The sequence below is a fragment of the Amblyomma mixtum genome, chromosome 4 (assembly GCF_055824585.1).
Source record: "Amblyomma mixtum isolate Tamu chromosome 4, ASM5582458v1, whole genome shotgun sequence".
NCBI lineage: Eukaryota > Metazoa > Arthropoda > Arachnida > Ixodida > Ixodidae > Amblyomma > Amblyomma mixtum.
The window spans coordinates 133520457-133592545 of NC_143015.1; the positions used below are offsets into that span (position 1 = coordinate 133520457).

The window sequence follows — 72089 nt, forward strand, 5'->3', positions numbered from 1 at the left end:
CGGCATGCAAGCGCCGGTTGGTCTCCAAAGGAGTCACAAAAAATAGCTGCTGCCAGTGCCTTCTCAATGTTTATCAAGATATCAGTCGCTGTGCGTTTGATAATGCACGGAATTATAATTTCCGATTTCTAATAACGCGTGCAAAAAGCACATAAATGTTACGATACACTTCGTTGTCATACGTGATCTGTTAGGGGCTTCGCGCATCGAAGCAAAGCCGCGCAGGCGCACAGGGGCCCGGGTGAGAAGCGCTGCGTTCAAAGGGCAAGGCGTCGCGCCGAAAGGGTGGTGGCGTTCCTCCCTTCCATTACGGTGCGGTTCGGGTGTCCACCGAGATGGCAGAGAATTACTGCGCCATTTCCTTTCCTCAAAAAACCTTGCGTTCAAATGGCAAGGCATCGCGCTGAGCGGGTGGTGGCGTTCCTCCCTTCCTGTACGGTGCGGGTGTCCACCGAGATGACATTAGGCCCGTAAACATTTCATGCTTACTCTACTCTCGGTTACGGGAGAGGCAGAGATTTTTTGAGGAAAGGAAATGGCGGAGCAATTCTCTGCCATCTCGGTGGACACCCGGACCGCACCGTAATGGAAGGGAGGAACGCCACCACCCGTTCGGCGCGATGCCTTGCCCTTTGAACGCAGCGCTTCTCCCCCGGGCCCCTGTGCGTTGTTGTTGTTGTTGTTGTGACTGAGAGAAGGATGAAGAGGAAATTGCACGGGCCTGCTACTGGCTCGAGCCAAGCCACCACCGCTGCCACGTGCAGATAGAGGAGAGTTAAAAGATCAGAGGAAAGAGAAAAAGGAAAGAAAAGACGCGCGTCGCAGCAACAACTGCGTCCGCCGGAGCGGACGCTGCTCAAAAAGAAGCGGCCGAAGCCGCGCTCGCCGAAGCGAGAACAGATACTCCTTATGTCATCTTATGTCATAAAACAATATCTGTTGCATTCGGTTCGCAGCCTTCGGGCTGCGGCCGAGTATCTGTATTTTTCAGCCAGCGTCCGTTCCGGCGGACGCGGTTGTTGCGACGCGCGTCTTTACTCTGTCTTTTACTCTGTCCTTTTATCTTTCACCTGCCTTCTATCTGCACGTGGCAGCGGTGGTGGCTCGGCTTGAGCCAGTTGGCAGGCCCGTGCACTTTCCTTTTCATTCTTCTCTCAGTCGCAACCAACCAACCAACCAACCCCTGTGCGCCTGCGCGGCTTTGCTTCGATGCGCGAAGCCCCTAAGAGATCACGCATGACAACGAAGTGTATCGTGGCATTTATGTGATTTTTCCTTTATGGTCCCTGTAGCCAACATATAAATCACATCACTCCAGTCTCCACGATGACCACTTTGTCATAATGATCTCTTTCTTGAACGTTTTACCTAGGACACCAGCGAAGCCAAATTCTGAATGGCTTTGTAGAGAACCTTTTAAGTGCGCTGAGAGAAGGGCCATGCTTAGTGGACTAACTAGCGAAAACATCAAACTGTACTCACGAGTTGTTGCCTTCCTTGAAGTTGGTATCTAATGTGCGGTTAGCTCCACCATCCACTATACTTGAAAATTTGGACACCAGGCACTTCTTCAAGCTCAAGCGATCAGACACCCACAGCAGATTAATATTTAACGTGTTTTTCACTACCTAAATAAAACACAGGCAAAACTTTTAGATATCAAGAGAGAAAATCTTCTTGGTTGTAAAATGCCATAATAACCTTCACATCTTTTCGAAGCAGTGACCTAGTTGCCTGAGCACCTGCATGATATTCGGGAGGTACTGGGTTTCTATCCCCAAAGCTGGAGGGTACGCATCGCTTTTCTAATGGGTACAAAATTTCCCCCTCCCTGCTGCAAACCTCTTCCGAGATGAAAGCTTGAAAGAGCATTTTCGGCCGACCCCACCCAGACCCCAGAGCAAGGTCGCAGTCTTGCAAACACACGGGAACAATGCCTCCGGCACCATGAACCTTGCGCTTTTTGGGGAGTGGCATATATCTCAAAGTATATTTTCATGCCTCCGGGATGTCAATTTTGCGTTCGATGGTGCGCAGAAAAACGCAAACAGCGCCCGTGTGCGGTGCGATGTCAGTGCACGTTAAAGATATATGAGGTGGTCAAAATTATTCCGAATCTTTCCACTAGGCCTCATCTTCATTTCTTCTTTCACTCCCTCCATTGCTTTCCTTACTGCTCGGTTCCGGGTGTCCTCCGAGATGTGATACGGCTACTGCCCCATTTCCTTTCCTCAAAAAACAATTTTCGAATTTTTTTTCTGCACACGTAGCACTTTTTTTTTGCTCTTTCTTACACTGAGGGTGAGGAGAAGTGCTTGGTGAGAAGAGAGAGAGAGAAAAAACTTTATTTACACAGGAATTCGGAGCACGCCCCAGGGTCCCCGCACGACCCCACTGCACTGAAGTGTTTATGTTCCTACGGCACGACCTGCATTTTCATCCAAGGGGACGCATGATTGTAAGACGGCAGTAGTAGGCAGTTGTAGTAGTAGTAGTAATAGTAGTAGAACTAAAAGCTTTAGTAGTGAATAGCTCCCACCCACTGCCTAATGGAAAACTGGCTTTCGAAAATACAGCACTACGCACCATATTTGAGGATTACGGCAGTATGGCAGCAGCCGCGGTCGAATTTGGATGGAGGTGAAATTCTAGAGGCCCGTGTACTACGCTATGTGAGTGCAAGTTAAAGAACTCCATGTGGTCGAAATTTCCGGAGCCCTTCACTACGGCGTCCCTCATACCCTAGGTAACTTTGGGACACCATCTGTGGCGTGCCCAGATCCACACTTTTCCACTACCTTTGGGAATGTCCTTCCCCGAAGGCAGTAACCCCCATCCCCAATCCCACTCATTCTTCCTGGGAGGCTGCTTTACGGACCGCTCAGCCCGGCGGCCAGAAATGGCTGGTGGATCGGGCTTTACGTGAAGCACAAGCCCGTGGACTCCTGGACTAGTAGGGGACCACCCTGGAAGAATTTTTGTTGGTGTAATAAAGTTGTTTCCATCCATCCATCCCCACAAACAGAACGAAACCACCAAATCAGACAATACCGTGCGCGGTCCCTCTGCCTGCTTCTTTGAACGCGCCCTACATCGAGGTACAGAGCGCCACCGGCAAATTACAGGATAGAGAGAGAGAAAAAACTTTATTTCAACACGAATTCGGGGCACACCCCAGGTGAACCTAAGCTCGCGCTGAAGGGGTCGCGGGATGGCGAGGAGGGTTGGGTCGTTGGCCGGTATTCTGATTCCGAGGGAGTCCAGGATATACCGACCTGTGGAAGTTTGCGTGAGCCTGATGTATTGGGCCTGTCGGTGGGCCTCCACCAGTTCCCCATTCGTGTTGTGGAGGCCCAGGCCTAGTAATCTGTCTGTGGGTGTGTTGAGGGGAAGATGAAGTGCTACCTTGAATGCCGTGCGAATCAAAGCATCCAAAGCGTTTATGTCATGTTTGCGTAGTTGTAAGTATGGGGGAGTGTACAGCACACGGCTGAGGACAAAGGCATGAAAGCGGATCGAAAATGTCGTGTGTGAGTTGCAGCATGGCGTCCTGTGCGGATAAATGGGGGCGGAATCCTACCATGCTATGCGGGTAAAGATTGTTGTCCGCAATGTGACTTGTGAGTCTCGCTAACACAACATGCTCGAGGAGCTTCCCGAGGCATGAGGTTAGCGAAATCGGGCGGAGGTTTTGAAGTGTAAGTGGTTTGTTAGGTTTAGGTATGAATATTACCTTCGGGTGGCGCCAGGACTGTGCGAGGTTACCCTCCCTCCAGCACTGGTTGAAGTATTTCGTAATGTGGGTGATCGATCGATCGTCCAGATTACGGAGCACGGAGTTTGTGATTTGATGTGCACCAGGCGCGGAGTTGGCGCGGAGAGTCAGGAGGGCCGCTCTGACTTCCGTCTCCGTGATGTCGGTGTCGAGTGTGGGATTTGCTTGTCCTGTGTAGTGGGGTAAAGGTATGGGGTCGCCTGGAGATGTGTACATGGTTTGAAGTGTGTCTAGAAGGGTGTCGGGATAGTCAATGTGTTCATGTGTGAGGCGTGTCACATGGTGCTGTGTTGCTGATTTGGTGCGTGTGGGGTCAATGAAGTGTCGGAGGAGTTGCCATGCGCGTTTGCTGGACAGGTTTCCGACAATGCCGTCACATATCTGTCCCTAGTGGATCGGCAGAGCTCCTCAGAGAGCTGTTGGAATTGTGGCTGCAGCGCGGCCAGCCGCTTTTTAAGCGTTCTGTTGTGTTTGTTGCCTTTCCAGCGTTCCAGGATGCTGTGATAAGCCTCCCAAAGATGGGCTAGGCGTGTGTGAAGGGTAGGTGTTTCGGTTGTAGTTTCAATGTGTCGCGTGTTGTGGTGAACGTCATGCTTGAGTGACTGCATCCATGCGCCGATGTCTGCGATGGGAGTGTCTGGGAGGGCGGTACGAGCAGCGTGAAAGGCATCCCAGTTAATGAGTTTGTGTGTTGTATTTGCGTGACGGGGTGGTTTGTACGGGCCAGTGATTCGTATAATGCAATGATCACTGCCCAGTGTATGTTGTGTTCTGTTCCAGGTAACGCCGCGGAAACAGCGGCTCAGCGTCAGGTCCGGACTGGTGTCCATGGTGACACTGTTCCCGATCCGCGTAGGCGTCTGAAACGTGTTGTGCACAGCGAGTTGGAGGTTCTGCAGGAGCAGCCAGAGCCTGCGACCTCAATGTGTCGTGGCTGTGTATCCCCAGTCAGTATGCTGACTGTTGAAGTCCCCACCGATGAGTAGGGGGTGTTTCCCTGCTAGATGGTGTAGCTTTCGCAGAAGTGACTCTAGCGGGGCCATCGGCAGGGACGGGTGGTGGTATATGTTTGCTATAAATATAGAAGGAAGTGAATGTGTGGTGTATAAGTTCTGTGATCACGCAGGGCGTCTCAGACGTGATGTGATGAGTTTTGTATGTGAGAAAGAGAGAAAACTTTATTGCAACAGGAATTCGGGGCACGCCCCAGGTTCCCCGCACGACCCCACTCCACTCAAGTGTTTATGTTCCTGAGGTCCATAGCATTGGCAGCCCGGCAGGTGGCGATGGTCTGCACGGCCGGGTCCTCCGAGCGCACTCAAGACATTATGTGGCAAATCCAAAACGACATCCTCGATCCGAGACCCATCCGAGCTACACGAACCATCCTAAGCCTAGATGTCAGCAAGGCTTTCGACAACGTGTCAAATGCTTCCATCCTGGCAAACCTCTCACAAATGAATGTAGGCACTCGCACTTACAACTACATCGCCGACTTTCTTCATAACCGCACAGCAGAACTTCACATTGGAGACCTCCACAGCGAGAAGATCACACTAGGTACCCGAGGAACACCACAAGGAGCAGTCCTATCTCCGTTCCTTTTCAACACTACAATGAGGGGCCTCCCTCCGCTCCTGGAAGAGATACCTCACATTAAACACTCAATATATGCCGATGACATTACCCTGTGGACCAACTCTGGCTCTGACGGGGAAATCCAAAACTCCCTCCAAACAGCAATCGATAAAGTACACTACTTTGTACAGGCGAACGGGCTCACATGCTCCTCCACGAAGTCCGAATTACTAGTCATCAGGGACAGACGAGCTCGCCTGCCCGTCCCCGACCCGCAAGAACCTATTGTGCTTCAAGTCGACACACATCCCATACCTCCGGTCCGCACCATCCGCGTTCTGGGTATGTTAATACAGAACAACACGCAAAACTCGGAGGCCATTCAGCGCCTCCGCAGCACAGCCAATCAGATCAACGGCCTTATCCGCCGCATCAGCACCCGCCGGAGAGGTATGAAGGAGGATGACCTCTGTCGGCTCACGCAAGGTTTCCTCATTAGCAGGATAGTCTACTCCTACCCCTACTATCACCTCCGCCGGAAGGACGAGGAAGCTGTGAACAGCATTATACGTTCAGCGTACAAAGCGGCACTGGGGCTACCTCAGTACGCCAGCACACAGCACCTCCTCCAACTCGGCACCTACAACACGCTCACAGAACTCATAGAGGCACACAAGACCGCCCAAATCCACCGCCTCTCACGCACTAAACACGGGCGGCTCATACTTGACCGTCTCAACATCAACCCCATAGGCGACGTCCACCCCACGACGCCCATTCCGATAGGGGTCTATAGCCGCCTAGTTATAAAACCAATCCCCAAAAACATGCTACCTGGCCGCCATGATACGCGCCGTCAGCTGAAAGCCGAAGCACTAGACGCCACATACCTTGCCGACGAACACGCAATATACGCATATGCTGCACGGCAAAGTGCAAACACATACGTGGCTTGTGCAACCACGCCACAATCTACTATCGTCACCGCCGCCACAGTAGTAGCTCACTCTCCGACAGCGGCAGAAGAAACCGCCATCGCGCTGGCCATCGCTGACCCACGTACGCGCACAGTCCTCAGCGACTCCAAAAGAGCGATACAAAATTACTCGGCAGGTTTTATCTGCCACCCCGCTGCACGCATCCTTCGCGGCTGCACTCCCGACCATAAGATCAATCTGGTCTGGGCACCCGCCCACGCGGGAAACTCTGGAAACGAAGGGGTCGACCGACTAGCCCGAGGACTAACCAACCGGGCGGCCGGCCCCACGGACCCAGACGCTCTTGCCGAGGCTCCCCAGACCTTTGCCGAAATTACCAACCTCTACAGAGAGATGAGACGCCATTTCCCGCCTCCACACCCCGACTTGAATCGAGCGCAAGCCACCTTGCTCCGCAGGTTGCAGACACACTCCATCCTTAGCCATTCTAGACTTTCACTCATCACAGACGGGGAATACGACCCCGTCTGCCAAAATTGTTTTCAGGGAGAAATCGCCACCCAGGCTCACATCCTCTGGGGTTGCGCGGGAAATCCGCCCCCTCGAACCTTACTGCCAGCTCCCTCCGAAGACGGATGGAACCAACTCCTCAGAAGGCCAGACAAGAGCATCCAACTGGCACTCATTTCGTGGGCCCAGGAAGTCGCCCCCACCTGGGGGCCACACCAAGCCCACCTGCCCTAAATCCCGCCAATCTATGGCAATAAAGTTGTTTCTCTCTCTCTCTCCGAGAGCAGCAGGGTCTCCCAGTCCTCCCAGGTCTTGAGGTTCTCTATGTTCCGCGGGGGAGGGTCCGCCGGGCAGAGGGAAAGGATGTGGAGGGAAGAAGCGAAGGTGTCTGGGCATAGGGCGCATGCCGGAGTAGGGAGGAGGGATGATAGTGGGCTAGGGTAAGGGGCGAGGGGAGAGTGTGTGTCTGTAATCTGCGCCAGAGGTTTGCGTGTCTGTTATCTAGGGAGGGGTGGGTCGGAGGGTAGAGCTGGTGTGAGGCTCTGTATACCTGGGTCAGCTCACTGAATGGGTGCATGCGCTCCTTCCTGAATCCCACATCCGAGGCCACCTGAGCCCGGTTTAAAGAACCTCGGGCTAAAAGGTTGGCGGCCTCGTTTCAGGGATTCCTGGAGTGCGCAGGCACCCATATCAGCTCCACTTGGCGGGGCGGGGGTGCATCGGGCGAGTCCAGTATGCCAAAAGCGGGGACATGGATTCGACCTCGAGCAAAATTTAGAATCGCAGTTTTTGAATCACTGAAAATGTACCGGGCTTCCATGCGGGTGATTACGAGTGCAATGGCGGCTTCCTCTGCAGCCTCTGGGGAGGTGTCGGGAGGGAGAGGTAGTGTGATGAGGGCAAATAATGAGGAGTCTACCACAGCTGCTGTCGCTTCATCAGCCGTGCAGGCAGCGTCCACCCATACGGCGTCCGGCTCGGAGCCGTAGGCTCGATGCAGTTCCTTCGCACGGGCTCTGCGGGGCTGCTCATGGTGGGACGGGTGCATGTTCCTCGGGAGCGGCCTGATGAGGAGCTCCCGGTGAAGGAATCGTTTGATGGCGAGGAGGGTTGGGTCGTTGGCAGGTATTCTGATTCCGAGGGACTGAACAAGCCGGGGCGTGTTTCACACCGCTGACCGTTCGGTGCAGTCGGTGCGACAGCTCGAGTGAGATCGTGGAAGCTGGGGGACGCGCCCAGCCTCCACGCTTCATCTTCACGAATTACGAGCTGTTATGTTGTTGTTGTTGTTGTTGTTGTGACTGAGAGAAGAATGAAAAGGAAAGTGCACGGGCCTGCTACTGGCTCGAGCCAAGCCACCACCGCTGCCACGTGCAGATAGAGGAGAGTTAAAAGATCAGAGGAAGGAGAGAGGAAAGGAAAGACGCGCGTCGCAGCAACAACTGCGTCCGCCGGAACGGACGCTGCTCAAAAAACAGATAAGCGGCCGAAGCCGCGCTCGCCGAAGCGAGAACGAGCTGTTAGGCTACTCCCGCCTCCTTATATACGTTTCGGAGGATAGGTCACGTGTTTGTTCTTCGGCGCGCGCTTGATGGCTTTCTTTCGGCATTGCTATTATTTTCAGCAAGCATATAGCTTGATCTGGAAACCCTAGAAAAGCAAGAAAAGCTTGAATAAAAGCATCCCTGGCGGTAACGCTTGACTCCCTTTCATCACGTTATTAACTCAGTTGACAATGACCTTCTCGGGGTACTTTCAGCCGCAATCATGCGCCCACCTGGACAGGAGTCTGTGTCCTAACCGTTTGACGATTTCAGCGTCTACTAGAACCCATCTGAAATCATCAAACGGTTGGGCCACGGATTCCGGGCGCATCCAATTAATAATGTGCTGAAAAAGATTCAAATGTTACCATTTGGTAATTTCAGCGTATATCAGAGCCCATGGGGGCCGATGAGGGGCTTGGGGTGTCTCTTGTAACCGGCGTCGTGTTCGGCGGACACGGCTGTTGCGATTTGCGTCTGTCGTTTTAGAGCGCAGCTCTTTGGCGTCCGTTCCTGGGTTTCGCGTCGTCGTCGGCGTCGGCCTCGTAACCAGCTCCGCCCCCCTTTCATCCCCCCAGCGCTATCGGCGTCAGCGGCATCAGTCAGTCGCTGCTATCTCTTCCCTCCTCCCTTTATCGTGTTGTCCGCTTGCTGCGCGCGCTTCTGCCCCCATCGTTTGCCGCTGGGTGTACACGCCGCCCCCCTCCCCCCTCTTCCTGCGAGTCTCCGGTTGTCAAAGCGCCGGCTCGAACTTAATTCCTTTCTTCGCTCCTCCTCCAATGCAACCCCTGTGCGGTGGCAATCAGAGAGCCAGATCGGTGGCGGCGGATCTGTATATGTGCACCGCCCGAGCCGAAATTGCGAATACGTGTGAAAAATAAAAAAAAAATCTGTGATAGCGCATACATGTGTTGCTCGATTTCTTTGCCTCAATCTATCGAAAAGGTGAAACAGCTTATTTGCTGCGCTCAAATTTCGCATTAGGAAGTAACGTAATCGTCGGTAATTTTTTTTGAACCGAAAAGCTTCACTAGGCTAGTCAACGCCGAGGCTAGCGTGGGCCCCGTCGTCAGAAAAAGGCACAGGTGCGCATGCGCGAACTGCGTGACGTCATGATGGACACCCGAACCGCGTCGTAAGGGAAGGAAAGTGAAAAGAAAATTGGTTTTAAGGTAAGGAAACGACGCCTGTCTCTCTCATATCTCGGCGGATACCTTGAACCGCGCCGTAAGGGCCTTAAGGAGAATGAAACGAAAATTCGTTTTAAGGAAAGGAAATGCCTGTCTCTCATATCTTGGTGTACACCCGAGAGGAATGACGTCACACGCTGCACAAATAAAAAAAATAAAGAAAAGACAACCAGTGCGTGAGGAACCTCTCATATCTCGGTGGACACCCGAACCGCGCCATAAGGTGGTGGTGGTGGTGGAACTTTATTTCCAGCGGATATAGAGGAGCGACCCGAAGTCACCCCCCGCTTAAACGGCGGCCGCTATCCCTTGGGCAGCGGCGGCGTCTTCAGCCAGCTGGAGGAGCTTGATCTGTGTCCCCGGGTCGGGGCTGAGCAATAGAGCCTCCCAATGATCAGAGTCGGTAATGAAGCGACTCTCGGGTAGGGACTGCGGGCAGTTCCAGATCATATGATATAGATCGGCTTTGGCATCACAATTTTTGCATTTGTCTGAGTAGAGTCCATCCGAATAGAAGCTACACAATTGGGGATTTGGATAGATTTTAGTTTGAAGTTTACGCCAGGCTTTGGCCTGTTGCTTGGAAAGCGTTTTATCTGCTGGGGGAAATCTGAGTCTTGCAAGCCTGTAGTGCTGCAGGATTTCTCTGCAAGAAAACAACCTGTCCTTGCTGGAGTATAGGGCGGGTGGAGTGCACGACCCAGCTCGGCGGGACAGTTCTCGAGCTAGGTTATGAGCCGCCTCATTACCAGCAAGGGAGGCATGAGCAGGCGTCCAGATTAGGCGAATGCGCCGCGTGGGCTGATAATTTAGCAGAATCCGTGCTGCTTGTGGAGAGATTCTTCCAAACGTGTAGTTACGTATTGCCAATTTTGAGTCGCTGACAATGGTTTCTGCCGAGGATCCCGCAATGGCTAGAGCAATGGCTGTTTCTTCTCCAACATGTGTGTGCTGAGTGCGTATAGTGCCCCCAGTTATGAATGTACCACATTCCGTGGTGACCACAGCTACCATCTTGTCAGCCGAAGAATCTGCTGCATCAACATATACCACAGAGGTATCATTAAGGAAACGTTTGCCTAATGATTTGGCTCTCTCTGCACGACGTTCAGCGTGGAAGTCGGGGTGCATGTTCCGAGGTAGTGGAGGAATGACCAGAAGCTGGCGTATATGCTTGGGAAGGTCAGTTGTTGGTGTGCCTTGTCGTTCGTATGTTATGCCGAGTGTGGAAAGAATGTGTCTGCCAGTTGGTGTGGCCGTTAGTCGTTCGTACTGCGAGACGGTTACCGCTTCAATAATCTCACTTAGGGTGTTATGAAGACCGAGACCTAAGACTTTCTCAGTCGCTGTGTGCATGGGTAGCCCAACTGCCTGTTTGACGCATTTTCTGATTATGGCTTCCACTTTCTCTTTTTCAGCTGACTTGAGATGTAGGTAAGGACATACGTAAGCGATGCGGCTGATCACAAAAGCGTGTACTAAACGGAGAGTATTGCTTTCCCTCAATCCCGAGTGGCGGTTACTAATGCGGCGAATGAGTCGCATAATTTGCTACGAGGTTCCCTGAAGCTTCTGAATTACGCCACCATTGAAGCCGTGTTCTTGTAGAATTAGGCCCAAGATTTTAATTTTGGGTACTCGAGGAATGGGGACTCCGCGAATACTGAGTTCGATGGCCGGTGGGGGTTGCGCAAGGGATCTGATTTTGCGGAATATGAGAAATTCAGATTTGGCTGGAGAGCCCCGAAACCCCCTGGGGTCTACATAGTTCCCCACGATATCGATGGCACGCTGGAGTCTCTCTTCGATTTCGGCATCACTGCCCTCGGCGGTCCACAAGGTGATATCGTCAGCATAGAGGCTGTGGTGGAGTTGCGGGATCTGCGCTAATTGGTGTGGAAGTTTCAACATTGCAACGTTGAAGAGAAAGGGTGACAGGACCGATCCCTGCGGGGTGCCCTTGTTGCCGAGGGGGAAGTCACGCGAGTGGAGACCTCCTACTTGAAAATGCGCCTTTCTACCTGTGAGAAAGTCGCGGATATAGTTGAAGGTGCGGGCTCCCACCCCGAGTTCATGAAGGTTCTCCAAGATCGCATCATGTCTGACATTGTCAAAGGCCTTTTCCAGGTCGAGTCCAAGAATTATTCTGGTGTCCCGCGTTTTTGCCTCAATAATGTGATGTTTGAGCTGAAGCATTACATCCTGCGTAGAAAGTTTTGGTCGAAAGCCAATCATGTTTGGGGGGGTACAGCTCGTTCTCCTCCATAAACCTGTTTAGGCGGGTATGAACTACGTGCTTCATGAGCTTACCTACACAAGACGTGAGCGAAATTGGCCTGAGGTTCTCAAGGCTGAGTGCCTTCCCGGGTTTTGGAATGAGAATGATCTCTGCCGTTTTCCATATTTGTGGGATTGAGCCCTCCGACCAGCATTTCTGCATATACTCAATTAGTGATTGTAGCGACTGTTCATCTAGGTTGCGGAGGATCTTGTTGGATACTGCATCTGGGCCAGAGGCGGATTTACAGTTTAGCCTGGCAATCTCTGCCCTAACCTCATCCACAGTAATCGGGGAGTCGAGCTGCGTGTTTTCCGGACCAGCATAATCTGGGAAGGTTTGGATAGGAGCATTGCCAATATATCTGTCTTTAAGTTCAAGGAAAAGGTCCTCTGGTGTGCCTGCGTATGCATGCACAAGCTTTTGCAGGTTCTGCCTCTGGGTGGTTTTGCTACCTGCAGGGTCAAGTAGATGGCGGAGCAAGTTCCAAGTCTTAGAGACTCCCATATTGCGATCCATGCGGTTGCATATGTCCTCCCAGTTTTGCTGACTAAGTTTGACCGCATGATCCTCGATCTCCTTGTTTAGCCTAGCTATTCTTCTGCGCAGATTGCGGTTCCACCGCTGTCGTTCTCGAGTCCTCTCTTTGCCTCCCATAGGTGAAGAAGCCGGCTGTCCGCAATCTCCAGGTGGTCAGCCTGCTCTAACGTACGGGTGGCTGCCTTGGTATCTTGGCAAAGATCCTGTGCCCAGACATCTATGTCTTGTATATCGGGGGTATCAGCTTCTCGGGCGGCCCTTTTAGCGCGGGACATGTCCCAATCGACAAGGGTGGGAGCTCGAGCGCTACGACGCTTGGGGCCAGTTGAAGCCACTATTTCCAATATGTAGTGATCGCTGCCGAAATTTTGTTGAGTGTTTATTCATGTTGGAGTGCCCGAATTTTTAGCAAAAGTCAGATCGGGAATCGTATCCCTGGAAACACTGTTGCCGCAGCGGGTGGGGACTACTGGGTCTGTAAGAAGAGTCAACCCACAGTGTTGTGCGGTGAGCCACAATTTTCGACCTTTAATGTCCTCCTGTGGGTACCCCCAAGCCGGGTGTTGCGCATTAAAGTCTCCCGTGAAAATGACGGGGTGATTGCCTGCAAGTTTCAGGGTCGCCTGAAAGAGCGGGCCAAAGCTTGCTTTCCGTAACTTTGGGCTGCTATAGACATTCAGCACAAACAGACTGTGGTCAGGTTTCCTAGGCTGAATTAATTCGACTAGCATGTGTGTGACATTTGTGACTGGGGTATCGTGCTGGACAACCGTAATATTTCGTTTGACGAGAGTCGTGACTCCAAGCATGTCACCCCCCGATGAAAAGGATTGATATCCAGCTAGCTTGCGATTGGTTTGTGTCTCTTGTAGTGCGATTAAGTCCGGTCCGTCCCTATTGTGGAGGAATTGTTGGAGTACAGCTCGTTTGCGGTTAAATCCTCGGCAGTTCCACTGCCAGATGGTGTAGTTTGGTTGTGGCGCCATATTGTGCTAGCCTGAACCGCTTCAGAGGAAGCGGGTATGCGAATTTTGATGGGAAAGAGCCTACTCTCTGCCTCCTGCTACCAGGTGCCTAAGTTAAGTAATTCCTGCCGGTGTGTGCATAATTCTTCCATGATGGAAGTCATTGTAAGCTGCATTTGAATGAGGGTGTTGGTAGTCTGCGTTTGCGCTTCTTCAATTTTGTGGCTAGCTTTTGGTCTTCGGAGAGCGAACCGCCCGCTTTTCGCTTAGGCGGGGGTGCCCGCGGTGATTAAACATGCATGTCCGCTCCGGCGGAGGTAGAAGGGGTAGGGTTATTGGCGCCAACGGTCATAGGCGGTGACCCAGTCTGCATTTGTTGCTGTTTTAGAGCAGCATTTTCTTTCTTTAGTTCCCCCACCTCGCGAAGTAATTTCCCTACCATCACTTTCAGGTCTGCTAGCTCAGAGGGGTTGGAGTTAGATTTCTGGGAGGCTTTATCTGTCCAGCCTACCTTTTGCGTGCCGACGGCGTCCTGGTTCAAACCGGGGTTCCGTGGCTGGTGTGAAGGAGTCCTGGATTTGGAGGCGGACCGGCCTCTCTGTTGCAGTCGTGGAAAAGAGCTGGATCGATGTCTATAGTCCGTCCGCCCCTTGCTTTTGGAGCGGCTGCGTCGCTCTTTAGACTGCGGCGTCTCTTGGCTATGCTGGGTCAGATGTTGGCGTTCCTGTTCCCAGCGGCGTTTGGTCACAATGTATGGAGTGCAGTAGATCTCGCGGCATTTGTTGCTGCCCAGCTCATGGCCCTTACCGCACAAGGCACACTTAGGCTCACAGGTATGCGTTTCATTCGTGACGCCGCGGGTGTAACCTTGGCGGAATGTTCTGAAGACTGCATGCTCCTCAACTTCAAGCAACACACCATACTGGTGGCCACCCATTCCGCGGCACGAGTGGAACGCTACTTAAGCATCCAGGAGCTCACCTACGGCGAGAACAAGATCGCCATCACCTCTTATGTCGCCACGCCGGACGGCAGTGGTAAAGGAGTGATCCAAGGCGTTCCCAAACATCTATCGGACGCTGTCATCCTAGCGAACCTTCAGCATCCCAGAAATCCTCCAATATGTGGTGTCCGGCGCATGGGTGCGCAGTCGCAGACGGTCCTCATTCTCTTCAACGGTGAGAGAGTTCCCCGTTGGATCAGCTTCGGTGGTGGCATGATTCGTTGCTGCCTCTACAAAAAAAAAAAAAATACGAAGTGTGTTCTTTGTGCGGACAACTCGGACATCGCAGAGACGTTTGCCCGGACCCGAAAAACGCTCGCTGCCGCGGATGCGGCATGGCCAACCCTCCTGAAACGCGCCATAAGGAAATGAAAATGAAAAGTGAATTGGTTTTAAGGAAAGCAAACGACTTTAAATGAAAACTAATTTTAAGGAAAGCAAATGCCTATCTCTCATACCTTGTTGTACACCCGAGAGGAATGTAAGCCACAGTACATGTCTCTAAAGCAACCTTCTAAGATAGCACCGTATTCACAAGACACGCGCGGCTCCTCCTCCACCTTGCCGCAGCTTTTCGCTTCGAGATATCCAGGCTTAGCCTTAGCTAAGCCACAGCCAATTTTTTTTAATCGTTCCTCTCACAACTCTCAACTCTCCTCTGACTGCACGCGGCCACAGTTCCTTTCATCCTTCCTACAGTGGTAACAACAACAACAGAATCCATCACGCATGGGACGTGGTGGTGGTGGAAACTTTTATTGCCAATGATGTAAATCATGGGGGCGAAGCCCCCTACATGGCACTTGGATGCCTCCTCAATGTGAGGAGGAGGCACCCTTACAACGCGAAGGATAGCCCCTGGAGCGCAATCCTTCTGTGAGCGCTGGAGATGATCCGGCGCTGGTCTTGAGCGGACGAGCTGGTCAGAAGAGACTCCCAGTAAGACTCCGCCGCGGTTGGTGATGGGGGATGAGGGAAGGTGGGGCATGTGAGGAGGGTGTGTAAGAAGTCTCCTGGTTTGCCGCAAAGTTTGCAAGACGACGGGAATTGGTCTGGGTATCGGGCATGCAGCAGTATTGGGTATGGAGCAGTTCGGGTTTGTAGTTGTCGCCAATGTGCAGCCTGCGGTATGGTGAGGGATGGAGCTGGGGGTGCGTATTCCCTTCGTTTGTCTCGGTAGTACGAGAGAATATCACGGAAGGAGAGCAGGCGCTCCGAGGCTCGTAGAGGGGGCTCGACTCCTGCCCGGAATGTGAGACCTCGGGCTAGGGAATGAGCCTCCTCGTTGCCAGGGAGGCCAGCATGTGCTGGCGTCCAGATGAGGGTGATGAGGCGCCGGGGCTGCCAGAAACGTAGTAAACGAGCAGCGGTGCTGGATATGTAGCCCTTCGCATAATTTAAAATTGCAGATTTGGAATCGGGGATAATTTGTGTGGCAGATATAGAAATGAGAGCAAGCGCGATGGCTGCCTCTTCTGCCTCTGTGGTCGAATTGGTAATGATTGAGCTGGAGGTTAGAAGCTTTGCATTATTGTCGGCTACCGCCAAGGCCATACGGGAGCCTGTCGTATATTCCGCTGCGTCCACGTAGATCACCTCATGGTCCTCGCTATACTGTTTGTGAAGGACCCGAGCCCTTGCTACTCTGCGTTCCCTGTCTCGCTCAGGGTGCATGTTCTTGGGGATGGGGGTTACGTTGAGGTTAGAGCGGAGGGTAGCAGAAAGGGGGACCCCCTCGGTAGGCCCTGTAATTGGGGTCAGGCTCAACTGGGACAATAAAGTACGACCAGCCTCTGAGCTGGATAGACGGGATAGTTGTGCCATAAAGGTAGCTTCTTTCAGCTCCTCAAAGGTGTTGTGTACACCGAGTTTGAGGAGTCGGTCGTTGGATGTGCTGGGGGGAAGACGTAGAGCCGTTCTCGTGCAACTACGTAGGAGCGCATTAACCCGGTCTCTCTCCTTCTGTTTGAGGGGTAAGTATGGAAGGGCATATGTTGTGCGGCTTATGATGTAAGCCTGGGTGAGGCGAGTCGTGTTTCGCTCGCGTAGGCCAGCCCTGCGGTTCGCTATGCGGCGAATCAGTCGAGTGGTGTGTTGAGCGTGTGTTTGAAGTGTCTTTATGACTTCTCCGTGCGCACCGTGGGAGTGGAGAACTAGTCCTAGCACGCGGATTTTGTGTATTAGTGGGATGGGATGAGTACCTATAGCGAGGGAGATGGGTGCATTGACTGAATCGTGTTGCTTGGGCCGGTAGAGGAAAAGCTCCGATTTTGAAGGGGAGCAGGTCAGGCCACGCTCCCGTACATATGCGTCGATGGTGGTTAGTGCCAATTGCAGGTGTTCTTCTATTTCGGCATCGCTGCCATGGTTTGCCCAGACAGTGATGTCGTCGGCGTAGAGGCTGAAATGGATGTCGGGAATTTGAGCTAGCTGTTGTGGTAGGTGAAGAAGTGCTATGTTGAATAAAATAGGGGAGAGCACGGCTCCCTGGGGTGTACCTCGTGCTCCCAGCGTGATCCCTGGTAGGCTGTGATCGCCGAAGGTAAGCGTGGCTGTGCGGTGGCTGAGGAAGTCTCGGATGTAGTTGTACATCCTGGCGCCGACTCCCAGGGTCGTAAGGTTTTCTAGGATAGCTGAGTGTGTAACGTTATCAAAGGCCTTAGTGAGATCCACCCCTAGGATAGCTTTAGTGTCGGAGGTCTGTGAGTCGAGAATGTGATGTTTTAGCTGCAAGAAGACGTCCTGTGTGGAAAGCCCTGGTCGAAATCCAAACATGCTAGTGGGCATGAGATTGTTGCTTTCTAGGTATTGGCAAAGCCTGCGCTGGAGTACATGCTCCATGAGTTTGCCATCAGAAGATGTGAGGGAGATGGGTCTGAGGTTAGAAGTAAGCAGAGGTTTGCCAGGTTTGGGTATGAAAATGACTCTCGCCTCTTTCCATTGTGGTGGGAGGGTGCCCAGTCGCCAGCACTCATTAAAGTATGATGTAAGTGCAGCAATGGATTGTGCGTCGATATTCCTGAGAGCCTTGTTATGTACCCCGTCTGGGCCGGAGGCTGAGGACGTGTTAAGCGTCTGGAGTTCAGCCTGGACCTCTGCTTCTGTAATGGGTTGGTCAAGCTGGTCGTTAGGGGTCCTGCATAATCAGGGTGGTGTGCAGGAGGGTATGTGGGGAAGTATTGATTTCGAAGAACTTGGAGGAGGTCTGGTGGAGGTATATCTGAAGTATGTATGAGTTTGGTGAGGGCGTGTCTCTGGGCAGTCTTAGAGTGAGTGGAGTCTATTAAGTGCCGAAAAAGGTTCCAGGTCTCAGGCACACTCATATTGCCATCAAGCTTGTTGCAGATAGATTCCCAGTTCTGACGTGAAAGATTCGCTTCGTGTGTTTCTATCTCTTTGTTAAGGCGGGCGAGGCGACGCTTAAGTGTCCGATTCCATCGCTGCCTTGCCAGCGGCGCTCTAGGCCTGTTTTAGCCTCCCATAAATGTAGGAGGCGGGAGTCAATTGTGTCGCTTGGGCAGTCTTCGGGTAGAGTACAAGTTACGGATCGGACATCGCTTTTTAGCTGCTCGGTCCATGTGGTGATGTCCGTGATGGGAACGAAAGTGCGTGCTGTTCTACATGAGCGGAAAGAGTCCCACTTTGTAAGAGTGGAGCCTCTGGGAGGCCTGCGATATAGTTGAATGTGTAAGAGAATCTCGATGATCAAATGGTCGCTGCCAAGATTCTCTTGTGTGTTGCACCATGTGGCGTGAGGGAGGCGATGCGCGAACGTAAGGTCTGGCGTAGTGTCTTTACAGACACTGTTTCCCGTGCGTGTAGGAGAGGTGGGGTCTGTGAGAAGGGAGAGACCGGCTTGTTGCGCGGCTAACCATACCCGACGTCCTTTTGGTGTGTCGTGTGGGTAACCCCAGGCTGTATGTGGGGCGTTAAAGTCTCCCACGACGAGTAAGGGGCACTTGTTGGCTATGCGCTTCGCGAGGGTAAAGAGGCGCTCGAAGTTACCTTGAAGGCACTTAGGGTGGCTATATACATTTAGGATGAAGACACTGTTCGCTCGAGTATGTTGCGGCAAAACCTCGATAAGAAGGTGATCAATGTCTTCAATCACTATGGAATGGGAGATGGTGGTGAGTGAACGACGAACCAGAAATGCTACCAGAGGGGGAGTGGGGGATATGGGCAGAACAGGAGCATAGCCGGGTAGGGTGAGTGGGTTTGAGGGTTCCTGCAGGGCAAGGATGTCGGGTCCTGTAGCGCAGGACAGCAGTTGGTGGATTATGTGACGCTTGTGACCAAATCCCCGGCAGTTCCACTGCCAGAGTGTAAGATTACGGAGTGGAACTGCCATCATGACAATCTATAGAGGAGGGAGCTGTAACGGAGGGTTGGGAGCCCTGAACTATGGTAGGGATAGGGTTGGCCTGTTCCTCCGGTGCTTTGGGCTTCTTGCGTCTGTTTGGTGTGGGGTCACGCTTTGGGAGTCGGGACTCAAGATCGTTACAGCGTTCAGAGAATCCTTCAGTTAGCACATCGAATCGGTGGTTAAGAATAGCGTTGTCTTGTGTTATGCGAATTACTGCGTCTTTGATGGTTGTGTATTCCTCGTTGATGCGAGTTAAAGCGTCCTGCAGTTTTGCCTCAAAGCGAGCTGCAAATGATTCAAGCAGGGTTGGTATGTTGTTTAGTGACATGGGTGGGGAGGGAGAGGCCGTTGTGCACGGAGGTGAATTAGTAAAGGGATCAGTGTCAGCCTCCATTGCTAGCAAATCAGGAGAGGAATTAGGCTCGGAGTGGAAGGACGAGGTATTGGCGGTAGGCGGGTTGGGAGGAGGAGTTTGGGATGTGGTAGGAGCGGGAGCAGGTGGAAGGGTAGAACCAGCGGCAAGAGCACTTATCTGGGCTTCCAGCTTGGCGATGTGTTGACGCAAGGCGGCGGCTTCTGCTCGGGCTGCTGTAGCTTCTGCTTTAGCCGCTGCTGCCTCCTCCTGAGATTTTGCCAGGGCTTGTTGTAGACTGAGTTGTGCAGTTAAGGATGTCGTGTGCCTGTGTGAAGAGGCGGAGGTGTCCCAGACTTGTTTCAACGGCACTGACCAAGCTGGTTTGTTTTGGTTGGGCTGTGGGAGTCCGGATGACAAATGGGGAAAATTTTCTCTGGATAGGACCAAGTCGTGCTGCTACGTTTGTCGGTGGTTTGGCTGTTTCCGTGGCTGGTGTATGTTGCGTCCCTTGCAGGATCCCGTGCCTGTCAGGTGTGGGCCCTCGCACAGAATGCACTTGGGCGTGCAAAGTGTGTCTTCTTGGGAGTGTTGTGTTCCACAACGGGGGCAGATATTTGTCTTGGGACTCGGGCATACGTCGTGCCGGTGACCCGGCTGTCTGCAGTTTGTACAGGCATCCGGACTGCCACGGTATAGGGTGCAGCGGTGGATGGCTCCCATGTATTTGATGGAGTGAGGGACTGTGGTTTCGTCGAAGGTGATCATGATGGAGTGTGTCTTGCCCATGCGTCGCGCTGCTAGAATGGTGTATTCAGGATTTCTTTTCACCAGGTCGTGGTACAGTTGCGTCGGCGTCTCGTCGTCATACGCGTTCGTGATGACTCCTCTGGTAGCCCCCGGTGGTGGTGCTACGTATGCCGCGCAGGGATATGTTTTGCCTCCGATGGTGAGAGAGGTCAGCGTCTTGAGAGTCTCGACTGTTGGGAAATGTGTGGTTGCCATGGTGAAAGTATTATTGGTCGGGTGGACGCGCGGGCAGTAGTCGTCCGGTGGAATGATATCGAGCTGCGTCTGCACTGTCTTCAAGAGCCGGGGTGCTGGGACATCTAGGAGTCGTAGTTCACCTCGCGGGCGAACGACTACTCGAATAGCGTTCGGTGGGAGTGGTGGCAGCTGCTTGCTCCGCTGTACTGCGAGGCGAGCCTCCTTAGTCGCAGGTGGTAGACGGGCCGGCGTCTTGCCGCTGGTGGTTACGGCTGCTGCGTGGCGCGACGCGTTGTTGGCGTTCGGGTGAGCTGCGTCTGAGGTAGCGTTGTCGGAGCGGTAAGGCTTCGGCGAACTGGCTGGTCGCGAGGCGTAGGCTTTATACAGCACCGGTGTCCAGTCGCTTGAGTTTTGCTCTTCCGCGGTGATGGTGCGGCCTTCAACCGTTACCTCTATGACAACGGCTGCCGTCGCCGACGGAGTCGGCGGAGGGGAGGAATCCTAGTGCGGCCTAGCTGCGCGGCTTGGCGTCTCGGTCCGATAATTGTTCTTCTCTCAGAATAGGTCGGATTTTGCCCGTAATGGGCGGCTTTCCGGTCCTCCTTAGGCAGTTATGTCGGTTTTCGAGCAGATTAGTGGCCGTAGGAGAGATTGGGTAGGAGAAGCATGTACCGTTTGCCGGAGCCGACGTTGCAGGCATCCGCTCCCGTTGGCCCCCTAGCGGCGAATTCACGCATGGGACGTCCTTGGCTGAGTGCTCGATAAACTCTGCGCTACGAACCCCATGACTTCGTGTGAGAACTTTGGCGGGCTTCCCGCATGCGCGTTGAGTCGGCAGATCCACCCAATCTACCTCCACCTAACCCAGAACTTGATGCCGACATCACCTTAAACGAAGTCCGCCGAGCACTCTTTAGTATTCGCCGCTCTACGGCGCCGGGGCCGCATGGCATAACGTACAACGCTCTACTCAATCTGGACAATGTCTCCCTCCAGGAACTCACGGAGCTCTTTAATAACCACTGGCAAGCTGGGACGCTCCCATCAGCCTGGACCCATGCCAGCATGCGATTTATACCCAAACCGGGCAAAGCCCTCACTCTTCAAAATTTGCGCCCCATCCCCTTAACGAGCTGTGTCGGCAAGCTCTTCGAGCATGTCATTATCAATCGCCTGCAACCATTCCTAGAAACAACAGGCTTTCTCTCAAACGTTCAATTCGCCTTCCGCCCAAACATCTCGGCGCAAGACGTACTTCTCGCGCTTAAAGAGTCCGTCTTTTGCACTAAGCGTCGTACAGCCTCTGCGCGAGCCATACTGGCCCTGGATATCCATAAGGCTTTCGACACAATAAGCCATGACCATATCCTCACGACATTAGCCACCACGGGGTGTGGCACCCGCATATGGCAATATATTCGGGCCTTCCTTCCACGGCAGACCTCCACCTTGGGGATATTGCCTCCCAGCCTTTCCCCCTGCCTAACCGGGGAACCCCACAAGGGGCGGTTCTATCACCTTTACTCTTTAACATTGCCCTAGCGCCACTGTCAAAGGCCCTTGCTGCTGTCCCAGGGCTCCACACAGCCATATACGCAGATGATATAGCCCTCTGGACAACGGGAGGATCCCTTGGAACAGCCCAGGATATCCTGCAATCTGCCATTGACATCACCACCACTCATTTAGCAAACACAGGCCTCCGTTGCTCTCCAAATAAATCGGAACTCCTGCAGCTGAAACCCTTCCCCAGTGACCCCTCGATTGAACTGCACATGTACGGGAATCAAGTGCCCATTGTGCCTCAGGTGAAGATTCTCGGCCTTCTAATTAACAACACACTCGATCCAACCGCCACCCTTCAGCTCTTGCAGAGACAGACCAAACAGGTCGCTGCACTTATCAGGCGGGTGGCAGCACGCAATCATGGGCTGTCTGAACGCGATACCCTCAATATGACAAATGCGAAAATCATTAGCCGCATTACATACCACCTTCCATACCACATACTCACTCAGCGGCAAAGACTACAGGCAGACATCCTAATACGCACGGCTGTCACCTCTGCCTTACATCTTCCACGGACGGTTAGCACGAAACGTCTCCTGGCCACTAGTACACACAATACAGTGATCGAATTAATAGAGGCTCAATGCACCAACCAATTAGTCCGCCTGAGTCGCACGGAAACAGGACAATGCCTACTGCGACAGCTACGTCTCAATCCACCAATTCCCACCCCACCAAGTCCTACACCTTACATGATTTCTCTGGTGGTGGTGGTGAAAACTTTTATATTGTAAAAAAGAGTTTGGGAGCCACAGAGTGGCCCCGCTACATGGTCGGCGTCCCTAGTCCGGGACACCGCACGACGAGGCCCCGTCTCTCGCCCGTTTCACCAGAGCCCTTTGGGACTCAAGCGAGGAGCAGTTGAGGAGGGCAGTCTCCCATGCCTCTCTGGAAGGGGTAGGGGAAGGGGGGAGGTGGGGATTTTGAGTACATGCCCACACCATGTGGAAGATATCACAGGTCTCCCCACAGTGTGGGCATCGCCCATCCGTGTTAGGATCGTAATGTTTTATTATTGCAGGACAGAGTAGAGTACCTGTCTGCAGGCGCCTTAAAGTTCGCTCCTCCGTCTTACTCAGCCCTTTTGCAGGGGCCGGGAAAAGGCGGTGGTTGTCGCTATAATGTGTTAATATTTCCCTGAATCGCAGCAGCGGCTGGTTAGTCTCCGAGCCAGAAGAGCTGGGATGAGGAGCCCGGTGAGTAAGCGCTCGGGCAGCCGCGTCAGCGGCCTCATTACCTCGTAAGCCCTGGTGGCCAGGAGCCCAAATGATTCGTTTGGGTGTTGGATCAGTGGCAGTCCGTCGTAGAATACAAGCAGCTAAGGGGGAGATCTCCCCTGCCAAGTAATGTTCACATGCTTTTCGGGAGTCCGTGATGATTATTCTCGAATTGGCGTGGGCGGCAGCAAGCGCTATCGCTACTTCCTCGGCCCGCATTGAATTCGGGGCTCGAAAGGAGAGTCCATCAACGTGCATTTCCTGGTGAACGACAGCGGCCGAGTAAAATCCCGTGGGCGATGGCCCTGCTACGTCTACATAATATACACCGGGTCGGGAGCCGTGTTGTCTCTCAAGAGCCCGAGCCCGCGCTTGTCGTCTGTTTTCATGCATGTCGGTGTCCATGTTACGGGGGAGCGGGGAGACCCAGAGCATATGGCGCCATAGTACTGGGATACGCTCCGCCTCCTCTGGAGTGCAGTCGTGTTGGATGTGTAAGCGGTTTAGCAGGCGGCGCCCAGGAGCCGTCTGCGTGAGCCGCGTGTATTGGTTCACGAGGTGGGCCTCCCGCAGCTCCTGGTAGGAGTTTAGCACCCCCAATGCCTTGAGTTTGGCATTAGAGGTAGCCACCGGGAGATCCAGGGCTCGCTTAGTTGCCTTGCGGATGATGGCGTCTATTCGCGCCTCGTCTTGCTTAGTAGTGCGGAGATATGGCACGGCGTAGAGGATCCGGCTAGTCACGAAGGCATAGACGAGCCGAAGCGCGTCCCTGCCCCGCAGACCACCCCGCTTGTTGGAAACGCGGCGGATCATGCGCCCTACCTGTTCGCCTACTCTCTTGAGTTTCGCAATAGTGGAGTCCGGTCTGAGTCTCTGGTGAATGAAAAGGCCCAGAATACGGAGCTCCTCCACCTCTCTAATAGGACCTCCTGACAGAGAGATGTGTATTGCTGTCCTATCCTTTGGGTTCGCTCTGACATGCAGAAGCTCTGATTTCGCTGGAGCACATTGGAGCCCACAGTCATTAGCATACGCATCGACTATGGAAGCAGCCTGCTGAAGGCGGTCCTCCATGTCTCCAAGACTCCCCTGAGTGGTCCAAATTGTAATATCATCTGCATATAACGCGTGTTGAATGCCTTCCACCCGGGCCAATTGGCTTGGGAGGCGCATCATAGCAATGTTGAACAGGAGCGGTGATAACACTGCTCCCTGAGGGGTACCCCGTGTTCCCATCATGTAAGGGCCGTATTCCTCGCCCTCAATTCGAAGAAAGGCCTGGCGATTAGACAAGAAATCTCTTACATACGCGTAGGTCCTAGCCCCACAATCGGTAGAACTCAAGTTGGCCAGGATGCTTCCGTGTTTCACATTGTCGAAAGCCCCTTTCAGATCAAGGGCGAGGATGGCTTTGTCATTGTGTTGCATAGTTGTGGGTCGTATTACATCCCTGTGCAGCTGGAGAAGGACATCCTGTGCAGACATGTGAGGGCGAAACCCGAACATGGTGACTGCAAAGAAGCCCTTACTCTCCAGGTATGGAGTGAGGCGATCCCGTACCATCGTCTCCATAAGCTTGCCCGCACATGAGGTCAGTGATATGGGCCTCAGGTTGTCCGTATTCACGGCCTTACCTGTTTTAGGGATAAACGTCACAAGTGACGTTTTCCACTCGGGAGGGAGTGGACGCCCGTCCCAGATCTGGTTGATGTATTCTAATAAATGAAGGTAGGCTGAGTCCGGTAGCTTCGCCAACAGGTTCACTGTTATGTGGTCCCGTCCCGGAGCCGTACCCCGGCGCATTTTTGCTAAGGCCGCCTTAAGGTCGTGCAACTCAAAAGGGGCATCGAGTGTTTCATTAGGCCTGCCAGAGTACATGTACTGTTGCCCAGGCGGGTCCTCCATACGACAGAGATATCTGTCGCACAGAGTGTCCGCAAGTTGCGCCGTCGTACCTTGATACCCTTGCAGAGCCCGCCGGAGCTGCTTTTGCGTCTCCCCTCTCGTTTGGGAGGGGTCGATTAGACTGCGAAAGAGACGCCACGTCCCCTTCGAGCTCATCTGATGAGCTGCGGCGTCGCAGCGTGCTATCCAATTTGAATCTGAGAGCTCGGCAGCATACGCTGCAGCCTGCTCTGTGAGTTTGGCTATGCGGTCGCGTAATTTGCGATTAGTTTTCTGCTTTTTCCACCGTTTAGTTAAGCTCCGGCGCGCCTCCCACAAATGCAGGAGGTGGGTGTCCACTGCGGGGATCTCTTCGGTGGTTTGTAGTGTTGTGACGTGTTGTTTCTGAATGTTGTATATGTGGTTAGCCCATTCCGCGTAGCCGCCGGAAAATAGTACGGGAGGGATAGTGTGATTCCGGAATTTGTGCCAATCGGTCAGCTTGGCCTGACCCCATTTTTTGCGCGCTGCCTTTGCCTCGAGTGTAATCCGGAGAAGGAGGTGATCGCTGCCTAGAGAATCTCCCAGGTTCTCCCATGCAGCCGCTCTAGCATTTTTAACGAGAGAAAGGTCTGGACACGTGTCGCGGGTTACCGAATTCCCCACTCGAGTGGGATACGCCGGGTCCGTGAGCAACGTGAGGCTGAGGGTGGAGATGAGCTCCGCCAGCTTACGTCCTCTTGCCTGTTCGAAGTGGTAGCCCCAATGAAGGCTGGGAGCATTGAAGTCTCCAACGATCACTAGAGGTTCTTTGGCTGCCAATTTTATCGCGCGAAGGAAGATTTCATTGAAAGTTACGCGCGGCTTACGCGGAGGGCAGTATATGTTGAGGATATTTATTGACGGGTCGCGGCGTCTGAGAGGCAATACTCGGACCATTGTATATTCTTGCTCGGTACTCAAGTCTAAGTCGACCTGAACCACGGTGTAAGCCTTATTCACCAGGATGCACGTAGAGGGGCCCCCCTGAAAGGTGCTGTAGCCTGATAATTTAGCGTCTATGCCGGGCTCCTGTAGGGCAATGAGCGCCGGCATGTCACCTAGGGACTGCAGGTAAAGCTGGAGGTGTGACCGCTTTTTCCAAGATCTGAAACCCCTGCAGTTCCATTGGATGATCTGGAATTTTTCAAAGTTTTTAGAATTCCTATTACATCTGCTAGCCATCTTGTCGTATTTATTTAAGGCTGATCGGAATAGCTCTGGCCGGAAGCCGGCGCAACCCCAGTGAGGGGCCGCACCGACCCACCAGCTGCCGAGCCTGAACCATGTTCCTCCGCTGCCTGACGGAAGGCTGTCTTACGTTTGAGGTGATGGGATTCGCAGCTTGTGGCGTTCTTAATTTGGGTGCTGACCCAGGGCTGCACGGCTTTAAGGACCGAGTCAGTGACCTGGGCCATAAGGTCGGGAAGTGCTTGCGTTAAAGCTGCTTTGAACATATCCTGGAAGGACTCGCTGACTGCTGACATGATTTGGTTCGGGAGGGCCGCCACTTGCTCCTCCAGTTGCTCGGTTTGGCGCTGCAGTGCCTCTAGGCCGGCGACGCGACCAGCTGATCCAACTACCGTGTCCCCGCTCTGCCGCGAGACGCTAGTGAGGCAAGATGTTACGGATGATCCGTCATCCTCGTCGTCTGGCTCAGCTTCTTGCATTGGTTCAGATGACCCGGCCTGTTTGGCCTCTAATTCCTGAATTTTGCGCGCTAGAATTTGGTTCTGGCGCCTGAGCTCCTCTACTTGCTGCTGTAGGGCGGTTTCGGTAGGGGAGGGACGGGTAGGGGAGGGACGGGAGGTGGGCCCGGAGACTGCCCTACTCCAACTGCTCACCTGTGGTTGGACGGGTGCCAAGGGCGGGAAGTCCCTGGCGTTGAGGACCGGGGGCGCCGCCTGGGTCGCGGACTTGACAGGTTTCGATGGCCCGGTTTTGGCCTTGGTTTCCTGATCGGCTGACGCTTTCTTGGCCTTGGGCGGAGGAGCCTGCTTGGGCCCCGTCTTTGTCTTCGGTTTGAATCCTGATGGGGAGCTGGGTTTGATGGGTTTCCGGAACCGCCCGGCACAGCCAGGAGCTCCGGTAGGGTGGCCGCCTCCGCAGATGAGGCAGCTCGGAACGCAGTCATGTTCCGCCGGGCCGTCAGGAGTGGCATCGGGAACCTGGACTCCGCAGCGTTTGCAGCGCCCCGGCTGCGGTCGCGGGCACGCATCGGCCCGATGGCCCACTGTGCCACAGCGGTGGCATGCAGGCACTGTTTTCTTGTACAGGCGAACAGGGAGCCGTTCGTAGCTGTACAACACCGTCCGTGGCACCTTAGTCCCCGCGAAGGTGATCACCGCAACCGGGGTTCCCCCCAGCTTGCGCACAGACACCACATTTGGTTCCGCACAGAGTTTTCTTTTAACGGTTTCAGACGTTTCGTCAGGCGAAACACTCACGACGCCGCGACAGAACGCACCGGAGATTTTGGGGTGTCCCCGGAACGGTAGCTCGCGTTCCCCAACCCGCAGCACAACATCCCGGAGTAGCTTCTCCGCGGCGTCGACTGATTTCAACGCACATACCAGCACGTTTTGGTCCCAAACAGGCCACACCGCAAGTCCTGCATTTGCGTCGTCCCCGAGGATGCTGCGGATTGCAGCGCCGGCTTGTCCGGGACCAAACGTTGCTCTGAGGTCGACCGTGTTTCGCGGTTTCAGCACCACGACGATGTCGTCTTTTTCGATACGCGGCGTGTTCTGCGGCCGCCACCGGAGTTGCCTGGAGCGCTTCGAGGTTGCGTTCGAGGTTGCGTTCGTAGAGCAAGCCGGCGCCTGTTGCTGGGTGGCACCAGCACCAGCGTCCCTCGATGCCGCCGCCGCGTTCTTCTTTCCGCGCCAGACGCGGACCATATCTTCAAGGTAATCGTCCTCGGTTGGTAGAGGATCCTCGCCTTGAGTAGTACCCTCGGATTGGTTTGTATCCATTGTTACGATCCGCAAGGACTGTGGGTCGTACCCGGTGACGTGATTTGGAGCCGCCGAGGCCGAGGGATCGCCGACCGGGGCCATCGCAGGCCCCGGCGCCGTTAGGCTTAGCACCACCGCGGCGTGACGAAAGCTTCAAATGACCGAAAAGTGGTCGAAAATTGGCCCCACCTTAACAAACGTGGTGTAGACGGGTGCCGCTGAGGTTCCTGGAGACGATAATACCAGGCTTGCAGGGGAAAAAGTTGGTGTATCGCAATTGATTGCGATTTGTCACGGAGCCGACGCGGTATGCGACCGCTCCCGTCACCGACGCTAGCGCCCCCCCTCTGATTTCTCTGCGCACGCAGGATCACATATATCAGAAGCCCCTACCGCGCAATATGACTGCCAGTCTCCATCACGGTAGGCGGCAGGCACGAGCGAGCTATTACACCAAAACATACAGCAACCGCTCCGTTATCCTCTATGTCGACGCGGCACAAAATTCTAAACCGGGATATTTCACGGGAGTCGCAGCCTATGAAGATGGCACAGTGGGGGCCGCCGCCACTATTCGAACTAATTCGCCTGCAGAGGCGGAAGGAGCCGCCATCGCACTTGCTCTGGCCCACTCCATCATTGACAAAAACATAACCGAAATTTGCAGATTCACAGGGCGCGTACCGCCACTACCTAAAGGGCGTGGCGACTCTGGCAACACACCGTATTCTTACCACGGCCATCTCTCTCGACCGAACGGTTACTCTGTTGTGGGTACCTTGGCATGCCTCGATCCCCGGTAATGAGCGCGTTCATGCGCTGGCCCGAGAACTCTCCTCCCGGACCCCGGAGGATCAGATACCCAACCCTGCGCAAGAAGCCCCTTCGGTCCTCTCTACATATCACCAAATTACCACATTTTACAAATTAAGCCGCATGACACTGCCACCACCCCACAGTACCTTGTCGCCCTTATCCAGCGCCACATGGCGGCAATTACAGACAGGCTGCTTTATTTCATCCCACCCCCTCTCATGCTTTCATCCCACCTTTCCTCCTGATTGTAACACCTGTGGCGTGCCCAAATCCACACTTTTCCATTACCTTTGGGAATGTCCTTCCCCAAAGGCAGTATCCCCCATTCCCAATCCCACTCATTCTTCCTGGGAGGCTGGTTTACGGACCGCTCAGCCCGCCGGCCAGAAATGGCTAGTGGATCGGGCTTTACGTGAAGCGCTAGCCCGTGGACTCCTGGACCAGTAGGGGACCACCCTGGAAGATTTTTTTTTTGTGTGTGTAATAAAGTTGTTTCCATCCATCCATCCGCATGCGCGTTTTTGTAGCGACACCTACATTAGGACAGGTTTTCTCCTCTTCGCCATGACCGCACTGTGACGTCAAACCACGGCCCTCGACTTTCCGGAAACTCGGCTCGTCGCGGTCGCCGCGCGTCCTCCGCTCCTGCCGCTGGTCATGATGAGGACACCTTTTGTACCACCCCGCGCCGCCGTAACCCCCTCGCAGCGGCATATTGGGTACCACGCGCTAGTTGTATGCAGTGTGCAGTGCGCTATGCGTGTGGCGTGGTATGTATGCGGTTGTGTGGCGACTGGACTAATGCGGCTGAACAGGAAATATGCAGTACATAGTTGTTTCGTTCGTAGCAATAATATTCTGACACTTTTGAGCGTGTATCCACGGTGCAGTCGCTCTAACCACACAGAAACGAAAAGTAATGACGGACTGCAATGTTCCCCAGTCCCTGGCTGCACTGAAAAAGGACAGCGATTATTTGGGTTCCTTGGCAGTTGTAACTTAAGATGTCATGGTCGCCGAATTCAGTAGAGTCATGCTGCATTTGTTGTTCGAACGTAAGGAATGTTCACAGGGTCCCTTCGTCTTATTACTACACCATGTGTCGAGAATTGCACGCAGTAATGGCAGATTTCTGTTCCACACGGATCGTCTCCACACTGCTTTGAGGAGTACAGCTGTGACTCGTCTGAAACCTATTGGTCATACTTTGTGGTGGCGTTCCGTGGACTCCCTGGCAGCGCTATAGGCTGTCGCGTTCCACTCCTAAAGGGGAAGATTAGGCGTCATTAATTAGTAGTTAATTATTTTTATTCATTAATCAGTAGTTAGCCATTAATTAGTATTTTCATTACTTACTAATTAGTCATTATTTATGTATGCCGTGAACCAGTGGTGACGTCACCAGAGCCGCAGAGGCAGTCAAATTGGTGCGGAAGACTCTTCCACCTCTACGAACTTTAGACATCAATGTGTCCCCTGAATTTTGTGTAAGACAGCAGTACTAGGCAGTAGTAGTAGTAGTAGTAGTGAATAGCTCCCCACGCACTGCTTAATTAAAAACTGGCTTTAAAAATAAAGCAGTACGCACCATTTTTGTGGATTACGACAATATGGTGGCCGTGCGGTGGAATTTCTATGGAGGCGAAATTCTAGACGCTCGTGTACTGTGCGATGTCAGTGCACGTTAAAGAACCGCAGGTGGTCGAAACTTCCGGAGCCCTTCACTACCTAGAGGTGCAGAGCGCATCCGAAAATTATAGGGCATGCCTGAGCATATTTAGCACCGCTGACCGTTCAGCGCACTTGGAGCGACGCTTCATGCGACGACTCGAGTGAGATCGTGGAAGCTGGGGACGCACCCAGCCTCCACGCTTCTTCTTCACGAATTACGAGCTGTTAGGCTGCGCCCCGCCTCCTTATATAGCTTTCGGAGGATGGGTCATGTGTTTGTTCTTCGGCAAGCGCTAGATAGATTTTTTTTTCGCCAATGCTGTTCTTTTCAGCAAGCAATAGCTTGATTTCTGGCTACCCAAGAAAAGCTAGAAAAGCTTTTATAAAAGCTTCCCTTGCGGAAACATTTGACTCTTTTTAAAGTCAAGGGACAGCGCCCTTCTCTAGGCACTTTCAGAAACAATCGTGCGCCCACCCGGCGAGGAATCTGTGTTCTAACCGTTTGATAATTTCAGCGTCTCGCCGAACCTGTCAGGCATGGGACGTCGCTGTACTGTTGTCCATGGCTGAGCGCGCTTTCCGTCTTTATTTTCACTAATGGTTTTTCCTGCGGTTTGGGGGCATAGAGACGACTTGGTTCTACCCCCCGGAGCCATCTCTTTTTGAAGCGAAAAGCTTCACCAGGCTAGTCAAACTCGAATCTGGCGTACGTTCCGTGATCAGAATGATCCCGGCCGCGGCGGTTGAATTTCTTTGGAGAAATTCTAGAGGCCCGTGTACTGTGCGATGTCAGTGCACGTTAAAAAATCCCAGATGGTCGAAATATCCGGAGCCCTCCACTACGGCGTCTCTCATAGCCGTAGTCGCTTTGGGACGTTAAGCCCCATAAAAAAGAAGAATTAACCCCAGCTGCGTATGCGCAGAACCGAGGGACGTCAGAGGAGAGGCGCAAAACAAACAAACAAAGACAAACAGTGTAGACACCCGAACCGCGCTGTAAGGGAAGGAAAATGAAAAGAAAATTGGTTTTAAGGAAATGAAACGATGCCTATCTCTCTCATATATCGGTTGATACCCTAACCGCGCCTTAAGGGCCTTAAGGAAAATGAAATGAAAATTTTTTAAAGACAGGAAATGCCTGTCTCTCCTATCTTGGTGTACACCCGAAAGGAGAGACGTTACACGCGGCACAAATAAAAAAATAAATAAAAGACAAGCAGTGCGCGAAGAACCTCTCATATCTCGGCGGACACCCGAACCGCACCGTAAGGGAAGGAAAATGAAAAGAAAATTGGTTTTAAGGAAAGGAAACGACTCCTGACTATCTCGTGTGTCTGCGGATACCCGAACCGCGCCGTAAGGGCCTTAAATGAAATGAAAATTGGTTTTAAGGAAAGTAAATGCCTGTCTCTCATATCTTGGTGTACACCCGAAAAGAATGGACACCTCAGTAGGTCTCTAAAGCAACCTTCTAGGACAGCACCGTATTCACTACACGCGCGTCTCCTCCTCCGCTTCGAGATATCCACGCTTAACCTTAACTAAGCAACAGCCATTTTTTTTTTAAGGCGAAAGCCTTTAATGCCTCATTCTCCTGTCCGTCCGCCGGCGTTACATCCAGCGCCAGGGGTGACTCATCGACGAGCTCAGCTTACGGGTGTCCACCGAGATATGTGAGACTGTTACTGCATCATTTCCTTTTCTCAAATACAATTTTCATTTTCTTCATTACGGCGCCTCTTTCTTATTTCACTCACACCTCCTCCCTTCCTCTATGGGGCTGTTCGGGTGTACACCGAGATGACAGAGAATTATTGCCCCATTTCCTTTCCTCAAAAATACGTTGCGTTCAAAGGTGTTTCCAACGGGCAAGGCATGGCGCCGAATGAATCGTGGCGTTCCGTGGACTCCCTGGAAGCGTTGCAACACGCTGGCGCGTTCCACTCCTAAGCTTAAGCATCATTAATTAGTAATTAGTCAATAATAAGGTGTGACGTCATCCAGTAGTGACGTCACCAGTGCCACAGAGGCTGTCAAAGTGGTGCGGAAAACGCTTTCGCCTCTACGCACTTTAGACAGTCGAAGTGCCCCTTGAAGTTTTGTCGTGTATTTGCAATATTTGTCGACTGCGGTCGCTTTTTGATTGCAGTTCTTTTTCGAGGGACAGCAGTCCCTTAGACCACACTGTCCAATAAACTTCTCTCAAGTGAGTTCTCTCTCAAACTTCTCTCGTCTGCAGTAAATTTTGTTTTCTTGTGAAGGTTTTCTTTTGCTAAGGCGATCATGGTGGTGGTGAAAAGCCTTTATTTAGCTATATCTGCCGTCTGCCACTTGCCACACTTGGTACACGCAAAAGCCATCTACCACCCACAAGCGCCCTCGTAACTGGTACATCGATACTGATTTTGTCGCAACCCTTACGAGCTTTGCAGGCATGTTCTCTATGTGGAACTCGTTTGGCATGACTAACAAGTGACCGCACATCTAAAAATCTGATGAGAAGCAGTGGTACCCTAGAAGGCACGCAAGGCTGCGCAGCAACCGAGAGGGGCTACCACTCTGGTTTGAATGATACATTTCCAGAAATGAGGAATCGTGCGACTATAGTGGTCAGTCCGTTTAAGGAACTGATTCGCGCTGGCCGTCCGTCGTGCATGTTTTCCAAACGATTCAAAGCAACGCAAAACCATGTAAGTCAAATGCTATTGCACACTACTCCACGCTCAGCTATGCTCAACCGTGTGCTAATATATTTTTTTTGTGACACGAGTGGACACCGGCTGTTTTCGAAAGCAGGGCCTCCGTTTTTATTGCAATAAAATATTACAGAACAAGAGGACACGACATGACTCACCTTAACGTAACAAACGTTTACTCCTGCTGCTCTCTCTGAATTAACTTTCGAACTTCATCACATGTCCATGATTTAATCCAGCCCTTCCGAATACAGTTTTCTACCGCTGCTGATATATTCATCAATAGACGGTCATCCAAATACAGAATCCCGTGCTGCCCTTTATGTTGTGTCTGTTACGTTTTTTTTCGCGGACTAGCTTCACCCGCCCCTTTATACCCAATCTGTACATAGTCTAGAGTCTGATTCTACAGTTTTCCTGGCACCAGCGCCATCTCACGGTCATGGGGCAAGTCAAACTGAACGGCGGGAGGTTTGAACCGCCACAGAAGCGCAACGAACAATCTAAATTGCCATTGGAATGCGCAAATTCGTTTCGGTAACACGAAACGCTAAAAAAAAAAAAAACTTAGCCCCCAGGCTCACGCAGTACCTACGCACCAGTCGGACTCATCGCCCGTTAATTTTTCCATAATGCTCATCAGTATACGTGGCTTCGATTAGCACCGTTTGTGTTCCTTAATTGAAAAACCTCCTCTTCTAAATGAAATTCTGCTATCCCACCTACAGCAGCCCAGGGTTGTGCATCGCCTTTGCAATCTGCAGAGATAAGTGCCCAGCTGACCGTTCGCATTGTAGCGGGCGAATTACGGCGATGTTCCTAACACCGGCACTCTGCCGAATCCAGCCTGGCGGCACCATTAGGGCCCGTCTGCTCCACTGTGCGTGCTGATGAGCTGCTGATGAGCGGTATGTCTTTCTTGGTAAGGAGGCTCGTCACTCCGGCCGATGGGTTATCGTGACAGCTGCAGTGGACAATGCAGTTTCCTGGCCGTAGGACGGCCCTTCTGCTCACGCTGATGACGCCACTGGTAGCAGCGGAGGGAGATGCGACAGAGCCTTTGCGTACGACTCGGGAACTTTTCTTCCGCGTCTAGCAGGATTACGCTTAAGTCGGCCACAATCTCTTGTACTTGGCGGGCTTTGTCTTCCAGGAGAGGCAGAGTGACGTTACTTCAAAATGAGAGGAGGAGAAGCAGGTAGAGAGGTAGAAGAAGAAAGGCAGAGAGGTCAACTGGAAGAAATACCCTAAACCATAGGAAATTTATGAAATATGCGTACATTATAGAAGATATGTGCTCCTGGAAGCAAGTTGGGATGCTTTTCTCTGTTTCAGTGACTGCAGGCTCCCCTATATATAAATATCGAATAGTCTAGACATGAAGTAAAAATTTGCTGGGGCTTAGCTTTGGTTCAGCCTAGGGAATTGCGAAAACAAGTGGTGTAACTTGTAGCATCTTCGATATTCATAGCCTCCATCAGGTCAAACGGTAACACAACACAAAAGTCTTGACTCGCGTCCGAAGTCTTCCATAGCTATACCGAAGAACCGGCGAGCAGGCGCTACTTTTCTCTACACACGATAGCGCCTGGATGTCTGTAGATGACGTCATACCACACGCTGCAACACAAATCCATCACCGCAGCAAGGCCTGCAAGCTCTTGCAACTTGTATGACGTCAATCGATTGCCGCCGTTCGCAGGTGGTCGACCGGCCGCGATGTTCTAGCTGCGGCGCGCTGAAAAGCCGACGTGGTGCCCCATCTCTCGCTCTGGTATGACGTCATTAGTCACATGACCGACCACCGACCGTGAAGGGTAGGCTGCGGTAGCGCGAAGAGGCGACACCTGGCGTAGTGTTGCTTTCGCAATAAAAAAAAACATGCACAGCATTTTCAGATTGAAAGCGGGTATTACCCAGGCGCCTACGGACTCTCTTTTCCACAGTTTCTCGACCGAAGGAGGTGACCGGCCCAACTGAGAGTGACGAGTTCCCTTCTTTCAGGTGGAAACTTTCAGGAAATTGGCCGATTTGGGGAATCGAACCACGGTCTCCGGAGTGCGAGACGAGCACGCTAACCACTCCGCCATGCCAGCTCCATGGTTTGGAATGAAGGTGCGTCTAGTGAACACGGTGTCTTGGTTCACTCCCATCATCTTCCCTTCCCGTTACGGCGAGGTTCAGGTGTCCACCGAGATATGCGAGACAGATACATTTCCTTTACTCAAAAACCAATTTACCGACTTGCAAGACGTACAGCCGAACGGGCGGTGGCGTTCTGTGGACTCCCTGGCAGCGTGGCAGAATGGTCACGTGACCAAATATGGCGGCGCCCATGCTCCCGCGCTGTTAAGCGTCTATGAATGCGCGCTTGCCTTGGAGTGAATGCTTTGCTATGCATTCCTCTAAGGAGAAGTGTCAGCGACAGGAAGAAGCGAGAAAGCGACAACGTGCACAAGAGACGCCAGAACAGCGTGTAAAACGTCTTGCAAAGCGTCGTGCTAAGGATGCAGCTCGGCGACAACTTTCTACCTCGCAGAGTGATTGCACGTCATCGGTCACCGATGAATCTCAACACCTGACTGCTCAGGAACGCCGCAATGCTAGCAGGCGAAGGCAACGCGCCGAAGAATCGCGAGAAGAACGCGCGCAAAGACTCGAAAAACAGCCGATTACCGAGGTTGCCATTGCTAACGCAATTTACCTAATTGAACCAGAGCTAAACCAATGCCAATGTTTATTCAGTTTTCTTTTAAGGGAATTGATCTTCCTCGTTTAGCAGCGCTGTTGGCGCGACGAGCAGGAGAGGATGAGCGTGGAGCTAAGAGTAGTTGCACTCCCCGTCGCAGCAAGTGTTTGTGGCGTCCTCTCTGAGCAGCCGCCTGAACTTGTGTCTGCGCCCATCGCGCCTCTGCGCATGCCACTGGATGACGCCGCGAGCGGCGTATTCGGCCCCGGAATTAGCTGTAGCTAAATAAAGCGCTACCCAGGCGTATTAATCCATGGCCAATGTTTACGAGGTAGCGTATACAGCTCGTTCGGTCTTAAAGCCGCCGCCGTGACCTAGGACTGAGAGGAAGGCCTCAGAAACGTGTCGGAAAACAAATTACCTGTGTCTCAACCAGGCTCAACATAGTAAGACGAGCAAAAGCTCTGTTAAGGAAATCACATGAAGGTAAGCACCAGCCACACGTTTTTACATAGCGAACAGCGGGTCACACGATTTCCGGCAGCTGTGAGCGTGCCATCGGCTTCGCATACGCAGCTGTGTCGAGGCGCAGCGAGTCACGTGATTCGATAGTTGCCAGGCGAGCGTGAGCCATCCGCTCAACGCGCGCAGCGAGGCGTGGCGGGTCACGTGGCATGACGTCATAGTCAAGCTTCTGATCCTCCTGGTTTGAAGGTCAAATTTTTTTGCCACATGACCTTCGGCTTTCTATGGGAAGAGCACAGTTTTCGCTCCAAAATTATGGAGGCCTTGTATCATGCGTACGAGGCGATCTCGGATAACAATTCATTCTGATGCCATGAACAGATTGTCAAGAATAACGTGAGCTGACGCTCATAGGATTGCCTGAAACCTGTGCGGGCAGAAATTGCCTAGCCTTTCAGCAGTCGTATGCGCGTTACATACTGTAGCTTGGAGATACCAGTTCTCAGCTAAGCCGGCGCGAAGCATACGGTTCCTCGTCAGTTATGTAGCTGTCGCGTGAAAACTCTGACGCTGCCTGAGCGTCTCGTATGTTTTCTTTTTAAGTGTTTTATCATAGGACAGCAAATTTTTTTCTACAACCATTTTTATTTATTTGCATTTGTGAGCACTAGATAGATGTACTTAGTGGCCAAAATTGTGCGCGTGTGGAAAGAAGCAACGGCCATTGGACGAATGAGAAAAGTATACAACAGCTGTATCTTACCGGTACTCACCTATGGGGCAGAGGGTTCAGCTTAAATTAAGGACAACTCAGCGAGCTATGCAAAGAAAATGATAGGCGTAACGTTAAGAGATCGGAAGCGGGCGGAGTAGGTGAGAGAACAAAGACGCGTTAATGATATCCTAGTTGAAATCAAGAGGAAAAGTGGGCTTGGGCAGGGTATGTAATGCGAAGGCAAGATAACCGCTGGTCCTCAATGGTAACGGTGTGGATTCTAAGAGAAGGCAAGCGTAGCAGGGGGCGGCAGAAAATTAAGTGGGCGGATGAGATTAAGAAATTTGCGGGAATACAGTGGCCGCGGCTGGCGATGGACAGGGTTAACTGGAGAGACATGGGAGAGGCCTTTGCACTTCATGGGGTGTGGTCAGGCTGATGATGATGATGATGATGAAAGTCCCCACCCACCCGGCCACCTTGGCAGGTGGCAGTTAGTGGTTGATCGCGAGAGTTCGTTCACCATTGTCAGCGCTAAAGCATGCAGCCCACATTCTCTCATCACCACACGTACGTGTTAGCGCGATTCAGGCGTCCACTGACCCAGTGAGCCAGTTACGCGCACTTCCTTTTCTTAAAATGATCGGAGTGTAAAACGCTGTCAGCGCCAACGCCAATGAACAAAATAAACGCCAACGGCCGTGGCTTCAGCGCCGCGTTTCTGGCAAAACGTGATCGGGGATTCACGAAGGAGCGCATGCACTCATTCAGTGAGCTGACCCAGGTGCACAGAGCCTTACGCCAGCTCTACCCCCCTCCCCACCCCTCCCTAGATAACAAACACGCAACACTCTGGCGCAGACTACAGACACACACACTCCCTTCACCCCTTACCCTAGCCCATTATCATCCCTTCTTCCCCACTCCGGCATGCACTCTATGCCCAAAACCCGTCGCCTCTTCCCTCCACATCATTTCCCTCTGCCCGGCGGACCCTCCCCCGCGGGACCTAGAGAACCTCAAGACCTGGGAGGACTGGGAGACCCTGCTGCGCTCGGAGGACCCGGCCGTGCAGACCATCGCCACCGGCCGTGCTGCCAGTGTTATGGACCTTCGGAACATAAACACTTGAGTGCAGTGGGGTCGTGCGGGGACCCTGGGGCGTGCCCCGAATTCCTCTGTAAATAAAGTTTTCTCTCTCTCTCTCTCTTGTCAATGCCAACGCATGCAGCGCACATATGTCCCTACCGCCACGTAGCTTAAAGCATGATTTAGCTGTCCACTGTTTTAAGGGGGCAGTTATGCGCCTTCCCTCTGCTTTCCAATGTAGTAGTAGTAGTAGTAGTAGTGCCAGTAGTAATTGGTTTTTGAGGAAAGGAATTGGAGCAGCATCTGACTCCAATATCACTGTGGACACCTGGGAGTGAAAGAAGAGAGAGAGAGAAAGAGGTTCCCTTCCAAGTGCCCGCTCCATTGGTTTCACAGCTTAAAGCGCGACGAAGGTGTCCACTGCTGGTTACGAGGGGCAACGGCGACGACGACGCCGCGAAACGCAGTTATCAATCTGGCCATGGTCTTTATCCCCGCCCGTGTAAAGGTCTGTCAAAGGCGGAGGAGCGGCTTCTGCTCCGCCTGTATACTAATACTTTGCTGTGCCCGGCAGCTCTGAAACACTTCGACCCTTCTTTCTCGGGCAGCTGTCCGCACTGTGCGGAGAAGTCTTCGGACATCTACCACATGGTGTGGGCCTGCCCCTCCAACCCTGCTATCCCCCCTCACCCCAACCCAACCCGGGAGGACTGGGAAGCGACCCTGCTCGGCTGCTCTGACCTGCAGGCCCAACGGGCCTTGGTCGCGCGAGCCTGGGCGGCGGCCGATGCCACTGGGGTCCCGAACTAGGGACCTCCACCTAGTATTTGTAAGGGCTGGCCCCCTCTGGGTCAGCTCATGCATAACCTCCTGTATTATACCTGTACATAAATGTTTTCCACCACCACCACCAAACGCAGTAACGGGCGCCAAAGAGCTCGGCTCGAAAATTTCGACCATCTGGGGAATCTTTAACGTGCACTGACATCACACAGCACACGGGCGCCTTTTGCGTTTCGCTTCACTCGAAACGGGACCGCCACGGTCGGGTTCGAGCCCGGGTATTCGGGCTCGGTAGACGAGCGCCTTCACCACTGAGCCACCGCGGTGGGTTCTTCTTTCACTCCCACATGCTCTTACGCGCTGTTCGGGTGCCCAGCAATATGGCTTACAATTACTGCGCCAATTCCTTTCCTCAAAAACCTTTTTTGCACGCTGCAGCTTAAATCAAATCAAATCAAATCAAATCAAAGTTTATTTCCCATCTAGCACTACAGATGGAGGAATCGTAGAAAAAAGCTGCCCTTGGGCAGCTTGACGAGTCTACAATCCTAATTATTGACAGGGAGGCAACACAAGAGTTTATACAATTTCAAAAAAACAAGCACATCAAGGAAGCACTGCAGAATAATTTTTTGTACACTTGCGCTGACCGCAATTCATTCTGGCCTTACTGTACCCTCAGTACATCGTTTTGCCTTGGTGGCATGTGTTGAGACGCGGGCTCTCAGTTGCCGTCGGGACGCGGGTCCGCTGTCGCCGACCAGCCGGAGCAATGAAGAGACGGGGGTTAAGGAGCAGCGTGAAAAAAAAAAAGTATATGTATTTACATATTTACAAGTAGCGAGAAGCACGATACATGGCACGATGTATCTGAACAGGAAAAAGACAGTTGTTGTTGTTGTTGTGACTGAGAGAAGGATCAAGAGGAAATTGCACGGGCCTGCTACTGGCTCGAGCCAAGCCACCACCGCTGCCACGTGCAGATAGAGGAGAGTTAAAAGATCAGAGAAAAGAGAAAAAGGAAAGAAAAGACGCGCGTCGCAGCAACAACTGCGTCCGCCGGAGCGGACGCTGCTCAAAAAGAAGCGGCCGAAGCCGCGCTCGCCGAAGCGAGAACAGATACTCATTACACTTCAAAAAAAAAAAAAAGACAGACACAGGAGACGGGAGCCCTTAAATAGAGTCGGCACAGACTCCCGCCCCTTTTCGTCCAATCAGGAGCGTCCTGTTGGCTGATTGGCCGGCAAGGCTTGAACGCCAACCCGGGTAGCGTTCCCGTAGCTGTCCGGCCCGAACGCACAACGCGCTCCACGATGACGACGCGCAGGCTCGGAGAGACGCCGGCTTGGACGCCGTCCTTGGGGAGCGTCTCTGTAGCTCACCGGCCGAACGCGCAACACTGGGAGCGTTCCGGTGTTAGAAATTCACGTTCACAACAGCTCGCCCCCGCCCGGAAAATCGTGCACGAAGGGAAGAGGTCCGCAGCCACTTCGCGAAGTGCCGAGGTCGGGGCTTAGTCTTTGTCCGCCGTCCGTCATCTGCTCGCCAACCGGTCTCTTCAGGTCTGGAAGGGAGGTGGTCTGGACCGGACACAGAGAGAGAGAGAGAGAGAGAGAGAAAACTTTATTTACAAAGGAATTCGGGGCACGCCCCAGGGTCACAACAGCAGCCAGCAAATGCCCTTCCATCTCCCCAGAGATCTGCCAGGCTTCTATACTACCAGTACTTTCGCTGACAGGCGACAGGTTGAATCGCGAGTGCACCGTCGCATCACAGACTACTTCGCGAGTAGAAAAAAAATTACCGACGATTAAGTTACTTCCTAATGCGAAATTTGAGCGCAGCAAATAAGCTGTTTCACCTTTTCGATAGATTGAGGCAAAGAAATCGAGCAACACATGTATGCGCTATCACAGAATTTTTATTTTATTTTTCACACGTATTCCTTTAAAAAGACTCCACTAACAGTTCTTGACAGTCATGAAGGAAGCTTTGTGGTCGGAGAAATAGAGTGATATATGTTCGAATTGGTACACCAATGCTTGATTCTCAAAGACGAGATCTATACAAGTGCCTCGCGAGGTTGTCACAGCCGTGGGACGCGTTACGAGCGAGAGGAACGGGATGTTCTCCCGCATAAGTGTTAGGAAATTGCTGTTTGTCTTTATGTCAACATTAAAGTCCTCCACTACTAACATCGGTGTGGATCGATGGACGGTTAATGCGAGTTGCAGGAAGTGCACGACGTCTTTCGTGAGTGCGGTAGGGGCGAAGTAGGCAGCTACTACCAGCAAGCCGTTGGGCAACTTTGCGGCGCACAGTTCGCCAACTTCATGTGACGTGCCAAACATTTCGACTGGTATTGCAGAGAGACCTGTGCGCAAGTAGATAGCGACTCCCGCCGCTCTGTTGTGGTCTCCGCGAGCCCCACAGCAGTATAGGAAATCTATGATTTCGAGAGGCTCTTCGGGATCCATCCAGGTTTCAGCAAAGCAAAGTACAGAGGAATGGCGCAGAATGTGATCGTGGTGTACGTCCTTGGCATGTGTGGCAAGGGAGCGTACGTTAAGAATGTGGTTGTGAATGATGAATCAAGTGCTGCCAGCGAATGACGCGTCCATTGGCTGTCTGCGTGTGTTACTGATGTGTGGTTAACATGTTAAGCTTCGCCTGTAAGAGTGGAACGCGACAGCGTCTTGCAATGCTGCCAGGGAGTCCACAGAACGCCATCGCCAATTCGGCTGTACGCCTTGCTGGACGGTAAATTTATTTTTTGAGGAAAGGAAATGTATCTCTCTCGCATATCTGGGTGGACACCTGCACCTCACCGTAAGGGAAAGGGGGAAGATGGGAGTGAACGAAGACGCCGTATTAGCTAGACGCGCCTTTGTTCATTCCAAACCATTCAGCTGGCATTACGGAGTGGCTAGCGTGCTCGTATCGCACTCCGGAGACCCTGGTTCGATTCCCCAACTCGACCAATTTCGTTCTCGGTTTTATTGATTTATGCGGTCTAACTAGAAAGGTTAATTAGGCTATTTAATATTTATATTATTTTATTTCTAACCATCGTGTTCTGTCATTAACCTGTCAATTGTTGGAACTGTCTAGGATGTTCGACACATCTTAAAGCAGCGCGAAACACAGGACGAGAGAAAGAAACAAGAGACGACACGAGCACGTTGCGCTCGTGTCGTCTCTTGTTTCTTTCTAGAGACGACACGAGCACGTTGCGCTCGTGTCGTCTCTTGTTTCTTTCTCTCGTCCTGTGTTTCGCGCTGCTTTAAGATGAATCCGTTCCAACTTGCCCAGTTTTCTGTTCTAGTTATGTTCGACACAACGTATATGAAACGAGCAACGTCTTACTGAGTGGGGAAGTGCGTGGTGGTGGAGGGAACGCGGCTTCGTACTTATCTGTTTTTTTTTCAGCAGCGTCTGCTTCCGCGGACGCTGTTGTCGCTGCGGCGCGCGTCTTTCTTTTCTTTTCTTCTGACCTCTTCATTCTCCTCTATATTAGTTAGGCTAATTGATTAATTAAGCAATTAACTAAACTCAGTACAAATTAGTTGCAGCATCACTATACGATCCCTTTGATTGGTTGCATGGTTACTAGCCAAAGTACAATTGGCCCCATTTGAAATTCGCGCACTGTGACGTCACGAGCATTTCGACCAATTGAAAAGCGTGACATTGGGGGCGGAGCTGGTTACGAGGCCGACGACGACGCGAAACCCAGGAACGGACGCCAAAGAGCTGCGCTCTAAAAAAGAAGACTACAAAACAGCAAAAAAAAAAAGAAACAGCCCGTCCAAATCCCTTCTATTCCTTTCCCTTTTCAGAAGCATCGGCTTAAGCCATCTGCGTTGGCGTTTGCCTTTCCTTTTTTGTACTGAACCTCGAAGCTGAATTGCTGCAGAGCAAGGCTCCAGCGCAGGAGGCGACCAATTTTGCCCGACATGCGTTCTAGCCAGGTTAGAGGACAGTGGTCCGTTTGTACGATGAACTTCGTACCAGACACGTAGCAGGCAAGTTTTTGTATCGCCCACACCAGGCACGCGCATTCCTTTTCAGAAGCGCTGTATGCTTCTTCCCTGGCAGTGAGTTTCCTGCTTACATAAAGGATTGAGTGTTCGTTCCCTTGATCATCGGTCTGGCAAAGCACAGCACCCATTCCCCTGTTGCTCGCGTCACACTGGATTATGAACTGTTTTGTATAATCCGGGGACTTTAACACGGGATCCTTCATCAGGGATTCCTTTAGAGTTAGAAAGGACTTTTCTTTCGCGGGGTTCCAGGCGACGCGCTCTGGTTCACTTTTGCGCAAAGCATCAGTGAGGGCGCTAGCGGTGTCCGTGTACCGCGGTATGTATTGCCGGTAGTACCCTACAAGACCGAGAAAGGCTCTCACATCTTTCTTTGTTTTCGGCGGGGGGTACGTTGAAATGGCGAGCAGCTTTACCTCGGAGGGCTTACGAATCCCGTTTCCGACTATGTGTCCCAGGTAGCTGACCTGCGTTCGACCAAGTTGACATTTTTCTGGTTTTACCGTGAGACCGGCGCTTTGTAGTTTAGAGAGCACATTTCTCAGGTGAACCAAGTGCTCATCCCAGTCATCAGAAAAGATGGCCACATCATCTAGATACGGCACAGCATAGGCCTCCATACCCCGCAACACCTTGCTCATTAGACTCGAAAAACCGCTGCCACCAGTTGTTGAGACGCGGGCTCTCAGTTGCCGTCGGGACGCGGGTCCGCTGTCGCCGACCAGCCGGAGCAATGAAGAGACGGGGGTTAAGGAGCAGCGTGAAAAAAAATTACCGACGATTACGTTACTTCCTAATGCGAAATTTGAGCGCAGCAAATAAGCTGTTTCACCTTTTCGATAGATTGAGGCAAAGAAATCGAGCAACACATGTATGCGCTATCACAGAATTTTTTTTTATTTTTCACACGTATTCGCAATTTCGGCTCGGGCGGTGCACATATACAGATCCGCCGCCACCGATCTGGCTCTCTGATTGCCACCGCACAGGGGTTGCATTGGAGGAGGAGCGAAGAAAGGAATTAAGTTCGAGCCGGCGCTTTGACAACCGGAGACTCGCAGGAAGAGGGGGGAGGGGGGCGGCGTGTACACCCAGCGGCAAACGATGGGGGCAGAAGCGCGCGCAGCAAGCGGACAACACGATAAAGGGAGGAGGGAAGAGATAGCAGCGACTGACTGATGCCGCTGACGCCGATAGCGCTGGGGGGATGAAAGGGGGGGCGGAGCTGGTTACGAGGCCGACGCCGACGACGACGCGAAACCCAGGAACGGACGCCAAAGAGCTGCGCTCTAAAAAAAGTATATGTATTTACATATTTACAAGTAGCGAGAAGCACGATACATGGCACGATGTATCTGAACAGGAAAAAGACACAGGAGACGGGAGCCCTTAAATAGAGTCGGCACAGACTCCCGCCCCTTTTCGTACAATCAGGAGCGTCCTGTTGGCTGATTGGCCGGCAAGGCTTGAACGCCAACCCGGGTAGCGTTCCCGTAGCTGTCCGGCCCGAACGCACAACGCGCTCCACGATGACGACGCGCAGGCTCGGAGAGACGCCGGCTTGGACGCCGTCCTTGAGTAGCGTCTCTGTAGCTCACCGGCCGAACGTGCAACACTGGGAGCGTTCCGGTGTTAGAAATTCACGTTCACAACACATGGCACATAATTCCGGAGTCCTCCGCTACGGCGCCTCTTTCTCTCTTTCTTCTTTCACTCCCACCTTCCTCCCTTCCCTTACGGCGCGGTTCAAGTATATCCCGAGATATGCGAGACAGATACTGCACCATTTGCTTTCCACAAAAGCCAGTTTACCAATTTTTTACGCCTACTAATAATGAGATGCTCCATGTCGTGCATTCAGTGGGCTGTGTCGGAATGTACTGAGTCAGCGGTGTCATCATAATCATCATCAGCCTGAATACGCCTACTGAAGGGCAAAGGCCTCTCCCATGTCTCTCCGATTAACCCTGCACTTTGCCAGTTACTCCCGCCGTGTCTGCGCAAATTTCTTAATCTGATACGCCCACCTAACTTTCTGCCGCCCACTGCCACACTTGCCTGCACTTCGAATCCAGCCAATTACCCTTAAGGACCAGCGGTTATCTCGTCTTTGCATTACATGCCCTGGCCAAGCCCATTTCTTCCTCTTGATTTCGACTGGGTTGTCATTAACCTGCGTTTGTTATCTCACCCACTCTCCCCGCTTCCGGTCTCTTAACGTTGCACTTATCATTTTTCTTTCCATAGCTCGCTGTGATATCCGTACCTAAAGCTGAACCCTTTTCATTTGCAAGGGACACCCATAATACACTCTCAATAAGCCCCCCCCCCCCCCCCCCGTTGGCTGGTTATTGACAGTGACCGCCTGATTTCGTTGGCAGGCCTATACCATATGGTACAGGTCAGCCTTCTCCCCGCAGAATTTGCAGTGTGAGTCAAATGACTCCGGGTCTATTGCGTGTAGTCTTCGTGGGTTGTTGTAAGTGTTGGTCTGTAGCTTTCAGAGGTGTTGTTCCTCCCCGTTATCTAGTGTCTTAGCCGGCGGAGGGTCGACCCTACGGGATAATCTTAAGTGCTGAGGTATTTCATTATAAGTTAGTAGTGGGGTAGGAGGTTCCACGGCATCCTCAATGGGTGCCCGGGGGAGAAATGCTCGGTCTGAGGCATGTGTGCTCTCGTACCCTGGGATGCCCTGGTGACTTGGTACCCATATTAAGTGTTTGTGTGTGGGTTGGTAGCCACGGGTGTAGCTATCTTGCGCGATTTTCGCTGCTAGTGGTGCGATCCTGCCCCTGAGGTAATTGCGATACGTTGTCTGTGAATCTGTAAGAATGTATACCGAGCTAGTGTGCGTTTCAGCTAAAGCAATCGCCACTTCCAACACCAGTATGTCCTCGATAGCCAGTACTAGTCCGTCCATTGTTTTATTTTGGTGCACTACCGTAACTGTACAGTTAGAAAAGCAGTGCGACCCAGTCGAAAAAAACACCAGCCCGTATCTGGTGTTTACACCAGACCGGAAATTCAGAAACGGGTTCTGGTGTGACCCGGCCTGGTGTGACCCGGCCTGGTGTGACCCGGTCTGGTGTGACCCGGTCTGGTGTGACCCGGACTGGTGTGTCCCGGTCTGGTGTTACCGGGTCTGGTGTTACCGGGTCTGGTGTGACCCGGGCTGATGTTTTTGGTGTGGTCCGGTCTGGTGTTTTCTGATGTGATTTAATTTGGTGCCGTGCTGACCGGGTTAGGAGCCTTCGGGAACAATTTGCCTGTTTCACGATATGTGCCGCCCGCTGTGGAGCATAACGAGCATACCTGGTACCGAGAAAACAGGTTGAAAAGAAGCGCACGTGGGTGAAGCAGGCAAGGTGTGGCTCCACAAGACGCCAACTTCACACGTGAGGAGGCAAGTGTGAGCTCGACAGCTGCCCTCTTCTGTCTTTGGTACTGTTGCTGATATAAACTGCACAAGTACAGTTAAACCACCAGCTTCTGCAATGCTTGCGCAGTTGTTCACTATCACTGGAGAGCTCAAAGAGAAGAGTTGTGTGTACGCAGAGTGGGTGTGAGAAAAACGCAAATTCAATGTGCTTTGATAGCGATGCAGTGCATTAGGATACACATAACAGCATGCATACACCAGCACTCAATTTTTACACTTACCAATAGAAATTTTAGGGAAATAAAATTAAACAAAATTTGCACGCATACGCCAATACTCAATTCGTATGATTGCCAAAAGAAAGTGCAAGGGCATGTAGAAAAGAAAAAAGAAACAAAATTTATTCTGATTCGCTTAGCTCTTTGAAGCAGCGGGCCTCTTTCGGCGAAGTTCGCAAGTTTTCTGTGATAGCCACAGTCTTATGCTTTTTTCAGCTTTCGTGGCTGCTTCGTCCGTCACTCCCCGACTGCGGGCATAATGCCTGAAGAACACTGAAAGAAAATCATGCATAATAGTTAAAAATAGCGCAAGCTTTGTTATTATTCTGGCTTCGGCAGAATTGTTGTTGTAGAACCAATTTCCAGGACATACAGTAAGTCTTAGCCTGATAATTAGCTCAGCACTACAAAAACTGCCGCATCTACTTGTAACGCCACGGCTTGTTGTAACAAAGAACAGTATGCTACATGATAAGTAAATTCATTCGCCTGATCATATCAAAGGGACACAGAGGACAACCTCATCCAGCTTTAGTTCTTTGTAAAAATTAATTGTATGGCTTTGGGGCCATGTTGATGTTGCAGAGTCATTCATTGCTGCGAAAATTGGGTTAGAAAATGAACCCATAGTTCGATTCACACATGAAAAGGGCCAAATCCTGGTGTGAGACCGTCCATGTTTCAACACCTGTAACACAATTAGGGCACAAAGCTGTAGCTCTGACGATGCACAATGCCATTCCTTCTGCTCTTAGTAAGTGTAGAAGCATGTGCAATCTCAACAGAACAGTGCAGCAGTAATGGTGAGCAAATTAAAGCGAAACACCCTAAAACACAGCACATCAAAAGAAAGTTGTAAATGAGCCTAGAATTAAGCCTAGAACACTTCTGCCTAATATGAGTAATAGTGCCACAAGGTGTTCTGATTCTGGGTAAATCTCAGCAGATATGTAAACAAATCACTTTCTCCACCCTAGAAAGGTTGCAAAAAGCTATGTTGCCAAATCTTGTGCATGTGCAAAGGCCACGAGTGCCAATACTGCAAGCACGACAGCTGCTGTGACACTTTGCACTGCCTACATCATCAAAATGAGCATATCGCCTTAATATTCACGCCAAGTGTAAAGCAGAAAAATGACTAAGGTCATCAGAAAAAAGCGTTTGTCAATTGTAAGAATGCAGGCAGTGCCCAGTGCCCTAACAGATGCATACATGGTATGGTCCTGAACACAAAGCCAAAGAACACCAAGCATTACTATGTATGCGAAGTGTACAACAGGTCGAACTGCGTACATTTCCCGAGAATATGTTTGTGCTAAACGATCCCATAATTAGTGCCTTTGCTAAGGCAATAAGATGAAACAATAACAAAAAAGGACAGGAAGATACATAAGAATGATACCATCAGCGTTTGCGTTAAAGGTGCAATAAAGAGGAATCTGAACTCATACTTTTACCGATGGAACTCGTTCTACACATTCCGAACGTTCTTAGAAACTGCGAATTATTTCCCTGTGCAGTCGGTTTCTCTAGTTTAAATCGAATTAAACACCCGGTTCCCGCCTTTTTTTTTAATTCCCCCGCAGACAGTGGGAGGAGTCGACTAATCTTTCACCCAGTCCCGTGGCGGCTTGCCGCTCTGCCATCGGCGGAGCGATACGGAGTGATTGGCGAAAGCAGAGTCCACGCGTATTTTTATTTCTGTGGGCCTAATTTGCAGCTATGTAGTCTCTGAATAGATCTATTTATCCACGGCAATGTAAAAAAAAGCAAAATAAAAACGAAAGCAAAGCCGCCATGTGACTGCCTGCAAGGCACTCCATGCGTTGGCTGACTCCTCCCCGACTGCGGAGAATTAAAAAAAAAAGGCGGGAGCCAGACATTAATCACATTTAAATGAGGAAAATCAGCCCCACAGGGCAATAATTCAAGGTTTCTAAGAATGCTTGGAACGTGTAGATCGGGTTCCCGTGGCAAAAAGACGAGTTCTGATTTCTCTTCAGTGCACATTTAAAGTTTTTAAAAATGCGCAGCTCTTAAGAACCTAACTTTCCAGCTCAACATTGTCATGTGACAACAGCCTATTTTAGCATCACAAAACAAGTTATGTTCTTTGGTTGTTGCCACAGATGTGGAGTGCTCATGTCATACACTCATCTAGCAGCTCAGCTCTAAGAAGTTCTTATCTCTACCAAATGCTTCTCATTGTGCCTGTCAAGTAGCTAACTGCACATGAATTCTCGTGCACAACCAAAAGCCATGCAATGAATTGATCCATTCTAATATGAGTCAAATAGTGTTTGATAATTATTACCTTCTCATGAGCTATTGCCAAGGTCGAGATAGCCTCCTTTCATATGTTAATGCAATATGACAATATGCACATGTGCTAACCCCAGTAGAATACAATAATTACCGCTTATCGTCTCCACCTTCAGCAGCGTCAGTGGCTTCTGCGGTTCCTTGTCCCCACCCTCTGCCAGGAATCTGTTGGACAGCGTTCCTGTGAAGCTGCGCTGAGCCAGCACTTCTGTTGACCACAATGTGGTTGCCGCTCTTTTGACAAACAGTGAATCTTTTGGCAGCGCCATGGGAGTATCGTACGCCCCTTTCGATATTTCGTGGCCATTGGCCAGGTGTACCTGCAGGAAAAAGAAAAATGGCATGCCGAACTGAAAGGAACGTACTATCGCGCTCAATATGAGTTGCAACGCGCGGTCATCGACCGGGTTTCGTTCCGTGGTGTGCCTCCTCCAGACAGTCGCTCGGAATCCTGGGAGAAACTTTTTCCTGAGCGGGGGTGCTGTTGTTTCCTGGAACAGCAGTTTCGCCCAGAATTCCGAGCGACTGTTTGGAGGAGGCACACCACGGAACGAGCTCCGGTCGATGACCGCGCGTTGCAACTCATATTGAGCGCTATAGTACATAATGTACAAATTATCATTGTTTACCGAGTGCATTCTGACTTAAAACTCAGTGTTAGCATTTGCCACAGCACCAAGGTCAAAATCATTTAAAACTTGAGAATAACTGCAGAACTTAAGCGAGGACATTAACACTGCGATGGGCATTTAGTGGCACTTCTTAACAGCAGTGGAGTATCAAAGGTAACTACATGCAGTGCTTGTAACTGGCTAATGCTAATCTCAATTCATGTTTGGAATGCTATCGGCAAATAATTTCAGAAAAATGGCTCTACCTTGTTGAACATAGCCAATTAGTATGTGCGCACAGTAACAAATGCTAAAAAAATAAGAACAGCACACAAAAAAGCCGTGCTGTTTGTGCTCCACATGATATGGTGCCCCTTGTAGAGTGGAATGGTCACGAAATTTCTATAGCAACCAGATGCCCTTCTCAAGACATGTCATGATGACTAAGCAATGCGAAAGACCACACACAAAGACAAGCTACCCTTCCGACACAGAGCTGGCCTCTCATGCTTCGAATTTTCTTTCTTGAGGGCTTCCAGCTCCTCTTTTAGCGCATTGCTTTCTCTGAGTGCCACAATGTCCTCATTGGCACTTCTTTTCGCAGCCATTCTCAACTTCTTCACCTTTTTTGTTGACTAGAATTAAAGCATAGGCATAACCAATATAAATGCAGCAAATGTGTATCATGCACAAGTCATCATGCACTTCGTATATAATCAGCATACTGGCATTTGTTTGACCATTGCAAGGAGATTCACCCACTTGGCACAAGTACATTAGGCGTTTCCTCATCCATAACACTGTACTGTTGGCCGCAAAAGTGTGCAGGATCTGTGATGCGTGGCGGGGCGAAGCAAAACAACATTGCTGCGTGATCTGCCACAACAGAGCATAGTATCCAGGCTCATGTGAACCTCAACACCACGCTCTGTGATGGCAGATGGCACAGTCATTCCAGAATTGTAAAGCGAGCTGTAGCTACGTCTTGCCTGAAACCAGCTATAAAAAAATCTTGCCCCTACTCGATAATTCACAGCGTAGACCAACAGGTCTCCCAATTGAAGGAGAGCGGTTATCCGGAGCAGTTACTTTGCGGCATTGCTGAAAGCTTACTAAGAGAAGTTACTGGGTCCTACAAAACTAAGAAAATGAGCTACGAAGGACGCCCTGCCGTGATGCCGTATGTTCACAATATCTCCCACAGAATAAGGAGGACAGCTGACAAGTACGGAGTCCAGGTGGTTTTTTAAGCTGCCAATAAGCTCATTGGAATGTGTAAAAAGGTCAACGAGAATGAAGACCACAAAAAGAAACCTGGGTGCAACATCAAACATGAAAACACCTATGTAAAGTGCGACGAAAACGTCATTTACAGCATTCCGCTCAGCTGCCAACAAACTTACGCAGGGCAAACGGGAAGATGCCTTAACAAGAGGCTCCGGGAACACGAAAGATCATGTGAACAACTTGCAAAGTCCGGGAATCTGGCAGCTCATTTCGCACACTGTAAAAAACACCAAGGTAATAGGTAGGGCTAGAAACTGACGGGAACAAGAAATTATCAAAGCTTTTGCAATGCACATTGCTCCAAAACAAACCAAACCAAACCAAACCAGATAAGCAATGCGTCATCTCCCCTTCAGTGATGTTAAGGGGAACAGAATTAACCTCCCTCAAGAACAGTAATCTTCGGCTGTTGTAAGCGCGCGTAGTTTTGACCTGTTTTTCCTTCATTCTTGTCGTAAAATGTGTGTATATAGTCATGTTTCTTCTGAGATTAAACAGTAGTTAGAAAGCGCTTCGTCCTGTGCGTTTTCAGTGTTTTTATAGCGCTCACCAATTCCTTCAAGTATGTATTTTCAACTCGCCCCTGTAGTAGCTCTTTTGTCTTTTACATTGCAAGACACCACAGCTACTCCCACAGGCAGTCACTTCCATACTGATGGTCAAAAAATTCAAGTGCAAGAGTAGGGATCCTTACCTCATCGTTGCAAGCTAGCAAATGACTTAGGTTGGGCACAAGGTACACTCATAGAGAAAAGTTTGCTGGATGTCGATTTTCCGAAAATATTTATTTTTGCATTGCCTCGCCAGGCAGTCAGCTGAAATTTGTTCAATAAGATCGAGTATCCATGTCCCCTCCTGATTCTAGGCTTTTGATTAAATTGCTCTGGCTAACAGCACAGAGAAAATGTTTCACAAAGAACTCTCATCCCACAAATTTTTATCCATTATTGTACAAGTACACTGCAGTATAGCTAGATACCCTCCGCTGCACAAAGCAGACAGAAGGAAAGTATCCATTATGTGACAGGGTCAAACTTGCACTGTAGTTCAAACTTACCTGAAGGTTGCTGCTGTAAGCTGCAGGTACTATATAGCTGCTAGCTTAGGTCAGCCACATCCACACTGTATGGACAAGAAAATAAAGTACGAGAGAGCACCTTATCCAGCACGTTGTCAACGATGCAGCAAAACACAATCTCTGTCGAAACTACAATGCCCACAGGGTTCACTGATGAACCACACATCAGGGCACTGACAGCATATTTGATGATCCACAGCTGCACAGGAGTAAGGAAGAGAGGTCTGGTCACAATCCAGGAACATGTGGCTTAGGGGTGTCATATATGGTCCTGCTATCTGGCTCATCATTGAGCCCTGTGGGCATAACATGTTTAGCAAAGTTATACCAAAGCACTGCAAGAGCTCATTGCACTCAGTGATTGGGAAGTAAGTGAGAAATGTGACTGAAGCTCGCAAATTTAACACAACAGTTAAGCTGTCCTAAACAATGCTACTGCACAGTGCAAAGTACTGTGTAGTGATTGGATGGTTGGAGACTTCCATTTGGCAAGCCTAATAAATAAATTGATAAGCTGTGGAAGTATGCACAACTTTTATATGACATTTTCAACCTACCTGTGCTTTGCACGGCTTGGCATAATTAATGTAGGCACCAATACACTCGCTAGCCGGGCCACATCCACACTGCAAAGGCAACAGAAAAGAAAAACTCAGTCGCGAAGCACTGAAAAACTAACACCGTCCTGGCACTATGCTTTCCGTGCATTCTGTTTTATCGTAATTATGAACCTACGCGCAATTGCCTTAAGATTCACACCATGCAACTACACACCGTCTCAACTTTTTTTCACAAACACGAGAAACACGTTTGCGGCAGCTAATGCATAGTGCTTGCAATTTCCACTCCGTGGCAAACAAGTAGCGCAACAGAGTACAACTGCGTTAATGCGCTTTAGTCATCCCACAGCAACACCCTGAAAGTAATTTTCAAGCACAGTTACTTACCTCGCAAGTGTTAACACCATGGCCGCTTCTTTCATCCAAAGCAACAAAGCATGTCTCGGCAAGGGGTCAGGCGACACCGGAGCTTTTTCACGAGAGCTTCAGAATCAAACGAACGTCTTTTCGAGCGCGTAGATGACACATCACATTTGTAGCACAGCCAAGCAACCACAGAGCGAACAAACCGCACATTGCAGCAAAAGTAAAGGTCGAAAGGAGCACCGCGCGACGAAAACCAAAGAGACCATCGCGCCACAAATATTGGCTTGGCTGATAGGTTGGATTGGGTTGACTTTTAGGCTTACCGCTCTGCCGCGGCCCCTGGTCGGAGTTTATTCGGGTTGTTTTCATGGAAGGCAGCATGCATGGCTACATGCCTCGGTTACCTCGAAGAAGTGCTGCAGGATAAAAGGGCGTTAATTATGAGCACTGGCGCCAGAAAGCCAAGCGATTCGTTTAATTCTGGTTATTTTACATCAACACCATAGTTGAGTGATCTTAATCAATCTGAATATTAAACTAGTTGGTGGTAGAAATGTGATTGTGTGAATTTTGGCATTGGCAAAATAGAATTTGTTTTAAAATGTTCGTCTGAGGGAAAACAAATTATATATGCCATGTAAGCTCACATCCCAAGAGGGATGTTTACGGATACTCCTCGGACATCCGCCGGCGGATGTCCGCCAGCCATCCAAAAACGAACGTCCCTCGTAAATACACAGAATCTCCGATGCGTATATCCGAATATGGACATACGTAGGCATGCCCTATGGACATCCCAGCCTGGCACTGGAGATTCGGACCTTACTCGGACCTACCCCGGATATCCGTGGTTGACTGGGTAAAGTTGGAAGTTGCGCTTCTTTCCTGTCGTCTCTATCTTTTTCCTGTGTACGCCTTTTTAGCGCACACCCTTTCAAATATGGATATGTACCAACTAGCCCGTCAAAAAGCTTTACTAATATATAGTTCTTGCTGTCACATTCGAAGCTATAGAAATCTTATAAAAAGGAACTGCGCGCATTATGCAACTCAAAATGTGGTGGAAATAATCCAGTTAGACTGAGAAAAGCTTCTTTGGTAAAAAAAAAAGCTTCGCGATCATTTTATGCGAACAGCTAAGAATAATAAACCGTACGTATGACAAACCCAGAAACTCAGGCATGATTTAAGTAGAAATATGGCGCTCTCTAACCCCCCCCCCCCCCGCCAATAAAAAAAATTACGTAGGAAGGCCATGCCGAACTCCACTTTTTCGGCGAAAAATATCCAAGAAGTATACGCATGTGAAATGAGCCCTCGCTCGTAAATTACAGGCCCCTCAAATGGTGTATCTTTCTGTGGTCGCTTAATTTTACTGCCTATGATATTTCTTCACTTTTACCAGTTAACAGCAACTGAAACAAAGATCTCAGTAAAGGAAGCCAAAATAAATGGTACAGGTCGCGGAAGCAAAAGGGATTACAATTAAAGGAAAGCCGCTGTGGTGGTTACAGTAGTATATGCATCTAATTGTGTGTAATGTCTTGATTGTAATGATGCGCAAGACATTGCTGTACATGGATTATTCCGTGGAGTTCTCTTACGAGCGCTAAATAATTATAATCAAATTTCTTTCTCGTGCTATTTCGGTTTCAACAGCCTATAGCGATGGCTGTGACGCCAAAGTGTGTTTATAGCTAACAAGGCAAGAGCGGGGCCTAAAGCTTGTCCTTCATAGTGCAGATATCGTGCTTACTGATACTGATAACTATTGCTATTCTGTGCATGTGCTGTTTGTGTCAGTTGTCTGCACTGTGCTTATGGTTCACAGGTCACGGGAGACATGAAAAAACTGCGATACGTTGATTAGTCGTTTTACTTCGCTACAATGCAGTCTGCTTCAAAAATCGGAATGACAACGAATGTAGAAGCAGAGATTATATTGTAGTTTTTTTCATGTCTCGCGCTTCTTCACCTATAAGCCACTTTGACGGTACAGTCATCGTTCGGCTGTTAAAAACCGAAACCGAAACAGCATGACAAAACATTTCCCTGCTCACAGATCTACAGTATCTACCGCGAAGAAAGAAGAACTGTGAAAAAAGGTCATTTACGCTTGTATTAATGAAAAAAAAGGTATTGTTTTGAGAGTTCAGAGGTGCAAAGCGGCGGCGTGATGGTTACGTAACTGTGGAGGCCGAGACCGCGCGCCAATAGGTGAGGTGCGTTTCCGCCATCAACGCAAAGAGTCATGGGAAAATCGTCTGCTAGCTACTTCCGGTTCCAAATGGCTCATTTGATTGCATGCATCGCCCTATTCACCGCGTAAGTTGACATCGTTTATGCGATAAATAACTCTTGGTACTAGTCACTGATTGCACTGAAGCGTCGAAATTCAACTTCGCCTCATGAGCAGTCTGCTAGTTGATTCGCCTTGTAGCTTGCCGCAGTTGTGATTTTAGGGTGGTGGTGGTGCTGGTGAAAACTTTTAATTACTGAAATAGAGTTTGGGAGCCACAGAGTGGCCCCGCTACATGGTCGGCGTCCCTAGTCCGGGACACCGCATGACAAGGCCCCGTCTCTCGCCCGTTTCACCAGAGCCCTTTGGGACTCGAGCGAGGAGCAGTTGAGGAGGGCAGTCTCCCATGCCTGACAAAAGGAGCCTGGTACCTAACGCACTTCTCGCTCTAATATGGTACGTTGCGCAGCGCAGGGCTAATCACACATGCGATTGAAGTAAGTAACGCGGTGACCTTGACTTCATGCAACGTATTTCCAACGGATCACTGAAAGCAGTAAGTACTCGATAAGATATTTCTGCTCCAGAACACGCGGGCAAGCCATTTCATTTTATTCACGCAGCTCCGTACAACACAGCGTGGCATATATAATCTAACACCTCTACTCTCCTTTGCGGCGTGTTCCTGCGTGTTCTCACATGAAATGTCACCTGCACTGCATCTAGAATAACAAAAAGGATACAAGGCGATTTATTACTGCACCATGCGATGTGCTGAGACGCGCGCCGCGCGCAGTGGCATATATGGTTCGTCTGCTAGAACATTGGCGGCTCTACACGCTGTCAGGAAAATACGAGTATCGTCTAATCAGCTGCACAGATTGCACTTTACCAAAGTGCGGAAAAAAACGGCTGTATAATGATTTATGCGCTAAACATGTCGAAACGCACACGAAATCACCCTCAGTGCATATGCACAACAGACGTGGACTACGGCGGCCGGCATATATCAACCATGAAAAAATACGCTTACCTCTCTAGATTGTCTATTTCTGCGCTCAGGGCATGCATATACGTAGTACGGGCTTCTCATTCGATGCTTCAGTGCAATCAGTGACTAGTACCACGAGTTATTTATCGCATAAACGATGTCAACTTACGCGGTGAATAGGGCGATGCATGCAATCAGTTGAGCAATTTGGAACCGGAAGTAGCTAGCAGACGATTTTCCCATGACTCTTTGCGTTGACGGCGGAAACGCACCTCACCTATAGCGCAGTCTATTTTTCCATGGTGCGCTCCTTCGTGCCTCGCCTTCGTTGAGTGCGTCTATTAATCTGTGTCGCCTTTTTGGTGCTCGGTTCGAAGGCTTTCTTTTACCAGCAGGCCGTGCACTTTATCGCAGCATGCCTCCTAAAAAACGGTAAATTGCTTATTTTGAGCCCGGTGCGTCGTCAGCGAAAGTTCCGCGGCAAACCGTGTGGAGCCAGCGGCAAAGGGAACCGTCGAATGAAGTTTCACAGGTGAGCCGTTGCGCATGGCACGATTCCAAATACGCCCGCTACCCCCCAATTTCTCCCCGTACTCCTTGGGCTGTACCTTGGGCTTCTACGAAAAAAAATAAAAAATCGATGAGCAGAGGCAAGTAAGCCTGTTGCTAGCGTGTCGTGGGGCCCGCACCGAATCGAGGCGAGTGCATATTTGAGGGTTGGGGCGGATTTAACAGGCAGTGGTGAATAGGTGAGGCGTGTTTCCGAAGTGAATGCAAACAACCATGGAAGAATCGTCTGTCAGCTTTTTCCGGTTACAAATTTCTCCCATGCACTGCCTTCTGCATAGCAAATGCCCTGTATTCGTGCATCGTTTATTCGCTAATCTATTTGTGCTGCGACATTGCGTATTGCACCGTAAGATCAGCGCGTGCTGTGTATGAACGCGTCCTGAGCGCAGAAAATGACAATTACGAAAGGTACGAGTGTGTTCTCGAGTGTATGCACGGCAGTCGGCTGTGTGCGCGAAATAGTTTAACGCGTTGGTCGTTATATATTTGTTTTTTTTTTTGCTGCATCACGAAGGCAACGAAGGCTGAGCTTGCACAGTTTAGCAAACGATTGATGTATTTGCCTCAAAGCGTGTAAAAGCTGCCAGTGGGCTAGCACATACATGCAACCGTGCGCGCAGCGCGTCTCAACACGTCCCACTGCGTACGCATAGGAAGCATCCGACCGTTTACATTATTGTGGTTGTACTTCATGCGAGTACACGCTACGAAGCAGAACAGAGTCGACGTCTGGTTGGTCTTGCGATGATGCAATACAATCAGCGGTGTTGCAGTGGAAATAAATTAGTGTAAGAAGCGAATTAACACAGCGACTGCCGTGAAGCAAGCGAGCAGGGGGAGAAATTTGGAACCGGAAGTAGCTGTAGCAGACGACTTTTCCATGAGCCTCTGCGCTGACTCTGGAAACGCACCTCACCCATTGAAAGGGGACAATCTATCCCCCTCCACAAGCCTGAAGTTTTGCATAGGAAAACTTTGCTTATCCCAATTTTCCGAAGAAAAAAAAATCTCCAAGCAGTACACAGTTCAAGTGGTTTTCCCTTCCCCCCCCCCCCCCCTTACACACACACACACACACACACACACACACACACACACACACACACACACACACACACACACACACACACACACACACACACACACACACACACTGATGTACTACCCTACTGCCCTTTGCCCCAGAATGAATCTAAATTTTCGTGTAAATGTTGAGGTGTTCAGAGGCAATTCTTGAATTCAAGCGAAGCCACATAGATATGTGCACGTAGACTTGCTGTGGTGACTATGTGTTTAGGTGCTTGGCAGTTGAGCCCGAAAATGCATGTTTGGTTTCTTGTGTGCCCTTTTGATAGTTTAATGTTAGCTGCCTGTGAACCAGGCAGATGCGGTATTATGAGAAAATGTATTATTTTATTTGCCTATGTTTCCTGCCCGCTCAGTTGTGCTAATGCTTGTTCTATGCATGGGCTCATGCCGCTGTTGAGCAACCCTCTTTTTTTTTAAATATTAGCGTCTCTTGTTGTTGTCTGCCTTGTGTGACTGTTGTGAAATCATACTCAACAAAACTGGCAATGCTGAACTGTAAGGCGGCTTGTCGCACTTTCACTCTTGGTGCTACCTTTTTAACACTTTCCCATATAAAATTTAAAGGAGTGTAGATACCAAATTTTGGTTGCCTATCTTTTCTTCTTTGTAATGGTGCGTTAGACATTACTATACATGGAAAACCATGAGGTATCTGGCTACAGCTGCCAAATAATAATCAAATTTCATCTCTCACCTGATTCGGCTTCTGTTACAAAAGCATTGTGATGGCTACGATGTCAGTTCAGTATAGGTCACATGAGGCATGAAGACAGCTGCAATATAATCGCTGCTGCTTCACTCATTGCGATTCTGCTGCTGTGGTGGCTCAGTTGTTATGGTTCTTGACTGTTGACTTGAAAAGCGGGGGTTCAGTCCCAGCCACTATGATCACATTTCAGTGGAGTTGAAATGCTAGAGTCTCATGTGTTGCGCGATGTCAGTACATATTCGAGAAACCCAGGTGTGGGTGAAATTATCCGGAGCCCTCCACCTTGGGGTCCCTCATAGCCGGGGTCGCTTTAGGACGCCACAACTCCCATGAACCATGCACCAAACCCATTGCCATTCCAGCTCTTGCGGCAAGCTGTCTTTAGCATCACAGTGAATAAAAATTATGAAGCAGTGATTATGTTGCACTTTTTATTTGTGTTTCACGTGACTTATACTGACCTTTCACGTTGTAGCCATTACTTGACTGTTGAAGCTGAAACAGGTGAGATACGAAATTCGATTATAAATTATTTAGTGATTGTAGGTCACTGTCACATGGTGGTCCATGTATACTATCTCTTATGGATCATTATAAAGAAAAAAACATAAACCTGTGATGAAAATATTAAAATGTGAAGGGAATCGGAATGATGTTCATGCGGAATGATACCAACTCGGGGTATACATGAACAGGTTGCAGTCATTCACTTCGATACTGATGTTTTTTTCTTCTGTTGCTGATGTAGCCTTTCCAATGTTTTTTGTAGCAAGCTGAAGATGAGGTGCATGACAAAGCCTCTACAAGTCATCCCAACTTGGATGATGAGCCTTCAACCCTGCATTTTGATGACAGCATTTCTGATGCACAACTGCCAAGGCTTGATGAGGACACCAATGGGCTTGACAACCATGTGCTAGAGGACCCCGATGAAGACTTGTCGGAATTTATCAGAGTGAACTACGAGTCGAGACTTCCACACAGAACACTACCCACCTGCAGACGATGCTGCTTGTATTAACATTTTAACATTTGTTGTTGCTGCTGGCCTTCCTTGGACACAAGTGGACAGCTTGTTGAAGCTGTTGAATGCATTTCTTGGCTAGAACGTCTTCCCATCGACAAAATATGGCTTTAGGAAGTTATGGGATTTGCACAAATCAAGGATGGTGGAAGTCCATACATACTGCCCAACGTGTGAGTGCCTGACATCAAGCTGCGGCCTAGATTTCCAGCACTGCACTAATTGTGCAGCCACAATGACTGTGGCACAGCTGGTGAAAAAAAGGAAGCTTTTTCATAACTGTCGACCTCAAGCATCAGCTACAGTGTCTCTTAAAGAAGTTTGGAGATATAGTTGGCGCAAACCTCCAGAAACTGACAGCTGAACTCATCAGGGAGCTTATAAGGATATCACAGATGGCCAACTGTACAGAAAGGCCCGCCGTGAAAGGAACATGAATTGGAGTGACCTGACTGTTACCGCTAACAGCGATGAATCGCCAGTATTTAAGTCGAGCAAAGGGTCAGTCTGACCAATTCAAGTAGCGCTTAATGAGCTCCCTCTTCCCTATCGTTCGAAGAACATCCTCATTGGCGTCATTTGGTTTGCCAAAAGTCACCCACCTACTCGCCTCTACTTGAAGACATTTGTTGAGAAATTCCACACTATGGGCAGCTTCACGTGGTCATTTGCCAGCAAAGTTGTGCAGTCAACAGTGAATGTGTTGTGCTTTTGTGTTGACTCGCCAGCTCGCGCTTCACTGCTGAATGCTAAGCAATACAACGGATACTGTGGCTGTTCTTGGTGCCTTCAAAAAGAAACGCTTGTTGATGGTAAGAATTGTTTCAGTCATCTTACAAGCTTTGCCTCTTCTGCTTTCTGCACACTGTACAGCTCTAAGAACATAATTTTGTTGCTTTAATGCATTCACATGCAACAAGCAACATACTCGTATCCCATGTGGTTGGTATCAACTGTTACAAGGTATAAAAATACTGGTTCATATCAGTTTGAACAAGGTTGTGTTCTAATACAAAAACAACTTGGTGTTGCAGCAACTTGGTGATGGAGGGCCATGATGATGACGTGACAATCTGTGCTTCCCCATAAAAGCAGTGAAAGAAATTTCACTTGGGAAGGATTATCACCCATATAGGGGAGAGAGAGACTCTAAGATGGTATGGCAGAGAAAAGGATGGCAAAGTTGCTTGATTGTGACAGCTGTAACTCTGCTGCTTAGTCTTTTAAAGAAATTTTTCTATTCACATATTCCAGAGATGGAGCCTGACAAGTGCCAGGGTATAGCAGTTTTAGACCATAGGGATCACAGGTCTTCTAAAATTCCTCATAAGTATTCTGAAACAAAAGGCTGTTGTGGGGTGCTTAGTTTACTCTCTAGCAGGCATAATGACAAAGGACGGTCATTTTGCGCGTTGGTGAGCAGTCACATTTAGCTTTGTGTTTACTGTGAGAAATATGTGCAGATATGCACAGGGCACTTATTTCTAGCTACGAGGAGATTGGGTGCTGTTAATTATGTGAGCAAATGTCTGTGCTGTCTGTTTAAACTCTTGTGATAAGTTTATTGTCTGGTGATGTCTGGTACGAGGTGTGAAGACTGGAATCACAGTTGTCACCTGTGGTGCACATGTATGGATTGAGAATGGAAAAAATTGTCACTTGGAAGTTCTATCTTACACAAGCACTCTTGTAAACTTTTGTACCTCTTCCTGCAGAAGCTATGCACATTAAAGGTCAGGAAGATTGACTGTGCAGGTCAGATTCCATAGTGATCCTAATAATCCAGAGCTTTTCATTAGCATCTCCCATAGCCTAGGTCTACCTCTTGGAAGTTGGGTTCTGCAGTGACAAATAGGGCATGCAAGCTCCACATGTTGACTTATTGCCCATTTACATATTCTGAGTGTAAGATGAAAAGCCTAATTTTGTAAAATGGGCTTGTGCATTGATTAAAGGTAGACGTGGTACCATTGCATGTAGTTTAAGTTATTGTAGCATTTCATAACCATCACTTACATGTGCATTCGTACTCTCCTGTCTGTTCTTTAGCATGTATTTCTTTGTTTATTATGCATAGTACTATGAGAAATGTATCTGTCATTTCTTTTTTCAGGCACCCTGAAATATATCATGGAGGGGCGAGATATGGTCGAGCGATGCCATGACACGGTGTACAGTACAATGAAACTTGCAGCCAGGCGAGACCGTCCTGTGGATGGTATGAAGGGCTTGTCAGCCGTCGCAACCCTCAGCACATTGGACCTGTCGTGGGGCTTTCCACCGGACTACATGCACTGCGTACTGGAAGGTGTCACATCGCAGCAAATGGAACTTTGGCTGTGTTCACCAGGAAGTGCCTGGCACATTGGGAATCATGTGAGGGAGTTGAATGACCGCCTGTTGAAAATTCGGCAACCAATTTCACCAGATTGCCAAGACTGGTAACTGAGCGCTCGTTTTGGAAAGCTACAGAGTGGAGATATTGGCTTCTTTACTACAGTGCACCTTGCCTCTTCAATATGCTCCCGCAGAGACATTTGACGCATTTCTGCCTTCTTGCACAGAGTTTATTTTTACTCTTACAAGCAAGTGTTGAAGAGACAGATATTTTTTGTGCCGAAAGGCTTCTTGTGGAGTTTGTTGAGCAGATGCCAATTCTCTATGGTGAACACACCCTGACATTCAATGTGCACCAACTTGTGCACCTTGCAAAATCTGTGCGCATGACTGGGCCACTGTGGGCAACCTCTACCTTTCCATTTGAAGGAGGGAATGGTGACATTCTCAAGCTGATTTCTGCAGCGAAAGGTGTTCCACATCAAATAGCAGAGCGCTTCATCATGCGAGAGGTGCAGAAGTCCCTCAAGCGTCTGGTACTACTGCCACCCTACCTGAACAAGCAGCAAAAGCTGATCTCGGGGAAGCAAGGCAATAAGCTCCAGTTACGAGTATTAGGTTCGCCATTGCAGCCTGGCAGTCTTGAATGCCATGTTCTGGATTTGATCAGCCAGACCATTGGTGCTGTGCCCAGTATGAGTGAATACCTCAGAGTACGTATTAAAGGGTTCACTGTACATAGTGCCAATTACAACAGGACCGAGAAAACGTGCTCTGAATATATTCTAACAGATGATGGCAAGTTCTTGCGAGTGATCAAAATCTTTTTAGTGGAAAACAGTATCTTCTTACTTTGCCAAGAACTAATTACCGAGGAAAGCTTTATGCCTTTCATGTTCACTGCTGAACACCCTCCGACTGATGTTGGGTTGTGCCTAATTTGTGAGCAGAAAGTTATTTCGCCTTGTGTGCTTGTGGCACAGAGCGACCAGTGACATATTGTGAAGGTGCCCAATCTCTATGAAAGTGATTAGGAACAGATGCCAGGGACAAATTTAAATTGGCTTATAGCCAATCCCTGCGACGCTGCGTATGACCAGAAGTTTTCTATGTTGTCCGTCTAGAGCCCAATTATGCATGCTGAAGGACACTGTTCCCACACTGTTTTTTTTGCACAGTCCATTTTATTTGTTTGTAGTCTTATGTTTTAAAGCATTGGGTCGATGCTTCTTTGAAAGGGGAGAAATTCTGTTATCCTTTGTAGTGTTTGTTCATTCTTCAGTGTTGCCGGTGCGCCGCTTTATTGCTTTGGCTGTGATGCAAGACGCGACCAGATTTATCTCGATTGATCGCATCCAGGCGGAGCCGTTTCTACGTTATTCCAGAATGTTCTAGTAACTTTGCACGCTTTATCTCGAAAGTTCGCTATCAGCTTTAAATTCAGCATGGCCAAGAGCGGCAGGCATTCTGTCCGACCGCAGAGTTCGCCTGTTGCTACGCCGCCGCGGAGTCATTCAGTTCTTTGCTTGTGCAAGTCAGCACAAAAAGAGTTTCGGTTAGAAGCAATTTTCGCTGTCTTCTTGCTCTCTGTACTGCAGTCACCACTCTGTGACAATATTTGCCTCAGTTGTATGGAAGGTGTGCACCTTTTGCTGCATATGTCATTTGAAGTTTATTTCCTTGTGCTGTTCTCGATTATTGTGAAACATCTCTGCATCTCTGTGTTGCACTGTTATAGGTCATTGTATAGAGAAGAAGCATTCTGTCTAATGTCCAGTGTGTAGTCCTGTTTGTAATTACTAAAGTTGAATGTGGCTTGTAATCGCATTTTTCATATGCCATATTTGGCCTAAGGTTCAAATGTACGTGTTTTGGTTTGTTATGTGAGATTGTTAGTTTGTTATGTGAGGTTTGTTAAAATAGCGCTTCATTTGTAGTGTAAATAAAGAATTATGATGTTTGATATATAATTTTCACACATGTTTATGAAAACATGTTAGGAGGTTACCTTAATTATCATTCTACTCAACCTTGTTTCACAGAGGCGATTAGATCTAGAAGGGCGACCTTCTGCTGCATACGTTCTGCTTGAATTGGTATGTTGAGGCATTTGCATCAGCACATAACATCCAGCGAAGCAAAGTTAGGGCATGCTTAAGCATGAAACACTTCTGCCCTTCGCTTTACCTGAAAAATGGTTGGTATAGTTCTATACTGCACTTTGTGATCAGTGCGACGCGCGTTAGACAAGAAGTCCAGATTAGGATGGATGCACTCTGCCAATATTTGTCTTTGCTGTGTATGCCCCCAAACTAAAGTAAACTAAATTAGGTACTGCAGTGTAGTTGTATACGTTTACAACAGCACACTAACTTCCTGTGTGTGTCAGCCAGAATGTGGTTTATTGGTGTCCAAACCTTAATGCCTATTCAAAGTGTTTTTCATGCCAAAATTAACCAATCCACTTTTAAGTGCAATTGACGACCAAAACAGTGTGCACACCACAACCCATGCAGCCTGGTGTATGAACTACAGCACACTAACACTGCACGCTGTGGGTACCAAAATACACCAATCAAGTGTGGTGTGCATGCTACAACACACCAACGCTTTCTGGTGTGCACGCTACAACACGCCAACCCGTTGTGGTGTGCCCGCTGCAGCACACCAACCCAGTCTGGTGTGCACACTGCAACACACCAGCCCAGTCTGGCGTGCACGCTGCAACACACCAACCCAGTCTGGTGTGCACACTACAACACACCAACCCATTCTGGTGTGCACACTACGACACACCAAACTGGGCTGGTGTGCACACTAAGACACACCAAACCGGGCTGGTGTGCACGTTACAACACACCAAAACGATCTGGTGTGCACACTACAAAACACCAGCCCGGCCGGTCTGGTGTTAACATCAGAACACACTACAGAAGCTGGTGTTCACACTAGGAAACACCAGAACACACCAAGCCATCCTGGTGTATTTTTCAACTGGGGATACAGTGGCTGCCTTGCTTTTACTTTAGTCATTGCTACACCGGGCAAGAAAAATGCTCACATGTTAAAAAAGATACCACCGCCGGTAATGTGTACGGTCGTAAAGTGAGCAAGCCCAGAGAACCTCCCGGTTGATAATATCGGAGTCATTAAAATATTTAAAGTGGTTTCTAATTTTTGTCTAATATCTCCCGCGGGATCATGTATTGCTTTGTCACATTGTTCGCTTCGTTCGCCTCTAAGTCATGCGTGTTTCTTTCATTTTGGAAGATACTGGAAAGCATAGCATAGCGGAGAATTCGCTGAACCCATCAATTAAGCGAAGCAGGCCGTAAACGCACTGTGCCCGGACAAAAGCTGGGTTGCGGACAATGCTGACAGGCACAGAGCAGTGCGCACTGAAATTCTGACTTGTAATGTGTTTATACCTCGATCTCCGCCTCGACAAACGCCTTTACCCTCAACCCTCATCCATCGCTCACGGTGTCGGAGGCTCGCCTTCTTCGGCACATCCAAATGAATGCAGTTATCACCCCGTCTCGCCTCTTTCTCTATCGCTATCGATCAGACCCTTCCTGTCCCAACTGCCCCTGTATCTATGCGGACCTGGCCCATTGCCTCTTCTATTGCCCGGCTGCTCAGCAGTCGGTTTCTACCCCCACCTTCTTTATCCATCACCACCTGGCTCGACTGGCTTGGCGCTGAAGGCTGAAGGGGAGGAAGAACAGCGACTTCTGGTTGCCCAGGCGGTCGACATGCTCGGCCTGTAAATTATGGCCGAATAAAGGTCTCTTACTACTACTACTACTATTGGCTCCACATACGGTATTCTATCAACAAAGAGGAGGATTCTGAACATAGTACAAACTACTGGTTGGTGCATAACTCTGGATTTGTAAAGGAACTAAGATTTACTTTTGTTGTATACTTTAGATCTCTCTGTGTGGTGTTCGTGTCACTGAGTTCACGGGCGGGCACGATCTTTTCGGACGCGCGGAGAGGAATTTTAATGGCTGCGAGGAGAGGATGAGTTGAGAGGAGCGCCAAGAAGCAATTCTCTCGACGGCACTTTTCATTCTGGATCTGAAGCCCCGTCCACCGATCACGTTCACTGAACACTGTTGGCGGAGACAGTTTTGGGCTCGAACCACCGGTGGCAGCCGAGGAGTCGTATACCGCCGAAATGAAAAACGCTAGTTATAAAGGACACCGTAATTTCTAACAATGGTATAGTTAACTTGTATTTGAGCGATAGGTATGGAGCTCTACCTCGCATGTCGCTTGCTTGCGCGTGTGGTCCCTAATGCACGTGTAATAAATGGCGTGAAACCTACATACAGCCTTTGTCAAAAGTTTGGAGCCCAGGGGGTTTGCTTCTGAGCCGCACTGTGTGGTTCGTAATGCGTCTCCAGCGCTCCAAATTTCATGAAGGTAAGATGATTTCTGGTTCTGCCTCCTCCAATAAGTATGGTTGCCACGGATGCTTCAGCAGTCCCACTACAAGGCTTAGAAGCCAACCCCCTGGGCTCTAAACTTTTGACAAACTCTGTACATACGTTTGTAACGAATATTTCGAAAAGTTCTGCGATAGGCGAAGCATACAAGAAAACACATAAGACAGACGAAAGCACACTTGCGTATTGATACTGAATGGGAGTATGAAGAACCCTAGGTAATAAAAATTTATTTTGAGCACTGAATCACAGCAAGCCACTGAATTTTTCCTTAGTTCTAGCGCGAAGAAACACTTACGTAATACTTTTAGAAACAGTGTACTTCACTGTCCGCATTTTAAACCAAATTATGAAACTATGTCTGTCAGGTGTTTCCTTTTACCTTTTTTAAAGGGGTAGAGACACCACATTTTTGTGTTGTACCTCTGGGTTGTAAATAATGCGTAGCGATTCAGTGAGCATGGAACACCATCTTAGAAGCATGAACTCGCATTATATAATTAATAATCGTATTATTTGTACCCAGCAGTTTCAGTTTCGGTTCGTAGTTGCCAGGTTTTGCCAGTCTCTTGCATGACATCAAAAACCAGACAATGCGTTGTCACGTCGGTCCGGAAAGCCGTGACGTCGTGTAGGCATGTCGTCTGCTTGACACGCACGTGGTGCGCGTAAACACGGAGAGCCGGGCGGAGGGCAAGTCGCAATGCCGAATAGCTCCGAGTCGGAAAGAAGAGTTTTATTTCGGCGAAGACACCGATTATGAGGAATCGCGGGATGACGCAGACGAGGAGGGAGACGCCGCGGTTCGAACCCCGACAACCACTTCATTTTTGATCCGCTGGCCAGCGATTCCGAAGAGGAGGCAGGCGTCAGGCCCGACGTAGCTCAGATTGTGCCAGCGAAAGCCGAGCGTGTAGGCAACGTCAAATGGTAAAGCACACTAGGCCGACGATCGGCCGATTTCAGTCTGGCGATGGTCGGCGGCAGCGATTTTCGTGCCGTCGACGCGACTGTCACACTGCGCAGACGCGGACCGAGCGCCGGTCGTAGCCCGACGAGCGCATCGCCGTCGCGTCGCCGAGATATCAGCCGTCGGCCGACCCGTGAGTCACACTCTGCCGACAACAGCGCCGACCTCACGCCGACGTTGTCCTATCCCGACAGCTCGACGCTGCTGCTTCGTGCGCGCTGCTCGTCTGCTAGCTCCGTTGCTGAAGGCGTCGTGGAATTCGAACTTATCTTCTATAATGGGACGAGTTCGCACTAAAGCGATGTGAAGAGTAGGCCTTTTATTATAGCACAGTCGACTTCCAAAGCGCCGTCAACTACGGCTTCGAAGCGAAATCACCTAGGCCTAGCGACGACTAGGGCAGCCTGGGACCAGCGCGCAGTTCAGGCGCGTTCACACTAGGCCAACGGGACCCCGATGACGACGGTCGCGTCGGCCAACCTGGTCGTTCCCCGACTAGCCAGTCAGTCTGCACCGACGACGACGACGACGACGCCCCCAACGACCAAGCGTCGTCCTAGTGTGACAACGTCGGCGACCAAAGATGCCGACCGAGACCCGTCGGCCGACGCGTCTTGGGCAGATCGGTGGCCGAGCGAAAACATTCGCCGACCAAAAGCGAGTACCGAGCTCAGAGCGCAAAATGCAATCATTATGTAGACAAATAATGCACGCGCAGCAACATTCATCAAACCATATGGCCACTTGGCCGACGCGCCGCACCGATCGTCGCTTGCGAACTGCCGTCCCACTGCAAGCAGGGACACGCGGAGCGGTGAGCATCGCTGCGCCGCTGTACCCAAGCTCCGCCCACAATCGGTGTCGCACTTCGCCGCCGTGCAGCAGTGCCTGAGCGCTGCTTGGGATGGTGTACAAATGTCACAAGAAAAGACATGATTGCCTTGTTATCAGAAAGACTGCTCGAGCAGCGATAAAGCATGCCTGTTTATGTTTCGAGCTTTCGGCAACGGCACCGCTCGCGGGCGCTCCGGGCGGCGAGCTCTGCTGCTGCCTGGCTGCCGTGGTCGTCGCTAGGCCTATAGCCTCTTACGCATTGGAGCCGCAGCGGCAGGCGCTTCGGAAGTCGCCTTAGCTATAATAGAAGGCCTACTCTACACATCACTTTACTCTCAACAGCATCATCTCACAATAAAATAATAGGATGGTAAATCTCCGCGACGCCTTCAGCAGCGAAGCGAGCGGGCGCCAGGCAAGTCGGACCCCAACGTCGGGCCAGCGGCAGCTGCGAGGCGGTTTTGGCAAGAAGTTTGCTCGTATCACAGTCGTTACCTTTGCCAGCAGCTCAGTATTGGTCAGCGATCCTCAAAAATGACACATTTTTCACATTTCTTATCCCAGGGTTTATTATTTACGTCAAGAACACACTTTAGCTCGTTGTTATGACGCCGGCAGACGGGATCCAGGCTGGCCGGCCGGCTGGCATGCTCGGCGTACTTAACGTTCGCCATGATACCAGATACCATCCATGATACCAGAGAATGCTTCCTAGATTACAGCACCGGCGGTATTCCTCTGCAAAAGTGGATCTTTCGGCAACGCCGGGCGTAAAGCACCGTCGCACTCGCGAGCGTGCAGAAAAAAAGACTCGTGAGCACTCGTAACCAAGGTTGCTAGGCCGCGGAACCGCAAAACTTTGTCCCGTACGTCAGAAAACTGTGCAATGACGTATAAAATACTTGCTTGTGTTTTCTTCTCTGTTCCTACGCCACATTGATGCACTAGCGATGGCTCAGACTTCAAGAGTGAGCATTTTCACAAACTTTAAAATGAAATTAAGATATGTTCTAGACATCCCTTAAATTTAATACTTCGCTCTTATATTCCTCATATACAAAGGAAACGTATGCAGTCTTTTGTACAACCTTGGAATTTGATGTCTCTACCCCTTTATCGGTTTTCAAGGTCAAGTGTGCGACGCTGCTCCGTGCAGCATGCACAGCCCTGTGAACAAATGGGCAGAGTGTTCTTATTACAACAGAAGCAACATATTGTAATACGTTCACTAGCAAGCAGTGCAAACTCTTTGTTGTCCGGAGACCATCAGGAATAAGCACTTCTTTGTACTCCGGCTGTGAAGCCTGTTTTCTGTCCTGATACGTTCTTATTAAATCTCATGTGAAAACAAAACCAGTGAAGTTGCTTCCCTTGCAGTAATAAGTTAATAACGAGCTGCCTCCAACAATTTTTCGTAGTGAACTTTTGATTCTAGTTCCGGCCATAGGAAGGCGAGGTCAAGTGTGTGACGGTACTCGCTTGCAGCATGCGCACAAGGCTACAACAGCCTTCGTTGTAATTGGAAGCAACCTTTGATCCTCGCTCACCAAAAGGTAAAATAATTGGGGAGCTCGAGATCGGCCGCACCGGTGTAACAAAGCTTAATAAAACAATAAATAAATAGCTTACTTCCATCAAAGAGATGGAGGTGGCTGAAGGTGAAAGCTGCCCGATGGAACGGCAGCTTGGCCTCAAAGCCCACAGCCCCCTCTTACAAGGCGACAGTAAGCATGCAAAGGTAACACACAAAATGTATTATTCGTAGCTATGGACTAAGGAGCACAAATTTGGATATTTACCACATCTGCAAAGAAAATATAACCTTGGAGTAAAGCAATGATTATTATGCAAACCTGTATAAGAAAATGCCCACATTCAATGAAAACAAAAGTCAATGGGATCGTTTTGACACGAGAGCGTAGTACTGGCGTATTTCATGTTTAGTTTTTTGAAAAAGTCTACACCGGTTTTACTGTAATAATTAAGAAGTGTTGGCAGGGCGAAGAACAAGAATTTTTCTATAAGGTAAGTAGTTGCAGGCGTTATAACATTTCATTTTTTTTTGTGATGAGTAGTGTATACAGCACATCTCTCTTCTAGCAACGTTGTTTCTTGTAGTAACATTCGATTTTTCGTTTTCTTTTTAAAGGGAGTCGTCAGCTTGTAACTATAAAGATTTATAATGGTATTATACAAGCTTTCTAGAAAAATCTTTGTGTGTGGCTGTTGTATGGCAAGTCATAAAGGGCCCCGAAAATCTTTTTTTTGAAGAACAAATTTCTTTTGTAGATTACTATGCGCAGTTGTCCCCCAAAAGCAGATAGCAATAATTAAGTTAGAAAAAAAAACACAAACAAGAACATTTACATGAAATGGCAAATATGCTCTAAGCTGTGGTATGATTCCAATTAAACGAGACAACCTTGTTAAAACGAGGTCAACACGGTTTTCCTGCAACATGTTTTGAGAAAAAGTTGATCTCAGGATTTTGATCTTGACTATCTGTAGTTGTTCTCACACTTAAAACTTACAGGAAAGTTTATTTGTGTTGATTTTGGCCTCAGAAGAATGACTTTCCTTTTATTAACGGCAGTTCAAAATTGGTTTGCACTGACCACTTTCGGTTTTTATTCCAGTCAGGAGCCGCTAAAAGGAAACTACCATCAACCCCATATCGAACATATTGTGGCTTAATAAATGTGTTTGCTAGGTAATTAATATCAATGTTTAATAGCAGTGGACCTAGAATACTGCCCTGGGGTATACCTCTTTTGATTGGTCTCAATTCAGATTGATAGGATTCAATTTTAGCCCATTGCTCTCTATAAGATGTGACTGAATAAGTTCTAACAGATGTCCCCGGATTCCATACATTTGAAGTTTTTTCAGTGATGTACCGCGATGAGTGCAGTGAAAAAAAGGTTTAGAAAAAATTGCACATATTAAAGGAATACTCATTCTTCCTTCAGACTGGGATAAAACAAATTCCTTTTGCTCAAACAAGGACAATTTTGTAGCTTGGTTTTTTCTGAAATCTAACTGCTCAGGTGAGATTAAATTCTTTTTTTTTTGAAGAAACTAGAAATTTGTGTACGGAGGAGTTTTTCGAACGCTTTGAAGTTATAGGGAGTGCAAAGACAGGTCGATAGTTATTCATGTCATTCACATCAACCTTTTGAACAGGACAGTTACTTTGTCAATTTGCGTTCGTTTCGCAAATGAGGCGCTCGATAAACGCAGGTTAAAAGTGAAATTTACATAAAGACACAGAATGTCGAGGACTATTTATTGGAGGGAATTTCCATATATTAAACATCACAACTGGAACTTTCTCTAAGGGAAGAAAAATCTGACATCACTTCAGTCGCGGTTAGCGGTTTAAGGAATGCGGATGAGGGATTTCTGGTAGGCATAAAGTCGACGAACTCATTACGTACACCACAATCAAAGTGTTGAAGGCTTGTGTGGTGGTGAAATACATTAATCGTGCAATAATTTTTTTACAGAGAGGTGATTGGGGTAGGCCCTATTGGCCCTTTCCCCTAACAATACTAGGTGGAGCCCCTATTCCGGGGCCCTATTGGCAAGCAACGCCGCCCGCGTCCGGTGAACCTTTTGGGTCTTTAGGTCCTGACAGCCGAGCAGGTCCGCCTCCCAGTCCTCTCTGTTGGGGTTGGGGGGGGATAGATGGGTTTGATTGACATGCCCAAACCATGTGGAAGGTAACAGCCACCTCCGCACAGAACTGGCACGTGCCATCAAACGATGTGTTGAAATGTTTAAGCACTGCCGGGCACAGTACAGTGTTAGTAAGAATTTTGATGAGTTGAAACCGTTCCTTCCTTACGTGTGTATCGAAACCACTTACCATAAAGTCACTAATTACTGCATTCCCACCGACGTCAAATGCACTCGAGCTTGTCATGTTCCACAAAGAAAGAGTCCTTGCTAGACTAGAAAACAAACCCCTGCAAAGACACAAAATCAGTGTTATCGAGAAAGCGCACAGTGTCTCTAAAACTGCGAGAAAGTTTCTAAGGCGGAAAATACAATGGCCGGCCTATAAGGAATACACGCCAGCAGAGCGCAAGGAATAAAGCTTCGATACGTGGCTACAGGCGCGGAGCAGTGCCGTTGGCAGCGGAGTTCGGGTCTAGCAAAGGAATGAGCAACGTCGTGAACTATGTTTTATTCCGCCATTTGTAACGGGCCTACGGCGCGGCAGCTACTGCTGCAGGGAGCATTTAACGACCAGAGTAGGCCGCTCGATTACGCGCTTAAAACACTTTTCCTGTTTTAGCAACAGGCACTGACTCAACGGTCGGAACTAAG

General features: G+C 49.9%; 1 pseudogene; it reads right to left on the minus strand.

Annotated features, from left to right (window-relative positions):
* Positions 1-17941: 17941 nt before the first annotated feature.
* Positions 17942-33487, minus strand: LOC149348279 (uncharacterized; annotated as a pseudogene).
* Positions 33488-72089: the final 38602 nt, after the last annotated feature.